This window comes from Magnolia sinica, chromosome 19 (assembly GCF_029962835.1).
Source record: "Magnolia sinica isolate HGM2019 chromosome 19, MsV1, whole genome shotgun sequence".
NCBI classification, from domain to species: domain Eukaryota; kingdom Viridiplantae; phylum Streptophyta; class Magnoliopsida; order Magnoliales; family Magnoliaceae; genus Magnolia; species Magnolia sinica.
Window position 1 is genome coordinate 19,213,952 of NC_080591.1, and position 72,089 is coordinate 19,286,040.

The window sequence follows — 72,089 nt, forward strand, 5'->3', positions numbered from 1 at the left end:
GGCCGCGTCTCTCACTGTGTCATGGTCGGTTGGAAGGGAGTGTGACTTTACCCGCCTGAGTGAGGGGGCAATATTTAGGTTGAGTTTGACCAGCTTGAGGAATGGGTCTGCTATTCATGAGCCGAACCCGATATTGGCAAACGGATAATGATGTCTCTTCCACTTACCCAGTTGTGCGCTCGGATAGGGATGGTAAGCTGGTGTAGAGTGTAATAGACTCCAATGATGATCCCAAAGATGTACAGTACCGATATGTGGATTTATTGTGCAGGAATTGCATACTCAACATTTTACTCATTCATTCATTTATTCACTATCTACTCGGGTTGGTGGTGTATAACTAATTGTTATGTGTACCTTCCCAGTGGTCAGAATTTCAGTTGGGGCGCGCGACCAACCTGAGATCAGGAGTTTACCACATTAAGCTTATCTATCCAAATTTAAGTATGTGACTGATTTGGATAGAAGTCCCTTGTGATGGACCCCGTAGCTTGCGATACTACGTACTATCATACCAACTTCACACTCCAGCTTAGTCATTTCATTCGCACCGCATATTGCATTATATCTATGGCATATGATATTGGCTTATTATGTTTTGCATTGCATAGCCTAAATAAGGCCGATGGTGTTTATGAATTTACCAGCATGTTTCCGTATTACTCTGATATCGTACGATTTATGGATTGCCAGTATTTCCGTTTACTCTGATATGTATATGCTTGGCACGTGCATCGCACACACTTACACCACCCTCTAAGCTTTATATAAGCTTATGCATATAGATGCATGCAGGTGACGTTAGGTCGTATCAGAGTTGAGCTTGGAGCATGGAGTTGTCTTATGAAGTTTTGATTTTCGATATATGTATTTCCCTTTCAGCATTGTATTCAAATGTTTATATTAGTGAATATGTGATTGTGATGTTGCCTTTGTGCTCTGGGTGAACTTGTGGTTATGCTTATTACGAGTTAAATGTACGTTGAAAAATCCTCATTGTAGGATCCCAGGATCGGAATCTGGCATATGGACGCTGGGAGCCGAGAATGAGGTATTACGGAGGCTGTTGGTATCAGATTGGGCTATCGAAAATTTTGTGAGTCTGGTTTCCGAGTTTAGGGCGTGACACATACAGGGCAACACGGGAAGCTATTGATAACCATCATTTCAACTAGGGGTGCACATGGGTCGGTTCGGTCTGGTTCTGGGGTGAAACCGGATCCAAACCATTCCTAACGATTCTAGGACATTTGGAACCGGAACAAGAACCGGACTGTTAGGACCCTGGAATCGAACTGGAATCGGACCATTAAAACCAATTTGGTTCCGGATCGGTTTCAGCCCAATTGCATGTTTTATTTTATAATCTAGCCCATGTCCATTCGTGTTGTGATCCATTTAATGAATAGTTTAGATATTGTATAAAGTGTGCAAAAATACATCTATAAAAACAATCAAACGGTGCCTTGTAAATCATAGATCATGAGTCAAATATCGAAACAATCAAAGGGTTCCTGATTCGGTGCACGGTTCGGTTCCGCAGTTCGGTTCTACGGTTCGGTTCTACGGATCGGTTTACGGTTCGGTTCGGTTCTACATACCCTCAAACCGAGAATCGAACCGATGTAATCGGTTTTTTGATTTTTGGAACTAGAACCGGAACCGATGCACTCTAAAACCAGACGAAATTGGACCGTTTGATCGGTTCCATCCGGTTCCATGGTTCTACCGGTTCGATGTGCACCCATAATTTCAATGGTTATAATTCCTTGTTCTTAGTTCCCTAAGGGCGATGATTCGCTGGTGCAAATCGTTAAACAAATGACCCCATTTCATGTGAGGCGCAACGCAAGGCGGTCATCACGTGTCACTAAATGGGCCCTTCGGGCAACCACTACCGTCAGTCGCGGGTATATGTAACTCCAACGAACCAACGATTCAATTAATTTTGTACCACGGCCCATCCACTGCAGTGCCTGGTAGATAAACGGACCCGATTACCTGACTAAGGCTGCACGCATGCCCCATCAAGAGACACGTGGGCATGCGTCGCGAACCGTCCAACACGGCAGCTTTGTCAATGCTACAGTAAAAATATATTGAATACGGTCTATCAATCTCTCTCGCCCTAATCCCGTCTCGTCTCTCTTTCTGCCTCTCGATCCGTCTCCATCCGTCTCCCTCCCCTCTCTCTCTCTCGATCTGTCTCCCTCCTCTCTCTCGATCCGTCTCCCTCCTCTCTCCCTCTCTCTCTCTCTCTCTCTCTGTGAGATCAAAAGAAGGGACGGAGCCGATTTCCGTGCTGGCCAAGTAGGTCACAATCGGCTTCCCACGCTAGATAAACAAGGGGCATATACACCGATTTCCGTGCAGGCCAGGTAGGTCACAATCTGCTTCCCACGCTAGATGAATCTCAGCTTTTTGTTATCTTTTCTTAATGAGATTTGAGCTTCCCTATCTCTAGATTGCGTTTTCTCTGCTATTTTTGGGAGATTTTGCTGAATCTGATAGATCGGAACGATCTAGGGTTAGGTTTTGGTGCTTGTAGTGGTTTGATTTTATGGTGGATCTGTTCGTATATTTCATGTTTGGATTATGCTTATCAATTTTGTTCTATTGTCTTTTTACTGAAATGGAGTAGAGGAGATGTACTGTTTGGTTAGTATGGAAGGCGATCTAGCATATTAGTAGCTCTTCTGATGATGCAATGGAAAATTATAGATCTGTTTTCCTTTCAGATCTCATTGTTTGGAGCTTTGATTTTATTTATTTCTTTTTTCATTCTTTTTCATTTCAACCATCTGCACTGTTTTGAAAGGCAAAGGAAAGGCCCGCCTGCTCCCCAGCGAGGCACTCTGGCAAGTGCCTTTTGAAAATTTCTGAGAATGGGTACTTTTGATTCATGAGAAAAAACGTGGATACCCTTGGTAGAGTGGGACAACCTGTGTCAAAAACAAATTGGCATGATTTGTGGATCGTGGCCATCCACACCAGATGAATGACTTGAGTTCCCTCACTATCCAGGCATGTGGGCCCCATCCAATGGCGCATGCGAACAGACTTCTGATTGTGCTTGTAAGATGGGTGCTAGCACTACAAGTTCTAACTCCATGACGAACTCCATCGGCGATGACTAACGAACTCCATCGGCTATAACGATGACGACCGACACGATGGCGCGACTGACGAGGAAGACAGGCGGGCAGAACTGAACGAACACGCAAATGAAGAGATGCCTAGAACGGCTTTGATCGAATCCAGGAATAGGGCAACAAAGAATGAAAAAGAGATTCAAAAGGGGAAGAAGATAGATGAATGGATACAGGTAGGAAAGAAAAAACAGGAGCGATGGCAGGGATTCAAGAGATATGACTCTCTCCCAACCCTATTCGTCAAGGGGTACCCTTCAGGCTGGTCTCCATTAAACCTTGAAAGGGTATTTGGGCGAGCAGGGGCGGTAATGGACGTCATAATGCCCAGAGACAAAACCAGTGGGCAATACAGGGGTTTTGCTCTTATCAGGATGAGCTCGGAGGAAGAGTTATCCCTAGCTGTATCGATGCTATGTGGACAGAGTTTTTTTTTTGGGGGGGGGGGGGAGGAAGGGTGTTATCTTAGCAAAATCTGATCGTCTATCCGCACCGGTTTCAACTACCACACCTCCATCGGCCACCTCATATCGGGACGCATTGGTGAAACAGACTCAAGACAGGCGACAACCTAACCATCCGATTGAGATGGAATACACAGGGGTTAGGAAGAAGGAACCAACGAATCCAAAGGATGTATACTCGATCAACATCAGTAAAGAGCGTATTCAACAATCCAAGAAGGAACTGCAAGATTCGGTGGTTATTAGAACAAGAGAAGGGTTGCCGATATCACAGGTCAGGGTATGGATAGACGAAGTCTGTAGAATCCAAGCCTCTCAATTTTCAATCAGACCTATAGGATACAATGAACTGTGGATAAAGCTCACACTGGGTCTGAATCCGGACATTCTCATAATGGCAGGGGCTATACACAACGACGGGCTTGTAAGCTCTGTTTGGAGCTGGGATGAGTTCTCAATCTTTGGCTATGAGGAGGTCTGGATTCTCATCTGGGGGATCCCACTCGAACTCTGGTATGATGAGTTCTTTATCTCAGTGAAGAAACTGTTGGGCCCGTTAATGGAATTGGATCAAAAAATAAAAATCGGTGAGGAAATGGCAGTCGCCAAGATGAGGGTTCGTAGGAAGAAGGGAGACCCTCTCCCGCCACAGATTCAGGTTGTAGTTGAGGATAGGGAGATCTTTCTCCCTATTCAGCGGGAGGACAAATGATCTCCATGTCCGAGGTGGGGTGATCTTTGGTGTTCCAGAGAACCCCCTCTCTTCCGGGAAGGCAACCTTGACCGGAGCGGAGCATGGAGGAGTTTCGGTTCAAAACTCCCGCAGAACACCAGATCCAGCGTCAGTTCCCTCGTAGGCAGCATTTAATGCAATCGTCAGTGCCAGGTCTTCTCATCAGACACGCGGAGCCAAGAGAGTCGTCCGCCTCAATACCGCAAGCGATCCTGGGACAAGCGGCATCCCCTTAATACATCGTTCGACGAGCGTCTCTATCGCTAATCTCGAGGCCCGAGAACACTGTCCATTGGGCTGCTTAGAAGAAGAGATCGAGACACGTGGCGTTCTCGTTCCGAGAGCCATGTCTATCACGAAAGGCGGGTGGCTCGCGATCTCGGATCTTAATTCGGATCCCGGATCCGAGTTCATTCTGGGTCCCCAACTCAATGATACTTAGCATTCAGAAAGGTGGATATTGGGCCCACTTAGCTCCTATAATAGCCAATCGGGTCAGAACTCTCCCGGGTCCAAGTTACTAGACCCGAGGTTTTTTAACCTCAATCTCCCTATTGCTGCTAACTAGTCGGCAGACAAAAGCTTCAGTTCGACTCCATCAGTCCCAACAGACGCCCTAAACCTTCATCCTGCCGCCCACGGGGACTCTACGTCGTACGACGACCAGTACCAGCTGCATCAACTTCTCCCTTCATCCAGATACAGGTCGAGGAAGATGATCCAGATAACTGACACATTAGAGATTGATCAGGGATCTTTTTACTCCGAAAATCCGTCGTCGGTACGATACTCTTCTCCATCGTCAGTCCGTGAATGGTCAGACCAGGGCCTTCTCGAGCTATTCTAAGAGCACCCAGATTTAGAGATCCTTGAAGCAGAACCTTTACAGGCTAGGGTGGGAGTCGATCGGCCTATAATTGAAGAAGACACACATTAGACAACAGGTTCAGATAGAATAGCTCTGATTGATAAGATCAATAAGAAATGGATTAGAGATGCTATGGGACATGTGGGTAGATCTCTCGGGCTATCCTTTGGCGACTGTCTAGAGGATTTCATAGCTCTATTCCAATGTGTCGAGGCCAGTGGAAGACTGTTGCCAGACCAGAAATTTCCCAGAGGGCGCAGATCAACTTCTCATACCAGCAAGGAATTGCAATCTCTATGACCCAACATGGAGCTGCAAAGTTTACTAACAGGGCATAGATATTCAGAAACTCCATCGAAAAGGGTGGTCTCGTAGGGTGTTCAGGGAAGTTCTGTGTCCAAATCAAGCTGATCTCCTAGAATGTGAGGGGAGTGGGGTCTAAATAGAAAAGAAGGATAATAAAGGACACATGTGACAGATATAAACCTAATATTATTTGTCTTTAGGAAACCAAGATCTCCAAGTTCGATGACAACTTGATGGGCTCCCTCTGGAGGGCTACATATGCAAAATGGGTGGCAAAAAACTCTATTGACAGTGCAGGAGGAATCCTCCTAGCTTGGAAGGCGTCTATTTGGCAGGTTCTTAACAATTGAATGGTAATTTCTCCGTTTCGGTTATTCTTCATCACATTTCTTGAGGGTTCTCTTGTCTTTTCTTCCCATTCTATGGGCCAATTCAGGATGGGGACAGGGAATCATTTTGGGAGGAACTCTCAGCCTCCAGACAGAAATTCTTAGGAGCATGCTGTATAGCAGGGGACTTTAACACCATCAGGAATGTTGATGAAAAATCTCACGGTAGATCAGTGTCTACAACTATGAAGTCCTTTTCCGATTGGATAGAAGAAGAAGAGTTGATGGACTTACTCCTTGGGGCTGGATATACTTGGTCAAACGGGAGAGCGGTCCCTACGATGTGTAGACTGGATATGTTCCTCCTCTCTACAGATTGGTTAGATCAATTCCCCCTAATCTCTCAACTTATCCTCCCCAGGACCACGTCGGATCATTACCCCATTTGCTTAGATGTGGAAGAGCAAAATTGGGGGCCTAAGCCGTTCCGTTTTGATTTATTGTGGATCAAAATTTCAAGCTTCTAAAAAAAGGTTGCTGATTGGTGGGCAGGCTTCAAAGATAAAGGATTTGCTGATTTCAGACTCTCCTTTAAGTTGAAGAAGTTGAAAAAAGAATTTAAGCAGTGGCACCGGAATGAGCTTCAAAGCAAAAATTAGGAGTTTGAAGAGCTGTTAGCTGAACTGTCAGCGATTGATGCGCAGGCCGAAGTTCAAATTGTCTCCAGACTCTCAGGCCAGAAGAGTGCAAATAATTCAAGCCATTGCCAACAGAATCCTTCAAAAAGAAATATCTTGGAAACAAAAGGCCCGTCTGAAATGGTTGAAAGAAGGCAATAGGAACATGCGTTTCTTTCATATTATGGCAAGTATGCATGCGACAAACAATAGAATTTCTAGCTTCTTGGTGGACGGGGTTCGGATAGAAGACAAAGACGAGATTGCTGAGGAGATGATCTCCTATTACAGATCCCTTCTCAAGGGAGGAGAGTGGTGCAGGCCCAAGCTAGATGGAATCCAGTTTAATTCAATTACAGAGGAGGAGGTGGTTCTTCTGGAAGGTCCTTTTTCAGGAGGAGATCAAATGGGCCATTGACGCGTTAGGGGCAGACAAGGCTCCTGGTTCGGACGGATTCCCGATCTCTTTCTATGCTCATTTTTGGGAGGTGATCCAATCAGATGTCATAGATTGGTTCAAGGAGTTCCATAATAGGAGTAGGAGTTCTACCAGCTTAGGGGCTCCTTTCATAGCTTTGATTACAAAGATGATAGGTGTCGCGTCTCCAAAAGATTTCAGGCCTATTAGTTTTTTTTTTTTTTTAGGGGGGGGGGTTTACAAGATTCTAGCAAAGGTGTTGGCAATGCGGCTGACAAAGGCTATTGGGAAGCTCATATCAGAAAATCAGTGTGCCTTCATAGCCGACAGACAGATAGTCGATGCAGCTCTCCATGCTAACGAAATCCTGGATGCTAGTGTTAGATCGTGTCAAAAGCAAATCGCTTGTAAACTAGATATTGAAAAAGCCGATGACCATGTAGACTTGGGCTTCTTGCAATATATGTTGCAGCGCATGGGGTTTGGGGACAAGTGGAGAGCATGGATGAGGGAGTGTAGTGGATCAGCTCATTTTTCCATCCTATTAAATGGGTCTCCAAAAGGTTTTTTCAAAAGCTTCAGAGGCTTAAGGCAGGGAGATCCTCTCTCCCCCTTCCTTTTTCTAATCGTGGGAGAGGCTTTGTCTCGTATGCTCCTAAAAGGGCAAGAGGAGGGCATCTTATGTGGGATCAACATCAATGGTATGCCAAGGCCAATTACATATATTCAATATGCGGACGACTCCCTTATATTTTCTGAAGCCTTGTTTGAGATGGTTCTCAATTTGAGAACTACTATTCTTTGCTTCCAAGCGGTTTCCAGTTTGAAGGTGAATCTGGTAAAATCCAAAATCTTCGGGATCAACATGGATAGAGTAGAGGTAGAATGTCTTGCTCAACTTTTTGGCTGCAAGTCTGAACTCCTGCCATCTTCTTTTGTGGGCCTGCCGTTATGTGTCGGTAAACCTTCCAAAACTCTATGGGACAGAGTTATAGCTAGATTTCAGTCACATCTTTCGAGATGGAAGAGTAGATATCTCTCGTTAGGAGGTCGCCTTATGTTAATCAAAGCCGCTCTCTCCAACCTCCCGATTTATTTTATGTCACTCCTCAAATGCCTGACTTCGGTTAGGGAGTCTATTGATAAAGTGAGGTGGGATTTTCTATGGCAAGGTAAGGAAGTTGGGAAGAAGTTTCATCTCTTAAAGTGGTCGGAGGTCTGTCTCCATGTGTCGGACAGGGGAGCTGGGGTTAGAGATCTTAAAGTGATGAATAAAGCTCTCCCAGGAAAGTGGATTTGGAGGCTTGGGATTGAAGAAGGAAGTCTCTGGAGCTCCATTATCAAAGGAAAATATGGTAGATCCCTTGGTGGCTAGTGGGCTAAAGAATTACCGTCTCATAAAGTCTCACATATCTGGAAAGGAATTATGAAAATGAAGCGGGTTGTTCTTCCGAGCGTTGATTTTGTCCTTGGCAATGGAACCAAAATTCGGTTTTGGGATGACATCTGGATAGGAGAACAAACGGTTAGAAGCAAATTTCCTTTCTCCTACTGTATTGCCGCGTCCAAAAATTTGTATGTTGCTGATCATTTCACCGAAGTGGATGGGAAAATCGTTTAGAACGTGACGTGCAGAAGAAGTCTCCAAGATTGGGAGATTTCGGATTTTACGGGTCTCTTGGAATGTCTCTATACTGCAACCCCCTCTCTCTCATCTCAAGATTCAATTTTCTGAAAACCGGACAAATCGTCTTCATTCTCTGTTTGGTCTCTCTATAACCTAATGCATAGACTGAAGCACGAACCCAAGAAAAACCTCTCCTTTCTCTGAAGTACGATGCCCCCCCGAAAATCATAGTGTTTGGATGGTTGGCAGGGAAAAAGAAAATCCTTGCGGTGGACAATTTGAGGAAGAAGGGGATGGTCCTCCCCAACATATGCTTATGCTGCATGCGGGCTGAAGAGATAGTGGACCATATGTTGCTGCATTGTCTATTCGTTCGATCCATTTGGGCTGCTGAGATTATGAATGAGTTCAATTTACATTGGTGCTTTCCGGGTGAGGTAAGCCAGTTCCTTCAAGCGTGGCACGAGGTGCATATTGGCAGGGTGAAGACAATTATCTGGAGGATGTCTGTTCTTGCGGTTTGGTGGTCGGTGTGGGGGGAGAGGAATAGTAGATGCTTCAGGAATATTTCTAATATGGCTGGCTCAGTGGCAACTAAGGCCAAGCGTCTGGTGATGCGTGGGCCTCCAACGTTAAGGACCTTTATGGTCAAGACTTTTTCTTCTTACGCCTGTAATTGTGGGCTGCTTACTCAGCAGCCATTCTCTTTGTTTTTTGCCTTTTTCTTAATGGATCCCTTCATCTTTCCAAAAAAAAAAAAAAAAAAACGTGTACGGCACATCAAACTGTCTACTCACTTCATAGTCCTTTGATTGGATGGTCTTTATTATCTCTTGTTATTGGATATTGTTTATTGAATCTGGACTGTTGGCTGTTTTTTCCATTTCAACCATCCATCCAGTGGCCATCAATCAGATGCAATTTTGGATTGTGGTCCACTCACAACAGGGCTCATCTGAAATTACCCTGATCTTTTACTATATTAGAAGGCTTGGCTTTCTAGCCCACCTGTCATGCATGCTCGGACGTCCAAGCTGTGAAGAAGCTTGACCGCTCTACGAAGACAGTGTGTCTTGGAAATTAGACGGATATTATGATTACGTGGACCACACATGGACGTTAATTAAAACCAGTGGCTATCATTGATTGTGACGGTGTTGCTTCCTTGAAGGGATCGGCCTAAGTTTTAAACAGGTAATTTTAGTGATACAGCCCACCTTTTGCACTGCTCGGATGTTGTAACAAGATACATGTTGAAGGGAAAGATTGCGATGCATGTGAAAGTTCAGTATAGGCCTTGATCTGCCTCTTGCAACCTCTAGTGTGGTTTATTTATTTATTTATTTTTTGTCAGAGTTCTTGCATACCTCTCCCTAGTACTTGATGCTGCATTCACTGCTCTAGAAAGTCAAAATAAACAAGCTTTCCTCACTGAACTAGTACAATAATTTATTTCATTTGGATCTCTTGCAAACTATGAATATCTAGGATGCTATTGATAGGACTTAATCTAGTACAATAACATTTTCTTAATTGATCTATTTATGTATACATGTGCAACATTTTTGTACTTTAGCATGCATGCACATCTCTGGTAGATATTCATATATATATATATCAAATCTTAGTTCTGATGATGCATATTGCTTTCCTTTTTGATTTTTTTTTCTCAATTTGATTATTCATTTGAAGAAGTCACTCAAATTTACAGTTGGCATTATTTGAGGACAGAGGAAGGGTTTTAACTTTCAATTAGGTGAGCTTCCCCCTCTCGTTTCTCCAAAATTTTCCAGTTAGGGTTTGATTTTTGTAATTTTTTCTTGATTTCTGGTGCTTGATCTGTTTTGATCTTGATCCAACTTATGTTTCTTTATTCTTAGAGATTTCATTGGATTTTGTTTCGATTCTTGCTGATTTAAGTTGTAATTTAGGTTTATGTATTTAGATTTTAGAGATTTATCTTTGATTTATGTAATATCATGCATTTGAAATACATTTTGAGATTCAGTATCTTCTGATTTATCTAGATTATTTCCTTTTATTTTGTGTGATTCTTGTGCTTAACTTGAAGGTGTCTACACCTGGGCATATCTTCCCCATCAGCCAGCTGCGCCAGAGCGAGAGAGAAGCTATAATACAACATATATTTCTTTGCTTTGGATTTCTCCTCATTTCATCATGCCTCCAAAATCAAGCACATTAGTGAGATTACCACTTTTCCCTTTTTAATTGCAAGGAATTTAAGAGTTTGTTTGGATGCAGGCAAATCCCACTTAGGAGTCATTTGATACTTGTAAAATCTTCCAAAGTTGTAAACACTTCACACCAAGGTATTCCGTATCGGTATTGGTTCCCACCGATACCAATACGGATACGGGGGCGTAACAGCGATACGGGTGCATAACGGTGTAATTTTTTTTTCCCCAAAAAAATATGAAAAAATATGGATTAAATCCGTAATATTCTAAGCATTCCAAATATGCATTCATTTATAAATTGGAACATGTTTATGGTGGTGTAACGGTCCACTCTTTGGTGAGAATGCTATATCGGGTTGTCTGATGGATTTATGAACCTGACAACCTGAAATTAATTGCAAACCTTTTATATTTAGTTTTCTAACTATATAATATCTACATAAATTTACTATAATGAATGTAATACCAAAACATCTTATATTTTCAAGTTTTCCTTTTATTTATAGTGCTAGTGCAGTGCATACTTCGTGACTCACATGCATTTTATTTCAATATATGGAGTTTAGGGACTTTTGTATCCTGTTATGTAATTCATGTACCTAACAATTTAATATCATTTTCCCCATAAATCTTTAAAAAAATTAAAATTAAATTAAGGTAAATATTGTTGTCGATTCGGGGTTGGTTTGGGGACCATTTGATGCCCCAAATTAGCCTCAAATTAATGCAATCTATTGGCACTTATCCCACTAATGGATTGGTGGGCATTTATTGGACAGTGAAAAATGAAAAATATCAAATGGTCTTATTTCAAAAAACAAGTGCCTGCAAACTAATGATGAAAATTGTAGGAGTTATTTAATTTTGGGATTGTGACTTAGCAACAATGGTCCCAAAATTTAATTGGTTAATTTTGAGTTGATATATACGTCATGTATAAATTTTTAGGGCCATGTACTGGGGTCCACTCAATTATGTATTATATATCCATGTCATCCATCCGTTTTGGCAACTCATTTTAGGGCATGGTCCAAAAAATGAGGTTGATCCAAATCTTAGGTGAACCACAAAATAAGGGTTTAATTCCAACCATTAAAATTTTCTCAAGATACATACATACAAATATATATATATATATATATATATGTATATTTGGATTAAGCTACTATTTGTGACCTTATCAACAAGTTCGATGGAAAATAAACATTATAATGGACGACATGGATATACTACACATAAATCAAGGTGGGGCCCATGTAACAAAACAGTGCAAGTGCACTGTGCAACGTGCACTGCGGAGCATTTTTAAAAATAAATTTGAAGTGCATGGCTGCAGTCCATTCCTTTTTCCAAGACCCAAAATGAAAAGAAGAGAGGGAAACCGAAAAGAAAAGAGAGAGAGAGAGGAAGAAGAAGAAGAAGAAGAAGGGCCGCAACAGCAGCCTGAGAAGAAGAAAAAGGAGAAGAAGAAGAAGAAAAGAGAGAAAAAAAAGGTATGTACGTTTTTTTTTTTTTTTTCAATTTTTTCCTTTTTTCTTTAGGCCCATAATAGTTGTTACGGTATCATAACGGCCGTTATGGGTTGTAACGTTACAGCCGTTACGGGCACAAAAAAGAGGGGGTGGCCGTTACGATCCCGTAACGTGTAACGGTCACGGCCATTACTGTTACATATTGGCCGTTACCGGCGTATCGTAACGGATACGGAACACCTTGCTTCACATTGTGTTGGGATGGTAAAAGAGGGGTGCAAAGCTGTAAAGACTAAACACTGAAAATCTCACAATTGTTAGCATTTAAAACGTTGTGTTTCACAATGCAGGTAAAAACCGACTTAGGAGTCATTGGATGCTTCTATAATCTTCCTAAGTCATATCCACTTCACACCATGTGTTGGATGGCAAGAAAAGGGTGCAAAGTTTTTGCAAAGTTGTAAAGAGTATTACACCAAGAGTTCCACAATTGTTTGCATCCAAAAACCTGTTTTAAATTTACACAAACTCTTTAGGCCATAACAATGGTCATTTTTGGCTAACTGGCAGCGTGTTTACTAGGTAAACGCTACTAGTTAGCCAAAAATGACATGATGAAACGGTTTGCCTATGTAGAGAGTTCAAAATAGGGGGATTTTATATGGGATCCAAACGACCCCTTATGTGAATTGTTTACACTGGTAAAAAGTTTCCCCAGTAAATTGTTTCATCCTAACATGATTGGGTACTTGCAAAATCTTTACCGGTAAAGAGTTTCTCAGGCTTTGGCACTCATAAAGAGCAATTGAAAGATAGTGCATCGGTATTCACACAAGACAGCTTGAAGCTGCAAATTGCCACATAAAAGTGCCAACATGGGATGCATCTGGTAGATCCAAGCCACCAATCATGTGGGTTTACACTCTACAGTTGCACGGAGCATGAAGCAAAGCTGCAATAGACTCGCGTGCGGGGGCGGGAGCGGGGAAGTGACTGTTTGAAATTTTTATCAAAAATAAATAGCTAGGAAGTAGGAGCAGGAGCGGGAGTTTGAAGCCTGATTCAAAACAGGAGCCACACCTGACTAGAAGAAATGTTCAACTAGGTGCGGGCCCCACCATGAAGAGTCCCTGGCCTAATTAATAGGATGGTTAGCTCATTACACAAGGCATGTATGCTATGTACAAAAGAAATGCCCCAATTGACCATAGAAATTCAATCTGCAGAAGGGAGATGATATGGTAGAGCCAGAATCACCAAAATTTATTAGTGTTACCTATTTTCCTTTCCTACCGTCATTTTCATGGCCACAAATCAGATGGATGGAATAATAGATTTAATTTCTACCAACAGCACGAATCCAAAACAAGAAAAGACAAGACAGGCAGAGGTCGGTGAACTGTCGCAGAGATAGAGTGAATGAGAGCAATTGGAGAAGGAGAGGGAAAGAAAGATCAATAAAATAACAGATCTACGAAACAACAACAGAAATCTACAAAAAGAAAACGATAGAACTCAAAAAATTCGATCTTGGCTAGCAGATATTGTACTCGAATCCATTAAAATCAATAAGAATCAACAAATCAATTGGACAGAAAGAGGAATGGAGCCTGGTAGCAGATATTCTACTCAAATCCAAGAAAAACCTAAGACAAGAGAGATACCTCCGGAGCTGCAGCCAGGCATGATCGATTAGAGATGGATATGAAAAAGAGAGAGCTTTCAAAACCCTATAATCGAAGCAAATGAAGTAAATTGGGAGGGGTTTGGGGGTATTTGCAGGAAGGAGTTACATTTTCCTGCATCGCGGCATAGAAATGCCTACATGTGTCGCCCTATTTGGGCTCACATTTAAATATCGTCATCTAAGATACTAAATCTAAAAGGATAATTCTAACAATCATGGTTGTGCTTAACGTGGACCGTTGCAATGAATATTTCAACGACTCATGTTCTAACTCCAAATATATAGCCAGAATTATCCTTTTTGCGGTGCTGGTGGATATGAGCCATTCAAAAATCTCCTAGAGCGTACACATGGTCTGGATTCAACAGAGATGGTTGAGTATTCACTATTGAATCATGAGATGGATGGGATTTCACAGTGGGTTCAACAGAAGTAGTTGATTTAGGACCACTCATCAAGTGAGGTGGAATGTAGCGATGAGCTGGCCCAAAAATTACAGCCGTTCATTAATCAGGTAGTCTATGGTTGTGGCTTGAATATAGATTGTCGACCACTATTACAACCGTTGGTTGCCCTTGTGCAAGTTTGATCCTTCTGATGAGTGGGCCAGTCTTTGTTTAAGAAAATGCATAGTCACTGTCAGTCTTGCCTTATGAACGGATCAGATCTCATAAAAGGGTGTTGAAATGGCAATCTCACACGAGCAAGCGAGATTAGAATTTCTCCTGCTCCTTTACTTGCTCTTCAGGATATCGTCAAGCGCGATGAACCAGAGTCGGCATCTACCGAATGAGAAACATTTGCGTATCTTTTTTCAGACGGGAGGAGATGACTTATGCGATACTTTTTTCAGACGGGAGGAGACGACTTAAACGTGTACGAAATCCAACCCGTCCATCCACCCCTCGTTTGCTTTTTGAAATCCAGCCAGTATATCAGTTACACCAACCCCTTGTGTGGCTTTCATCCCAAAAATAAGGCTGATTCAACATTAACGTAGGCCATCCCATATAACTATATCTACAACTCTAAATTCATTTGTTATGGCTCGTGTGAGTTTTGGATTACTTTGAATTTTTTATGATTCTTTTATCGTGTTTATTCGTGTCATATCAACGGACTGGATGGTGTATAAACACCACGGTGGTCATACATAAACTAATTGTGTGTATTACATCTCAATACACATCTCAACTGTTTCTTATGGTCTGGCCTGCCTAAGTTTTTAATTATCATTAATTTTGGATTTAACAGTTAATATGAGGCAGCTTACGCGATGGACGGAGTGGATCTCACGAAAGTTCTACCCACATACTATCAGTTGGCCTAAGTAACCCAATTAGGCAGGCACGCTAGCTTGGTTCACTTGAGAAAGTCAAACTTCTCCGGCCCAGCCTCACCCAACAAAGTGAGGCCCACTGTGGGGCTCACTTTAATGCATGTATTGTATATCCACGCTGCCCATCCTTTCTTTCCTCTTATTTGAAGGCATGAGCCCAAAAATGAAGTAGATCCAAATCTCAGGTGGACTACATCACAGGAAAGGGTGGTGATTTATCATTAATAATTTCTTGTGGGCCACAAGTTTTTTATCAAGCTTATATTTGGTTTTTACCTACATCCAATTTTTTGTGACCTTCTCAACAGGTTGGATGGCGAAGAAACATTACTTTGGGCATTAAGGTGGCCCTGATAAGTTTTTAATGGTGAGCGTTCAATCACCACTCTTTTGTATTGTGTGGCACAATTGAGAATTTTTCTTACTTCATTCTTAGGCTCATGACCTAAACTGAGTTGGAAAAATAAATGGACGACATGGATATAATATTATACATACATATATATATATATATACTTTTTTTTTTTTTTTAGTTCATGCCATGAAAAAACGGATGGATGACGTGGATATAAAATTCATACATCAAGGTGAGCTCCATAGTAAGGGTTGCACTGTCTTGGGTAAGGCCATAGCCTTACCTAATCTGCTCCTTTGTCCACCGTGAAATTATTAGAAAGAGAGTTGATGCATTGTTAAGTTATGATACGGTTGTTAGTTCCTCCAACACTTTGCGCATGTAAATATTAAATCCAAGCAAAAATGTGGCCCACATCATGATTATTAGTTGATATGAAAATCAATGGAATTGCATACTGCATCGTACCATTGGTTGTGCATTGATATTGATTTTGATATTGCATCTGGTCATTGGGTGTAACTGATGTACTGGCTGGATTTCAAAAAGCAAACGAGGGGTGGATGGACGGGTTGGATTTCGTACATGTTAAAGTCGTCTTCTGAAAAAAGTATCGCATAGGCGGCTATGCAAGATATGCAAACATTTCTCATTCGGTAGATGCCGACTCTGGTTCATCGCGCTTGATGAGATCCTGAAGAGCAAGTAAAAGAGCATGAGAAATTCTAATCTCGCTCGCTCGCGTGAGATTGCCATTTCAACACCCTTTTATGAGATCTGATCCGTTCATAAGGCAAGACTGACGGTGACTATGCATTTTCTTAAATAAAGACTGGCCCACTCATCAGAAGGATCAAACTTGCACAAGGGCAACCAACGGTTGTAATAGTGGTCGACAATCTGTATTCAAGCCACAACCATGGACTACCTGATTAATGAACGGCTGTAATTTTTGGGCCAGCTCATCGCTACATATCACCTCACTTGATGAGTGGTCCTAAATCAACTACCTCTGTTGAACCCACCGTGAAATTCGCTGTCGAATACTCAACCATCTCTGTTGAATCCAAACCGCGTGTACGCTCTAGGAGATTTTTAGACGGCTCATATCCACCAGCAACGCAAAAAGGATAATTCTGGTTATATATTTGGAGTTAGAACGTGAGCTGTTGAAATATTCATTACAACGGTCCACGTTAAGCACAACCATGATTGTTAGAAGTATCCTTTCAGAGTTAGTATCTTAGATGACGATTCTAATAATCGGATCATGTTTAAATGTGGGCCCAAATGGGGCGACACATGCAGGCATTTCTATGCTGTGACGCAGGAATATGTAACTCCTCCCTGCAAATACCCCCAAACCCCTCCCAATTTACTTCATTTGCTTCGATTCTAGGGTTTTGAAAGCTCTCTCTTTTTCATTTCCGTCTCTAATCGATCATGCCTGACTGCAGCTCTGGAGGTATCTCTCTCTTGTCTCAGGTTTTTCTTGGATTTAAGTAGAATATCTGCTACTAGGCTCAATGCCTCTTTCTATCTGATCTATTTGTTGATTTCTATTGATTTTAATGGATTTGACTACAATATCTGCTTGCCAAGATCGAATTTTTTGAGCTAGGATCGAATTTTTTGAGTTCTATTGTTTTCTTTTTGTAGATTTCTGTTGTTGTTTCGCAGATCTGTTTTTTTTTTTTTAAATTATTATTATTGATCTTTCTTTCCCTTTCCTTCTCCAATTGCTCTCGTTCACTCTGTCTCTGTGACGGTTCACCGACCTCTGCCTATCTTGTCTTTTCTTGTTTTGGATTTGTGCTGTTGGTGGAAATTAAATCTATTATTCCATCCATCTGATCTGTGCCCATGAAAATGACGGTAGGAAAGGAAAACAGGTAACACTAAAAAATTCTGGTGATTCTGGCTCTACCGTATCTCCCTTTTGCAGATTGAATTTCTATGGTCAATTGGGCATTTCTTTTGTACATAGCGTACATGCCTTGTGTACTGAGCTAACCATCTTAATTGGGCTAGGGACTCTTCATGGTGGGGCCCGCGCCTAGTTGAACATTTCTTCTAGTCAGGTGTGGCTCCTGTTTTGAATCAGGCTTCAGACTCCCGCTCCCGCTCCCGCTCCCGCTCCTGCTCCTACTTCCTAGCTATTTATTTTTGATAAAAAATTCAAACAGTCACTTCCCCGCTCCCGCCCTCGCACCCGAGTCTATTGCAGCTTTACTTCATGCTTCGTGCAACTATGGAGTGTAAACCCACATGATTGCTGGCTTGGATCTACTGGATGCATCCCATGTTAGCACTTTTATGTGGCAATTTGCCGCTTCAAGCTGTCTTGTGTGAATATTGATGCACTATCTTTCAATTGCTCTTTATGAGTGCCCAAGCATGAGAAACTCTTTACTCGGTAAAGATTTTACAAGTACCTAATCATGTTAGGATGAAACAGTTTACTGGGGAAATTTTTTACTAGTGTAAACAATTCACATAAGGGGTCATTTAGATCCCATATAAAATCCCCCTGTTTTGAACTCTTTGCACAGGCAAACTGTTTCATCATGTCATTTTTGGCTAACTGGTAACGTGTTTACTAGGTAAATGATTTTTTTTTTTCCTGTTTGGGTACTGGTATAGTGTTGTCATAAAGAAAGTGTTGTTAAAATTTGAAAAAATGACCATTGTTATGGCCTAGAGAGTTTGTGTAAATTTAAAATAGGTTTTTGGATGCAAACAATTGTGGAACTCTTGGTGTAATACTCTTTACAACTTTGCAAAAACTTTGCACCTTTTTCTTCCCATCCAAACACATGGTGTGAAGTGGATATGACTTGGGAAGATTATAGAAGCATCCAATGACTCTTACGTGGGTTTTTACATGCATTGTGAAACACAACGTTTTAGATGCAAACAATTGTGAGATTTTCAGTGTATAGTCTTTACAGCTTTGCACCCCCTTTTTTCCCATCCCAACATATAGTGTGAAGCGTTTACAACTTTGGAAGATTTTACAAGTATCAAATGACTCCTAAGTAAGTGGGTCCTTACTCTTACTCGGGTGGTAGACTCTCAGGAGTTTCAACACTGGGTCAAGGGTTCGAGTACCCACAGGTGGTGAAATTCCACTACGGTGTGCGTGTGTAAAAAAAAAAGACTCCTAAGTGGGATTTGCCTGCGTCCAAACAAACTCGTAAATTCCTTGCAATTAAAAGGGCAAAGTGGTAATCTCACTAATGCGCTTGATTTTGGAGGCATGATGAAATGAGGAGAAATCCAAAGCAAACCAGTTCAAATATATGTTGTTATTATAGCTTCTCTCTCGCTTTGGCGCAGCTGGCTGATGGGGAAGATTTGCCCAAGTGTAGACACCTTCAAGCTAAGCACAAGAATCACACAAAATAAAAAGAAATAATCTAGAATTTTTTTTTATTCAATTCAAATGTGCCTTAATACTACCATCTTAAGCCCTTATATAAGCTTTTGAAATGTACATATTAGGAAAACACATAATATCTTTGACAACCTATGACTTATTACAAATATGGAAAAAAGATAAAAGAGATAAGAATGTATTAAAGATATTTGATTAATAGATTATTCATAGCTAGTTGATTGATTTTTTTTTGCTAGCTAATTACCTAAATAGGAGGGTTGGGCCTCTTTATTGATGAGCCGATTGTTGGGCGGGGATTAATGGGCCTAGTCCTAGCCCTTGGGTCATGGGCCCAGATCATCCTGCATCAGTCCTCCCCTGCTTGAAAGAATTTCACTTCAGCGAGTTAATGGCCTGATAGTGCTCATAGAGGTTAGGATTTAGACACTGAAAGTTTGTGGCTGTGATTCATGTAGCATTGGAGAGAGGTTGTCCTTGCTAACGGACAAGAAACTTTTAGTAACTACATTGGTGTGTGGAGATGATTTGATCATTGAGAACATCAACGATCATGTCCATAGGTGGCAAGATGGTTGTAAATGTGATGGCTTGTTCTTCGATACCATCATCAGTATGGTGCCCATGATAAATTGAAAGATTTTCCGCATTGAAAGTAGGATTGATAGGTAAATTTGGTGGGAGATCTAAAACATAAATATTGGTACTAATGTTCTTTATGGTTTTGAACGGTTCTACATTGTGAATATGGAACTTCTTCGAAGTGCCGAGAGGCAAATGTTGAGGATGAATACGGGCCATAACCATGTCACCTTCCACAAATTCAATAAAGCAACGTCTTGTATTTGTATGTTGCTTATAACTTTCATTACTTGTGGTGATATTGCATTGAACGTCGTCATGCACTAGTTGCATGTGGCGGATGAAGTCATCTTCTACGCTTGGTCTTGGACTCCATGAGTAAAGGAACCAAATCGACTGGAAGACGCGGTCGTATGCTAATTATTGGTTCAAAAGTTGACATCCTTGTGGACTTGTTGACTGGGTTATTATAAGCAAATTCAGCCATGGGTTACTAGGTTTCCATGTAGCTATATGATTGCGGACAAGACACCATAGCTACTTGCCCAAGCTATGGTTGACCACTTCCGTTTGACCATCAATCTGAGGGTGGTGGGCACTAGAGAACTGATGCTTGGTTTTCGTTGCTGCCTAAAGAGTTTTCCATAAATAACTCTTGAACTTGGTATTACGATCAAACACAATTGTCTTTGGAAGCCTATGAAGGCGAACAACCTCTCGAAATAATAATTGAGCCATCTTGAGAGCGTTTGTTGTATTCGAGCATGGTATGAAATGAGCCATCTTTGAAAATCGATCAACTAGCACAAATACTGAATCAACTTTTTGAGCATTCTTTGGCAAACCCAGGACGAAGTCCATGTTGAGATCTTCCCATGGAGCATGTGAGATTAGCATTGGTTGATTAAAATTCACTTTTTTTTTTTTTTTTGCTTTTGACCCTTAACAAGCTAGCAAACCCTGTATAACTGGCAGATCTTTGCGACATCTGATTTTAGATGAGGCCAAAATTCTCTGTCTCCAACGAGGGCTAGGGTCTTATCGTGGCCCAAGTGACATCTACACCCACCGACTTATAACTCCTTCACAACGTACTTGCGGATGGATGTATTTGGTAGACAAAGTTGCGTTCCTCGGAACAAGTAGCCATCATGAATGCTGAAATGTGAGTCTCTCGCGGGCTCTCCACTAAGAATGCTTGTATAAATATGTTTGAAATCCATCTCATCAGTATACTCATGCCATCTCTTCGAATCCTGGAACAATAACCGTCATTGATGGCAATAGATGCGTGCGGCGGTTTAATGCATCAACAACTTGATTGTCCTCGCCAGACATATGATGAATGAGAAAAGAAAACTCTTAAAGGTAAGCGCTCTACTTGAAACAATGAGCACTTATCTTTTGCTGAGAGTTTAGGTACTTGAGTGCTTCATGATCAAAATATAGGACAAACTCATTGCCAACCAAATAGTGACGCCAATGTCGTAAGGTTTGAAATACGACATAAAAAGTCATACGTGGAGTATCGTTGCTTCGCATTAGAAAGCTTTTCGCTGAAGAAAGCTATTGGATGGCCCTCATGACTGAGAACTCCGCCAATGCAGATGTTTGAAGCATCACAACTCACCTCAAATACATTTTCAAAGTCTTGAAGGGGTAAAACTGGAGGTTCGGTCATCTTACGTTTGATCAAAAAAATGCTCTTGTTGTCGCGCTTGTCCATCGAAACTCTTGTTTCATTAAATCGGTAATCGGAGCCATGATGCTGCTGAAGTTATGCACAAAACATTTGTAACATGTGGTGAGGCCATGGAAACTATGATCTTCAAAGATAGTGGAAGGTGTTGGCGAATCAACAATGACTTTCACCTTGGCGGGTCTACTTCAACACCTTGCTACGAGACAATGTACCCTAAGAAGGCCATTGTCGTACTCATGAAGGTATGCTTTTTAAAGTTAACGTATGGGCCCTCACGATGGACTCTGAAGATAAGACTTGGGTGATTGAGGTGCTCATTTTGACTTACTGTATATAAGAATGTCGTCAAAATAGACAACGACAAACTTACCAATGAAAGGGTGTAACAACTAGCTCATGAAACTGCTAGGCGCATTTGTGAGACCAAATGACATAACTAGCCACTCATAGAGGCCGTCCTTCATCTTAAATGCAGTCTTCTATTCGTCACTAGGTTGGATGTGGATTTTGCGATATCCACTGCAAAGATCAATCTTCGATAAGATGCTAGCACTTAGCATCAAATCCAGCATATCATCAAGCCGATGAATGGGAAAACGGTACTTCAATGTAATTTTATTAATAGCTCAACTGTCTACACACATGCGTTAACTTTCATCCATCTTGGGAGTAAAGAGGGCTGGTACCGCACGTGGGCTTACTGATGCGGACACCAGGCCATTCAAAGCATATCAATGCAGGAGGCATGCGTTACCCATGTCAATGCAGTTAGATGACGGGTACGGGTCGGCTCTCTAGAGGTTGAAGACCTTACACGTATTCGTGACATGTGTAAGTTGCTTAAAGGAGACATTTGGATCGTTGGATTGTGAGTATGATGTGATCGGACCGTTGGATCGTTACGACCCACCTTCATTATGCCACCTACCACAATTTCCTATCCGTTCCTCAACTACTCCCTTTACGTGAGATTGTTCTTCCTCTCCAACGTCGGAAATTTTTCTTAGGGAAGCTTCTATCTGATCCATACAGGTATTCGTGTTCCTAGATTGCGCCTCAATTGCGGCCAAACGTTGGTTGATCATGTTCATCATCTCAGTCAACTATTCCATGTTCAAGATCGGGTGTAGACCAAACCCTCTACCAGTCCGAGTGGCCATACACAATAAGACTCAACTTAGATTTCCTAAAACACGACTCTAGGAGATTGTTTTGACACAAGCTTATGGACACCAACGATCCTAGCCTTTAAAATGATGCAAATGTGGAAAAATTCAGATCTAGACATTTTTTTAAAAAAATACGCAAATCTGAAAATTTCAGATCTAGACTCTATTTGCTATGCATGAAATCCTAGAAAAAATAAATAAAAAGAAAATTCTCGACTCTTGATAACTCGATATAAGATGACCCAATGCAAAGAACCTGGCTCTGATACCAAAAATTGATGTAGGACGGCTTAATCCAACCTTAAATGAACGTGGTATTTGAAAGGGGCAGATTTATGTAATCTTTAAAAACAAATAAAATATCAGCCTTATACATCATAAACACAAGAAATAAATAAGGTTAATGCAGCAATGATTATGGTCATCCATCACAAACACGAAGTATTGAATCTTAAAATATGAATTTAGTTGAATCCGGCGAAAGATAAAACTTTTGTCTTGCAATAGGTCCGTCTAACGATCCAAGTGGATTTGGAAATCTGGAAAATTCAGAAAAAAAATAAAAATTGGTGGTTCTTCAAATTTAGACTTTGGGTGATAGGTTTTGAAGAATGTCAAAATATGTAAATGTGGGGATGAAAATCTTTTAAGATCTAATAATTTAGAGAAAAAGAAACAGGATTGGCTTATAGATCTAAAGATTGTAGGAGAAAATGAAGAGAATAGGGTTAAAGAAAAGAGTACCTTGAAAAAAGAAAGAAAGAGAAGTAGAGGATGAGAAATCACTTCCCTGGGCCTAATGTCCACTTCCAATCACTGGAAGTTGAAGAAGAAATCATAAGAAGCAAAAAACTCTCTTTTTCTTTCATAAACATAACATCACATGCTTCAGGTTTATGGCAACCCTTATAAATTCGTAATTACATGACATTACCAAAATACTAATGCATCATATGTATGCGTTAGTATGTCAGACAAGTGCCATATCCAAGCCATCCATCACCAAGCATACTGCTATATAGATTCCATGTCCCAAGAAGGGTGTACTTTTTTAGTTCATTAACTTTTACGTGTCTTAATTATTATATGATAGCTGTATTTGTATATATGAACTTATTTTGGTTACAATTGGAGTGATTTATTACGGCAACACATGCTTTTTGGGCCCCATTAAATGAAAACTTATTATTTAATGTATTCTTTTTGTAATTCTTTTATTCCTAAATATGCAAATATGTTTATTTAGGCATGCCCTGAAGTTTCACTGAAAAATTCCATCATTTTCACTATGTTTCGCCATTTTTCTTCACATTTCCGGTTATCGCCGATAATGATACTATATCTCTATCTCTAGTCAGCGAAACTTGTAGCGATACCTACAACTCGAACACTGTTCAGGATATCCAATAGGATTAGGTTGCTCACCATGTTGTTCTCCACATAGTTGGTCAACAACGATTTCCAGGCTGGCTACCCTTGCGAATAGCTCGGTTATGCAATTGTCTCGCTGTTAATCGGTAAGCCTCCCTTGATAGATGTTACCACTGCAGGTAGAGATCGTGACGTCGGAAAGTAATGGATAGAATATATGGCGTTTTCTGGTTTAGAACAGAAGATTGCTAATGGGCTGAGGTTATAGACTTAAATGGATTGAAATATGCTGGATTTGGATTGGAATATGACTATATAAATATATATATTTTGGCTTCTAATGGGCTGGAATAGGGTTGTTTTCTTTTGTGGGGGGTTTTAATGTGATGGAATGAGCTGATTTTTGGGGTTTTAATGAGCTGGAATAGGGTTGATGTTGGAAGTTTTAATGGGTTGGAATATGGCCAATTTTGGGGGGTATTAATGGGTTAGAATGGGGCTGATTTTGAGGGTTTTAATGGGCTGGAAAATATGGCTGATTTTAAGGGTTTTAATGGGTTGAAATATTGGCCGATTTGGGAGCTTTAATGGGCTGGAACGTGGTTGATTTTTGAGGGTTTTAATGGGCTAGATTATGAAGGCAGATGGTTGAAAAAATTTCTGCAGTCTCCCATTGTCAATTGGACTTTTGGGCTTTGTAAAAGAAAAGAAAAGAAAAGGTGAATGGGGGTAGGAGGGATGCGATGAAGAAAATAAGGGAAAAGAGGCAGAATTTTATGATTAAAGAACCTAGAAACAATAATATTGAGAATGTTGTTGATCTAGGACTTCAACCTATAGCTGTTTTAACCTACTCTGATACGAAACTGGCGCAGTCAGCTGATGGGTATGAATGATCCACTCAAGTGTAGGCCACTCCAAGCTAAGCACAAGAAGAATCACACAAAGTAGAAAGAAACATTGTAGATTTTATTTTATTTTTTTAAATTCAATTCAAAGGTGGCTTCATACTACTCAGCTTGGCCCCTTGTATAAGCTCTTGAAACGTACATATAAAGAAAATACATAATGTCATTGACAACAAGTGCCTTATTACAAAAATGGAAAAGAGATAAGAATGCATTAAAAATGTTAGGCTAATAGATTATTGATAGCTAACTAATTGATTTTTTGTTAGCTAATTACTTAAACAAGCTATCTATCTAAATAGGAGGCTTGGGCCTCTTTATTGATGGGCCAACTGTTGGGCTTGGCGTAACGGGCCTAGGCTTGGCCCATAGGTTGTAGGCCCAGATAAGCCTGCATCACACTCTTATCCCCTCCCCCCATGTTTACTTCCCATCATGGTTCTCTTTTGATGTGCGTCGAGTGTGCTCTGTTCCCCCACCCTTTCCATTTTTCACTCTTCCGAGGTAAGAGAGAATGAATGAGAATTTTCTTTTGCTCTTTTCCATAAGAAAACCCTTGTCTATTTCTCTTTCATTGGATTTTTCTTAACTTCTTTTTTAAAGATCTTAGCTTTTCAAGGCTCTTCTCTATGAATTCCTTCTTCTCAATCCTTCTAGCAGCGGGTTCCTCTTGTTAGAAAATTTTGTTTTTTGTGTTTTGTTTTGTTTTGTTTTTTATTATTTTTTATTATTTTTAATTTTAAATTTTCTTTCTTGTGGCATATATTATATTATATTTCTCAAAATCATTTGTTTGTTTTTGGATTTTAATAGGTTCTGTGCAACACTAGGAATTGTCTTCATGTTTTCGAGCATTTTTTTATTTCTAAAATTTTTGTTTGGAAGAAAAATAATTTTTGATGATTATTACATTTGATTTATTATTTATTGAATTTTTGGTTGAGTAATTTAATTCGAAGATGGCCAGTTTTTTTTTTTTTCTTTCTTTCTTTCTTTCTTTCCAGGAATAGTTTAGTGTATCCATAAAAAATATTGTGCAGTGACCGAAATTCAAAAATTGTTAATGCAGCAAACTAGCATGGGTTGCGGACCTCTGTTCATCGATCAGTCAGGTCCTAAAGTGGATGGTCATGTATAAAAATACACTGATAGGACAATCTTAACTTTGTTAAATTTGCCGGTTTATTTCTTGTTTTTATCCTTTGGATGCCCATTTTCTGTTGCCATTTGCCAATTGGTTTGCTAGGATTATTTAATCTGCATGACTTTTGTGCTACAGCCTCTCCATGCAAAGGCCGATTTGATGAATGGTCCATATCTTATCAACATGTGCAATATGTATGGTTTTTAAACATCAAAATTCTATGCCTGCGTTGAACACAGATACCACGCCTTTCCTTATTAAAGAAATTTGGTGGTATTTGAGTTTGTACATTTAATAATGGTCGGTTGGCAATTTGGTGATTACATGATTTTTGGATTAGAATTAGTAATTTTGGAGTACTGAAAAAGAATACATGCACGGTTCTCCCTTTATTTTCAATGAAGTGCTTTAATTGTCACTTTGTTGCAGGATACAACTAAGTGCTTGCAAAATATCTTAGCTGTCAAAAGCAGGTATTTTATCTATTCATCCTCATAAGCTTCCATGCCTTTCTTTATTAGATGTCAACAAAAGAATAACTACTATGTTATCAATGAATTGCTTTAACTGTCACTTTGTTGCAGGATACAACTAAGTGCTTGCAACATATCTTAGCTGTCAAAAGCAGGTATTTTATTTATTCATCCTTGCGAGCTTCCATGCCTTTCTTTATTAGATGCCAACAAAAGAATAACTATCATGCTTACCTTCTCCACCCTCGCTAAAGTGCTGATATGGTCAGGAAAATGTAGAATTTATTTGAGAAACATGTCTTTTGACTGAATTATCATCATGGAAGGTCTTCATTGCTCGTCATTTCTTCTCTACTTGTGATGAGTTTGAGAGATTATATTCATTTTGAGGTTTGGTAAAGACATTGTACCTTTAATATATTGATGGTGAGAGAGCAATCATATCGTCATTGCATATGAGCTTTGACAATTCCATGGAGTAAGACATTCATTGTTTGATCCCCACCCTCAAAATAAGTTTGTTATATGCATTGGCTGATTTTGTCAAAATATCATATCCATAGAATCCGAGATCTTGTAGTTAATAGATGGTAATAGATAGGACAATTCTTTAAACCCGTTAATTTTCCTAGATATTTTCTGCAATTTTCATTTTTATTGGTAGATAGGATAATTCTTTAAACCCTCAACTATCCTATTTTATTTTATTTTATTTTATTATTTTTTTTTTTTGTATTTCTCAATTGTATGTTATATAAGGCAATCCTTTAAACCACTAAACATTGATACCGTTACTTAAAATCTTGAATATTGCAGATATTGGGAAATGAATTGTTCTTTTACGGGAAACATTATGAAAATGGTGGAAGTTTCCAATGAGACTTCAGGAGATGTTAAAAGAATCCACAATAAGTAATTTTCCATTGTTTAAGGACAAAACCATGCGTTGTCCGCCATAGGTGATGTAATTATATCCAAATGGGCTCATATCATTCAGATGTCATGCAATAAAAGTAATAAACACAAACAATACAAGCATAAACTAAGAGTGCAAAAAATATACCATGGCCCTAGATCCACATTGTGTTACAAGTTGGCTCAAAGTCATTGTCCTCACTCGCACTTGGGCGACCATAATACTGTTGCTCCACGTATCAACAGTACTGTGCCTAGGTCATGACATAATGATACTAAGCCATATGATGTACCTTCTAAGATATTGTTGGTACTCATTCTCTCAATATTGCACCAATATGCCCATTGCTGAATATTGAGACTGTACCATTACTATCATTGATGCTTCATCTGGCACAGATAATGGCTATGGCTGGACACCTCCATATACCCATATCCATATCTCGGATATTCATAGCTATAGGCCTGTTCGTATCCATAGCGATACTCTTTGACTATAGCCATATGCAAGTAATGTGAACGAGTGTTGTAATTGTGAAATCATGGCGTGCCGTAACGGCCGTTATGTTAAGGTAATGGAGGCAACTGTTACACGTTATAGGGCCGTAACGATCGTAGTGGTTGTTATGGAAAAAAATTACCTGTAATAGTCATTTCTTTGAAAGGTGAAATTTTATTAAGAAAAGGAAAAGGAAAAACAAAGACAAAATAAACCTAAAAAGCCAAACAAAAACCAAAAAAGAATACAAAAAACAGAAACAAACCTAGAAGCTAGAGAATACCTAAGACTAAAATACAACAACAACCAGCTCAAAAACCCCTCGAAAAACATTACGGGCCCCAGTCCCACATGAATTGAAGAACCCTCGAAAAGACCCCTGCCTCCTCTTTTTTTTTTTTGTTGTTGTTGTTGTTGTTGTTGTTGTGGAAGCAAGGATCATTCCTTTCAACCAAACAACCCAGAAAACTGCAAGGCTATCCGCCATATTTTTTCCCCATTTTCCCCCCCATCCAAGGCATGCCACACCAGAAGGTAGCTATCGATGGAGCACGGCATAACCCACATGACTGAAGGAAGAGCTAGGATCTCATTCCACACACCAAGAGAGAAAGTACAGTGAAGGAAAAGATGATCCATTGACTCAACTTGCTTGTTAACACAGCAGGCAAACGTTCGGGAGAATCTCAGACCCTGTTTTTGCAAGTTGTCAACTGTAAGGATTCTTTTCCTTCCCACTAACGAAGCAACTTCGGGAGGAGCTCCATACTTCCACACTTCTGCCATAGAATGCTGATTTTCCGAATTTCCAGCTTGAATGAGATCCGAATAAAAAGATCTAACTGAAAAAAATCTGGATGCAACCAGCTTCCAAATGATTGAGTCTTGGGTCCCTCTTGGAATCTTGATATATCCCGCAAAAGCAAAGGAAGGGAAGTAAGAGAGTCAATTTCAAAATACCTCAAGTTTCTCCTCATAGGAGGAGACGGAATCCTTTCTACCCCATTCCAAGAAAAACAAGCAGCAACTAGAATATCCTTATCCGGAGAAAGAGCCACAAGCTCCGGATACAAACATCTCAACGGTTGATTGGAAATCCAATGATCTGGCCAGAATTTGATTCCATTATGTTCACCAGCTGAAAGTTTGGATCTCTCAAAAACGAGGGGAGCTATACTATTTATATTCCTGCAAGCATTGGACATCTTATAAGCTGAGGATTGCTTAATCCACCAACCTGTAGGAGACGTCCCGTATTTAGCTGCCAAGATAGCTTTCCACAGGCGCCCATCTTTGTAGGAGAACCGCCAGATCCGTTTGCCCAAAAGGGAGTTATTAACCAGATCTAATCTCTTGATACCTGCTCCTCCGTGAGGTTGAGGGGTACATACATCTTTCCAATTTAAAAGATGAAATTTCCTAGAATCTGATCCACCCTCCCAAAGAAAGTCTCTGCACATTCTATCAATCTTCTGCATCGCTTAGTTTGGGCATTTGAACAGAGACATAAGGTAACCAGGAAGATTCGATAGGCACGCTTTAAGAAGGGTCAATCTGCTGCCAAGGGACATCGTTTTTCTTTTCCAACCTGATAATCTTTTTTGAATTCTCTGTATAATCTTATCCCAAAGAGAAACAAGAGGTTTGCCAACACACAAAGGGAGCCCACGATATGAGGTTGGAAAGGATCCTACCTGACAACCGAGCAAATTCGCCAACCGATGAGAGGATTATGGCAAAATGTGATTCCCAAAGAGTTCATATTTGGATTTTTTTTTTTGAAAGATAATATATATATATATATAGGGAGAAAACAGGACAATACAGGAAAAACAAGAAAAACAAAGATTTCGTTGAGGAGGCGGAAACAAAGCTAGACTCCTAAAAACAGAAAATCGTAATCTTTTAAAACATCCACTTGAGCGGCCCACTCTATTAGAAATCGTTTGGCTTTGGAAGCAACCACATCTGCGGGTTAGATTCGTTCCTGAAGCATTTACTATTCCTTTCTTCCCAAACACACCACCAGATTGCAAGGATCGCCATATGCCAAATTTGGGTCTTTGTTTTTCCTATCCTAATACCATGCCAGGCTTTCAGAAGGAGGTCCACTGATTCCGAAAGGCACCAAAAAATGCTGAAACGAGAAGTAAAATCTGCCCAAATGCTTGTAATAAACGGACAATGGACCAGAAGGTGATCGACCGACTCTTCATTCCTCATACAACATAAACAGATGTTAGTTAAGACCAAAACTCTTTTCCTCAGGTTGTCAATTGCAGGATTTTTTTTTTTTTTTGCCTACCAGCCACCCAAAAGCCACTATCTTATGAGGGGCCGAGTATTTCCAGATATGATGAAAGGGGGAATCTTCTGAAGGCCTGTGGATAGAATGGATCAGGTTATAGCACGATTTAACTGTAAAGATGGATTTGTCCAGTCTCCAAAATATGCCTTCAGCTGATTAGGATCAGATTTGTATATGACTTCCAGCAGAGAAACGAATTTGGAGATTTCCCAATCCTCCAGGTTCCTTCTACACTGCAGATTCCAAACTGTCTTCCCATCCGTAACTGAATAGCAATCGGCAACGCAATTGTCTTGATTCGGGGTGAGGCGAAATATGTTTGGAAATCTGACTTTAAGGGGCGTATCTCCCAGCCAAGGATCTTTCCAAAACTGAATTCTATCTCCCTTGCCAAGCTCAAAACCAATCCCTTTGATAACATTCTTTTTCATATGGAGAATACCCCTCCATATAGCCGAGGCCCTGTAGGCGGATGAGTCTTTTGTCCACCAGCCACCTGATGAAGAACCTTACTTGCTTTTGATGATGTTGTTCCACATATTTCCATCTTCTGTACCCAATCTCTAAGTCCACTTTCCTAACAACGCTCGATTAATCATCTTTAAATCTTTGATTCCAGCTCCCCCTTCTTTTATGTGCTTACAAACCTACTTCCAATCAACAAGGTGAAATCTCTTCTTTTCCTCCTTTCCTTGCCATAGGAAATCACTTCTAAGTTTGTATAAGGAAACCAAAACTGAGGCCGGACACCTGTATAAAGACATGAAATGCAAGGGTAAGTTGGAAAGGGCAGCCTTGATGAGGGTTAAGCGGTCTCCGAGCGAGAGATAGCGGCTTTTTCATCTGGCAAGATATTTTTCGAACTTATGAATGACTTTGTCCCATAAAGACTTTGGAGGCATGCCAACACAATGGAAGGCCAACATAAGTGGTCAGGAAAGCAGCCGTGGAGCACCCGAATAAGCCTGTAAACTCGCTAACCTCTTCTTTCTCCATGTTGACCCCAAACAACTTCGACTTTGCCATGTTTACTCTCAAACCAGACACAACCTCGAAGCAACAGACCGTTGTGCGTAAATTATCCACTTTGTCCAGCTTTGCGTCTGAGAAGATCAGGATGTCATCCGCAAATTGAACATGAGTTATAGAAGAGGGCATACCTTTCATGCGAATGCCGTTTAGAATTCCTTCCTCTTGGCCTTTGTGTAACATCCTGGATAGGGCTTCTCCCACTATGCAAAAAAGGAAAGGGGACAAAGGGTCACCTTGCCTTAAACCTCTTGAACTATTGAAGAATCTTTTCAGGGATCTGTTCAGAATAACCGAAAAATGCGCTGAACCAATACACTCGCCGATCCATCTTCTCCATTTATCGCCAAAACCCATATGCTTCATCATTATTGCAAGAAAATCCAGTCCACGTGGTCATATGCTTTTTCTATGTCCAGACTATAGAGGATGCTTTTCCGCCCAGATATATGGATGGAATGCAGACATTCATTCGCAATAAGCGCACAGTCGATAATCTGTTTGCTCGGAATAAACGCACACTGGTTAGAGGAAATGACTGAACCTATAACCTTCTTCAGACGAGATGTCAAAACTTTCGCTAGAATTTTATAGGGCCCCCTATCAGGCTAATCAATCTGAATTCGCTGAAGGCAGCCACTCCTGAGAATTTAGGAATTAAAGCGATAAATGAGGCCCCTAGGCCTTTAGATAATCTCCCTTTTTTGTGGAATTCATAAAAGAAATCCATGACATCTTCTTTGATAATTTCCCAAAACAACTGAAAGAACATAATGGGATACCCATCTGGGCCAGGGGCCTTTTCCCTGCCTAAGGAACCAACTGCCATCTTCACTACTTCAACAGAGAAAGGGGCTTCAAGAAGAGAGACATCAACTTCAGAAATTCTATCAACTTGTAGATGGTCCAGACGAGGTCTATTCCAAGCACTATCTTGAAGCAGATGGTTAAAATAGGAAACAACCTCTTTCACTATAACATCTTTGTCATCAATCCGAGTGTCGTTGACGATAATACTGCTGATCTTGTTTTGCTCTAGCATGCATACTGGCTATGGAATGAAAGTATTTTGTATTCTTGTCCCCTTCTTTTAACCATTTCAAGTGAGATTTTTGCTTCCAAGAGATCTCCTTTTGAAGAATTATGTCGGATAGAGTTTGACTGAGCTGGATTCTCCTGGCCAGAGTATTGGGCGACATCGGGCTAACTTCTGCACGGGCATCAAGTAGACGCAATTCAGATAGGATTGATTCCATTTCTGCTCCTTGTTGCACTGAGTTAATTGATGCCACTGTTTTAATTTTTCCTTTAGGAGTTTAAGCTTGGAACAAAGTCTAAAGCCTGCAAAACCATTTACCTTAAAATCAACCCACCAGTCAGAGATCATTTTGTGAAAACACAAAATTTTAAACCAAGAAATATCGAATCGAAAAGGTTTCGGACCCCAATTAGGCTCCTCAATTGAAAGAAGAATAGGCCAATGGTCAGAAGTAGTTCTCGGAAGAACTGATTGAGAAGTAGCAGGGAACAGATCCAACCATTCAGGAGAAACTAAGAATCTATCCAGTCTACATAGAATTGGATTCAACCTCCCATTGGTCCAAGTATATCTGGAACCGAGTAAGGGGAGATCCACCAAATAATGATCGTCGATCTAGGAGGAAAATGCTCTCATTGCTGTATTGTCTCTTGAACTGTTAGATTTTTCTTCAGCAGATCTGATCATATTGAAGTCCCCAACAAAACAACAAGAGCCTGTGAACCTCCGTTTAACCTCAGTAAGTTCGTTCCAAAAGTCTTTCCTCATAGCTTCAGTAGAAGGACAATACACAGAACAGATGAGAAAAGAAGAGCCAGAGGAGGTATCCTGCAGAATTGCTGAAATCGAAAACTTCCCAACCCAGTTGTTTTGAAGCACCCATGAAGAGGATTTCCAAGCTAACAGGATCCTGCCTGCACTGCCCACTGTATCAAGGGTGACCCATCTGGCATCCTTTGCCTTCCAAAGCGTTCCCATTAAGCGATCATCGATTTTTTGAACCTTTGTTTCCTGAGTTCATATTTGGATTTGTTTACCTTAAGACCCGAAATAACCTCAAATCAGCATAATGACATGGTCAGGAAGTCATTCATGTAGTCTTACGCCTCAAAGAATAGTAAGGTATCGGCTGCGAATTGAAGATGACAAATAGGAGTCAAAAAATTTTCCACTTGGAATCCTCGGAAGAGACCCGTTTCTTGCCCACAACTTAACATTCTACTTAAAACTTCTGAGATGATTAAGAGGAGGAAGGGGATCACCCTGACGAAGCCCGTTTGAAGACCCGAAATAGCCAAAAGGCGATTCGTTAATTAATATAAAAAATTTGGCTGAAGAAATACACAAGGACATCCATTGTCTCCACTTCGAACTAAAACCCAACCACCTTAGCATATAATCTAAGAACGACCAATTTACATGGTTATCAGCCTTCTCTAAATTCAATTTACACACAATCCTTTTTTTATTATTTTTATTTTTTATTTTTTTTAAATTCTTTAAGTAGGAGTCAAGGCATTCGTTTGCAATGTGAACTGAGTCCAAAATCTGTCTGCCTGAGACAAAAGTGGTTTGGAAGTTGGATATGACCGAAGGAATTACCTTCCACAAGCTTTTTCTTGGAATTTTCGCTAAAATCTTTTAAGGACTACCAATAAGACTAATAGGACGAAAATCCTTTAACTTTACCATCCCTCCGAGTTTAGGAATAAGCACAATAAAGGTGCTACCCAATTCCTTTGGGATATAGCCCTTCTTGAAAAAAATCGTTAACAAAAAGGAATAAGTCCTTGCTAACCATACTCCAAAAGGATTGGAAAAATAAGATGGGAAAATCATTTGGTCTATGAGATTTGTCCTTTTTCATACTTGCACATCATAGACTTGTGTGGATAGCTGCTTAGAAGGTGTATGGCACGGCGAAGTTTTGCATCCGAACTAGGCGTGGGCAGTGATGGTGGCTGGTTTGCAAGTGGCAGAGTGCTACTCCCGGGTGGGATCCCATGTGTGCTAGACCCTGAGATGTAGGAGAAACCTTTTGGATTTGAGGCAGATGAACTTATCGCCCTCTTAGGCCGACTGCTGCTTATTTTCCCTACAAATGACAAAGACTCATGGGTTTGGAGAGAGCACTCGCCGGGTACCTTCTCTGTTAAATACTTCTACAGTTTGCTTCACCCCTTCGAAACCTGGCTCAAGAAGGTTTTGCATTCCACTTTTGGTCTTATGGAGTGCCATCTAAAGTGGTGGCCTTCACATGGCTGGTGGGCATGCGTAAGGTGTTAACAATAGACAATCTTCAAAAAGAGCCATGGTCATCCTGAATGTGTTGCATGTGTTGTGAAGATGCAGAATCTATCAACCATCTCTTCATCCTTTGCCCCTTCGTTCGAAAGATATGGGACCATGTTATATCTGATTTGGATGTGTATTGGGTCATGCTAGCCTCGGTTAGAGATTTGTTGGCGTGGCATGTAGGTTATAGCGGGAAACACAGGAGGGAGAGGTAGCTGATGTCGGTGCCGGCTGTGTGGTGGTCTTTACGGGGCGAAAGGAATCGAAGGCATTTCCGGAACAACTCTAACTCTCTGGAAGCGATTGTCAACTTGATTTCTTTGTTAGTTTCAGAATGGGCCGTCTATTGTGTTAATCACTAGTAGTTGGGTGCCTGCAAAATAATAATAATAATAATTTGTTAGCTCTAACCAACTTTATCCCTCGACATAATGTCAATAAGCTCTTTACATTGCCGAAGCCTTTTGAAGCAATCTTTTGGCATTAGACCTTCCTTTCGTTGTTGTCTAGCATATTAATGGATTCTTCCAATGACTGTTGTCTGCCCATTTCTGCCTCTTTCATTGTTCTGCTCCATCACTCGACACCTCATCTGTCTCAAACAAGAGCGATGGTGATTAGAAGCTGGCTCCAGAAGAGTGACTTGGCATTAGAATGTAAGTTGGTGGTCCCCCTATTTATCACTTAGGAATCCATGCAGTCTGCGTAAAATAGGCAAATCCCAGTTGTTGGACCACATGAAGGATAACTATTACTTGGGAGATCCACCATCTTGATGTGATTCACAAACTACCTCGCTGAACCCATGCACTTTGCTTAGCCACCCTACTTTCTTCATTGAATCTTATCGTATAGAAATTGCCATCAGTGCAGTATTTTATTGGGCTATCCCTCATTTCTCCAACTGTGCTGAGTTCCTTCCAAGATCCCTTCTTGAGGCCTCATCAATAATACTGTAAATGTATGATATACTCCAAACCGATAGGACAAGTACATCTTGGGGATTTATGCACACCAAGTAGTTCCCTAATGTAGATGTCGATTTTATTGAAGCATTCCCTATCTCAAATTCAAATGATACCAGCCACTGATTTCGACGAAGGGACAAATTCCTAACAAGAGTTGAAATTGCTCTCTAACGACCTCTCAATTGGATTCATAATTCAAAGGTCATGCCAGTCTTGTGCTTCCTCACCATGTTCCTAACAATTGCTCCTTTCACTGACCCCAACCCTTTAACGTTGAAGGAGAATCTTCATTGGCATCTTTTCCTATTCTACATGTTGCTGACCTCCTTAGCTTAGCTGATGCTGATACCGAATTGTACTCTTCTTGAAAAGTCTTTTCCCCTTTCGATTGAGCCTTTCCATGCATATCATACCTTTTTCAATCTGTTCAAAGGATTGTTGCAGATCTGCTCTTGCTCCATTGCAGGATACCCCAATCTTGTGATCTCCAGGGATTTGTTGGCTTCATCTATGTGATTTGAATCACTTTGCTCATCTCTCGACAAATTCAGGTAGTATCCCTTCACTTTATGGCATTAAAAAAATAAAAATAAATCTTTACAACAACTTCCCTTGGCCGACTTCTTTTATTTGTCCCACAGAATAGTTGAACCCCAATCCCCACGGTTGCATCTGTAGCTTTCAATCTTCTATCTCTTGTTATCCTGTGGTTAGTATTGCTTGCAGTTCTTTGTATCTCATCCCTTTAAGAATTATTGGTTGATCCCTCTTTTTGCGGCTGCATTTGGGATTTTGGCAGTGGTTTTGATATTAGCCTTTCATACATCTTTTTGAAAGGCATAAATGCACATGCTTGTTTTGGTACTCTACTCATATGTGACATATAGCCTTTTTTGAGGCTTTTTGCTTGCTTCATTGCAGATCTGATCGGCGACCTTTAGGGAATTGTTCGGTTCATCTGTATATGATTAGAATGACTCCACTCATCTCCTGACAAATTTGGGCAGTATTGCTTGCACTTTATGGCATTATCTCATCTATATAACAGCTTCCCTTGGCTGACTTCTTTGCTTTGTTCATCAAAATATATCTATTGTGTGTGGTGTTTACCGTAGATTCCAACAGTGAGGTCTCTCAAACTAAAGCTTCAATCGAATCCCCATCCCCAATGGCTGCATATGTGGCTTCCTATTTACACTCTTGCATACTTTATCCCCGCCCTGTGTATTGCATGTGATGATCCCTTCGATTTCTTCCCTTTCTTTTAGAATTGTTGGTTCATCTCTCTTTTCACGGTTGCATTTTGGGACTTTGGGCTACATGCTCAGTATATGAGTTTGCTCTTTTGCCATCCAACCTGGCAAGAGTGGACTGGGATACTCTTGAAACTGGCGGATTCACCTCATCCATTAACAGTCCTTCGGTGGTTTTGATGTCAGCTGTTCATACATCTCCTTGAAAGGTATCAATGCATGCACATCTTCTAGCATTTTGCTCATGGGCGCAACACGTAACGTTCCTTGGGGCTCTTGGTTGTCGAGACGTTTTGTTCAAGTATTCCCATATCTTCATTCGTGCTTCCTTGAAATTACCCTGACACAGTAACTTGCTTCCTTTCACAATGCCTCTTTTAGTGCCTCATAGTCTACCTTGGTGCAGACTGCAACACTTCTGCTATAGGTATTGACACATCACCTGCAACTGTAGAAGTCCTTCACGGATATGACTACTCTCTCCAGCCTTTGCTAATTGTCTCTAGCACTGTAGGGTTTCATATGCATTTTTTGAAATTTGAATTTCCCCCCATACTGACAGATCTGGCAGTGATGTCCTTAATCTGAGGTGGCATTGCTGATATGTGATGCGTCCTGACGACGGTCCTTCCCTGCTGCTAATTGGACCTTGAGTTGGCAGATCCCACCTTCTACTTCAGGGTCACCCAATCTATGTGGTTGCCATCTTTCCTCTTGAGAGCAATGCTGAGCTGAAGTTGATGTTCTGGTCTTGTGGCTGTTTGCCTGAGCTTTGCCTTTGAATGGATCGGGAACACTTTCTCCCTAATTTAAAGCTTCTTCAGGACTAGATTCACCTCCCTCTTGTGGTAGATCTCCCCTTTATCGAATTCCACCGTTTCAGCTTTGATTTTACTTGGATATACCTCCAGAACCTTCCGATAACAACTTTCAGCTTCCATGAAAGTTTTCAAGAATCATGCGTGTAACAGTATTCCATTCACTTTGATCTAGATGGCCACACCGTCAGAGGGATAATATCCTATGACCAGGGAATCACTGCTGCTATCCCACTGTTAACCCCTTGGTTTTGGAGAGTTCTTTTCCGTTGAGTAGGCCTTGATGGGGACTTGGCATGCAATTTAACAATCTGCACCTCTTCTCTCTTCTCCTTAAATTAACTGATCCCTTATGATATTCCAGAAATCTTTTCGTCATTGATATTGTTGATGGTTGCTCCCACCAAAGCCTTGCTTAGAAGGGTTCTGTTGATTTGCTGCTTAGTTATCCACCTGCAGCATCTTGTCTGCCACATCTATGGCCTTTGCCTTGCTTCCGTTGGCAAGATTGGTGACTTTGGATCTCTATAGCTTCTTATCACCTTGGTTTCGGATTGATGAGGGATTTCTTGAGTTTTCAGTTGATGGTGTGATAGGTTTAGGCTCTGATACCAATTAAACCCTGAACAATAAATCCTACACAATTAAACCCTAAACAACAAACCCTAATGGATAGTGCAGGGAAAAGGAGCGTAAAAAATAATGTCTTTAATAAAATGAAAGCGGGAAACACGATATGCTAATAATCATTTAACGCGGACTTTGAACTTAAAGCAAGTCTTATTTCTGATAAGCATTACAGACTTGGAGAGTTTTAGGATGAAAGTATCCAGCACCTTGTCTTACTCTTGAGAGGAAATCAATGGCCCTAGTGCTTCCCCACTGGTTTCAAACTGAAAGAAAGCAAAATCCTTGAATCTTCTCATCCCAGAGAGTTTTAGGATGAAAGTATCCAGCACCTTGTCTTACTCTTGAGATCTTTGGTGGACTTTCCACTCCCTTATTGTAAGGCATAAACGACATGAATAGTGTTATTGCACTATCTCCTTGATCCTTTCCATTTTCTCCATGGAGTTGAACTTCTTTCCATTCACCGTCCCCCATTTTTTTTTTTTTTCCATTTGTAAGATCAGTATTCTTGAGTCAAAGACTAACCCGAAGTGCTTATAAAATTATTTTATAGAATAACATGTTTTGAAAGCTCGAGTCCAGTACCTTCCTTCCGCATCCACTCATCTCGACCACTAAAGTGAGTATGCACCCAAGACCTTCCTATCCACATCTCTCCCACCAAAGCTACCACTAAAGCAAGTACACGCTTTCTTAAATAATGTAGTTATATTATTCAGTCATATAAATATATGGGTAGGTGGAATAGACAAAGGTCCACTTGAGCCATACCCGATTACTTGAATGGGCCTATTTTCTGACCTAAACTGAACCAAAACTGATCAATTTAGCCTGAACCCATGTTTTAAGCAGGTCAGGTTGGTTGGTTCTAGTGTCGACTCGGCCCATTGCCTGTCCTAACCATAACTACATGCAAAAGTTGCCCAACGTTCAAGAAATAATGAACTAAACGAGAGAAAAATAGTATCTTACAATTATCTTGTAGCATTCAACGCTCGTGTCGGTATCAAGAATTCAAGATGGTAATGTATGAGTATCATAAGCTATCCAGTTACTTCTCAAGATGGTAATATATGAGTATCATAAGCTACTAGTTACTTCTTAAGTGAGCTGATATTTGGGCTCTATAATTCAAAATCATTGGAGGATTGATGTAGGGGTGGCAATGGGTTGGGTGGCCTGACCCTGTAGGGCTTGGGCCCTAAAACTTGGCCCCAGGGTTGGATGTGGCTTGAAATGGCCAGTTAGCGTATAGGGCCAATGATGAATGACCCGGTTTGATCCAATTATTAAGTGAGCCATTGTTGTATGAAAGAATGGATAATTTGATGGCACTTGTGAGCAGTCCCATTCAACATACAAGTAGAGTTTAAAAGTACTTTTGAATTTGGGGTCATGTTTCTATGATCAAAACTGCTTATATGATGAACTCATTGCAGATGGTGGTAAACTGCAAAAAAAAAAGAAAAAAAAAATTGGACTATTTCAAACCTCTAATCATGTCACTCTTTTCCTAATAGGGTCAGCCTTTTAGGGGCAGGGCCCGACGTCCTTTATCCCGATTAGGGCCAGGGCTTAAGGGACTAGTGCCAGGCCAACACCAACCCCGGCCGATCCGTAGCCTAGCTCGTTGCTACCTCTAGGTCGAGGTGGATGAAGTGAAGGGCGATGTTTTGAATTTCATTTCCGAATTTATTGAGAGAGATCATCTTTCGGCTGAGTTGGGGTTTTTCTTCCTAAGAAGGGGCAAAATGCTTAAGAGATTACAGGCCTATTAGCTTAAGTTGGAAGCCCCCACAAAATCCTGACCAAAATTAGCTATGAGATTTTGCAAAATTTTAAGCAATGTCATATCCTAATTGCAAGGGGTGGTCATGTTTGTTCCATGGCACACTCATTGCTCATGTGTATAGACTCACGATATAGGGAAGGCAGGGTGTCATATGTAAGCTTGATCTCAAGAAAGCATATGATCACGTGGATTGGAAATTTCTTGACTATTTGCTTGCGAGGTTCGTGTTTCTTCTCTTATTTGGAGCTCCCTTTATGCATAGGAAATCCGCAAAACATCCATGCGATAAGATGATAGATGGGTATGGGTCTTTATTCATACCTCGGTGGTAGACTCTCAGGAGTTTCAACAGAAGGTAATGGGTTTGAGTACCCATTGTGGTATAAAAAGTTCACTGTGGTGTGTGTGTGTGTGTGGGGTGTGAGTGCGTGTGTAAAAAAGATGATAGATGGATAGAAAGGAAGCTTTCAGGCTAGAAAAGTACGTCATTGATAGGTTGGAAAAAATCCATCGTGAATTATATTGGAAAAGGTTAGACGACAGGCATAAATTTCACTTGTTGCAATGAGAAAAGATCTCGAAGCTGGTTAATGAAGTTGGGGCAGACATCAGAGATCCAAAATCCATGAACTTGGCCCTTTTTGGTAAATGACTTTGGAGATTTGGTATTGAAGGTCTATGGAGGCAAGTGGTTGGCTGTAAGTATATGGCTTTAAGGAGGGATGGTGGTTCTCTAGATATTCTTCTTTACAGAGCATTGACAGTCTGGAAGACTATTTTTTTTTTTTTTTTGGTTTTGTAGATGCTTTAAGGAAGCTATTTGCTTCATCTATTCATGCTGGTTCGAAGAACCATTTTTGGGAAGATGTATTGTTTGCGGAATACCTACTTTGTGCTATCTTTCCCATGTAGCTAGGCTTGCTTGTCCCAGCATGGTCCCCCCCACCCAAGGAGATCGATCGCTGAGGGAAAGGCAAGCTCGGGAGTGTTTTTGGTGTATTCTTTCTATGCATGCTTTGGATCCAAATGAACATTGTGGGGTTGATCCCTGGTGAAGTTCATTCAGCCCTACGGGCCAAAAGGCAAAGTTTTGTGGATGCTATCCCTTCCAGTGGGTTTGTGGGCCATTTGTTTGGAGTGCAACAGCAGGTATTTTAGTAATCTTGGGCCTTTGGAGGTGTTGGTTAGGAAGGCTAAGCTGCATGTTAACGGTAACAGTGGCCGTTACCGTTATGACATGGGCCGTTACGGCCCTTTTTTATTTTTTTGAAAAAACAATTGCGGGATTGTTATAGGGCCTTTACAAGCTGTTTTTTCTGTAAGGGATGTTTCGACCCTGTAACGCATAACAGTTATGACCGTTACCGTTACGTTACATATTTTGAATACCTTGGTTATAGAGTGGGTCAGTTGATAAAGCCCTCAGTTAGCTGTTCTCTTCAGGAGTTAGATTGTTGGTCTGGCACTGTAGTTTGTTGGCCTGCTCTTTTATTTTGTTTATGTTTCATTTTTCTTCTAATAATGTTAGTCATCTTTCACAAAAAAAAAAAAAGAAGAAAAGAAAAGAAAAGAAGAAGAAGGTTCAATGCCGATTTGATTCGAGATTCTATGCTTTAGTTTTTTCGTTTCCTAACTTGCATAGTTGTCAAGGTTAGATCCACAGGCAAAAAAAGAAAAGAAAAAGAACCCCAAGAAATATTACCTGCATATTTGGCAGAGATGAAGACTTGCAATGAGAAAAAAAGGGGGAAGTTTTCAGGTAACTCTGTTAGCGTGTGATACACACGCGCTCAGATTACAGTAGTGAAAACCATATAAATCAAACTAAACGTCCAATTTTTGTTACCCATTGTAGACATGTCATAACCTCACTATCAGATAAAGAACAATCCTAATCTTAATGGACATTTGTTAAATTTGGACCTTTGAATATTTTACATTCTCGCCATCAATTAGATATTATCAAGCAGCCAGTTATAATGTTACATCAGTGTAACTTTTTGTATACTGACAGTTCAATTTGAAATGCATGCATGCAAAAGTATATATATATTTTTTGAATGCATGAATATGAAGCTTCACCACCTGAAAGTGTATCAAGGTTTCTCTAAAAACCTTTAACCTTCTATGTAAGACTATAACCATAGTTCACACCCGCATGCGGTTTGGGCGAATGGCTAGCGTTGTGGGTTTGCTCCCCACAAATGCGAGTTCAATTCCCCTCCCCGGGATTACCCGATGCATGTGGTTTGCTGGTGATCACGTGCATCCACAGGGATTAATCCTGCCCTAAAAAGGGATGGGAACACCCTGTCGTCTCTCTCTCTCTCTCTCTCTCACACACACACACACACACACACACACACACAAAGAAGCTATGGTTCACCACCGTTCTTTAAGTTGGCGGCTTATTCACAACAAAAGAGGCATATGCATGTCAATCCAAATCATTAGAAAAAAGAGGAATGATCTATTGTAGATTGGGGGCATGGTCCAGAAATCAGCTTGATCAAGCATTCATAACCTTCTGATTGGTGGTTGCCAAATGAATTAGTTAAAACAAAACTATCAGTGGTCTAAATTCTTGGAGCAAAATCAGATGGTTAGGATCATTATCAACATAAATTTTGGTTGAAGCTCCATCTGATAATAATCTGTGTTGCTATGCTCGTATGTCACACTTAATGTGGATGAGATTTGCACTGGAATTTGGCGTTGGATTGTCATTGGCTTAGGTCAGAACAGTGGTCACTTGAATCTACTCAACGGTGGATTGCAGTCATAGTTCACTGCCATCTCTTACTTATGCTCTCTCCTCCAGTATCTTCTCCCTCCACCATATGCATGGTATAGATCAGTGACACAATCTAGACCACCCATATCATGGGCCCAGTTGTGTTGCCAACATTTTGTAGAAATAAACGTGTATATAGAAGCTTTTTCTTTTTTGAAAGGTTTCCAATGTGGCTTTTTATACCAAAACTATATTTAAACCAAAAATTCCATTTTTTAGCACACGTATTTTTTACTTTTTTCTTTTCCTAACCTTGAGGGAATTAATGTGAACATCTTCCATGGTGTTTTTGCTATTTGACGTTCACCTATACGCTGATTCTCTTGCAAAGGAGTTTTTGTATCAGCAGCTCTTATATACGATGCCTTAAAAGCAGGAGCCATCCTCCTTTATTCTTAATAAAAGTGTGGTTATTTATCAAAGTAATTAATAAAAATCCCATCCAGGTCATCCTGTGGTTGTGTTTGCTGCATTTGTGAATGTTACAGCTCATGGCACGAGCTGTTATGATGGGTAGTTTGGCCTAGTGCCCCAAAACTAGGTATCATCTCCCTGAAATGGATTTCCTTCCAACTAGACATGTGAAACTGAGCGGGTGACCCATAAAAGGATTTGCATGGGAGGACCAATTGCTCTCTCTGTTAATGCTTTTATTTTCACAATGGTTATGTGATGAGGCTTATGACTTCTGGTGTGGGGGGGCCTCATCATATGAGGATCACTGACAGGTGCCATCCTGAATCAACCATGGGTCTTTGCTGAAAGGACGACTTGGTTTTGGAACTTAACTACACCATTCCATTAACATGCACAGGTTAGATTTTCTGTAGCACTAACAATTGTGCCAATGCAGGTTAGGGATCTGCCTGTTGCCCCAACCAACCGATTTGGAAAAATGGAGCTCAGTACCATTAAAGATGCATTTGACCGAGTTTCCAAGAAGCAGAAGCTGTCTTCTTCCAAAACGCAGGAGGTGATTGACCAGGTTGGCCGTGAAATTGAACATGCACTGTCGAGAATGCAGTCGGCGCAAGATGCAGGGTTAGCCACTGATCAGAAGACCATTCTCACAGAACTGAACAGCAAGCTGAATGAGATTGGCCCGATCAATCAGATTGAAGGGTCACAGAAGGAGTTGAATATTGGGTTGAGTAAATATGCCAAGCTGCTCGAGAAATCCTTCATTATGGACATTTCCAAGGCGTACCGGAATGTGGACTTTGATGTCCACACAGTGAACCAGATCATTGCTGCCCACCTATACAGGCAGGGCCTGTTTGATCTCGGTGACTGCTTTGTGAACGAGGCTGACGAGCCAGAGGCGACTTCCCTGAAATCTCCATTTGTGGAGATGTATCAAATACTTGAGGCAATGAGATCCAGGAATCTGGGACGTGCACTGGCTTGGGCGGCTGCTAATCGTGCCATGCTCCTGCAGAACGGATCGACCCTCGAGCTGAAGCTCCACCGGCTGCAGTTTGTGGAGATACTGCAGAAGGGAAGCCAAAGCGATGCTCTGAAGTACATTAGGACATTCCTGGCCCCATTTGCTAAAATGCACATGCCCGAGATACAAAAGCTCACAATCTGCCTTTTGTGGGCGGGTCGTCTCGAGCGCTCTCCATATGCTAATTTCCTGTCCCCGACGCATTGGGAGAGGCTGTCTGAGGAGCTGACACAGCAGTTCTGCAGTCTTTTGGGCCAGTCTTATGAGAGCCCGCTCAGTGTGGCTGTGGCGGCCGGTGTCCAAGGGTTGCCTACGTTGCTGAAGCTGGCGAATGTGATGGCTACGAAGAAGCAAGAATGGCTGGCGATGAAGCAGCTGCCAGTGCCTGTGGACTTGGGCCCTGAGTTCCAGTTTCACTCGATCTTTGTGTGCCCCGTCTCGCGTGATCAAGGGAGCGAGGAGAACCCACCAATGCTGATGCCGTGTGGCCATGTGCTGTGCAAGCAATCGATCGTGAAGCTGTCAAAGAGCAGCACACGTGTGTTCAAGTGCCCATACTGCCCGAACGAGGCCACCGTCACTCAGTGTAAGCAGCTGTACTTCTGATGGCCCTTTAGGGATTGGAAAGGTCCAGATGTGTTTGTAGATGTAAGCTGAAAAAGCTCTCATTATTCTCTCTCGATGAACTGAAAGGCTGTGTATCTGATGCATGGTAACGTTGTAAAGGGGGGGTGGTGGCCCTTTGGTGTATGTGGTTGCATTTGGTTGTGAATAGATAATCTTTATTCATGTGGGACGCTTACATGGATCAAATTTAAATCCAAAACTATTCAAATGAGAGGTGGATCTTTAATCAACGGCCTAGATGGTGCCTTTGCCTTCCATGCCTAGGGTTATGACATGGGGCAACATGATGTGTCCACACGAACACATTCACACCAAAGAGGACACCAACCTTTGGTGCGTGTATTGGCATTACACTATTTTTCCATCGCATGTCGGGTCTGAGCAATGATCTCATCTCTACTGATATGCTTGACCAACCCAACTCAATATGGTCCAGTGTGGCCCATTGAGTTGCGCCCTAGAAGAGTGGGAAAAATCTCAACCGTCGGCTGTGATGGCCACCATTTGGACGCTTCATCTGCTCATTAGGTCTTACTCCACCATGCATAGGACAAAACTAAGCCTGTCCACTTGTTATGCATGCCACCCTCATACGAAGACAATGGACGGTTGAAGGATTAGCCAGAATAATCAGTCTCACTTGATACATTGATGAATGGCGATCCTGATGCGTGTACCCTTTGCACCTGCTCATCTCCAAGGTTTGAGACATAAGACCCGTCCAGCAATGGGCCCTATTGCGAGGATCACCTTTTGCCAAAATCAGTCGATATCCACACATCGAATGGACCACACTTGTATTTGCTATTTAGCAATGGATGGCTATACTTGTCTATGCTGTGGCCCACCTGATGACTAGATACGTCTGATTTTTGGCACTTGGTCATCGCCACATTGGGGCCAACCTGTTGTCAGGGTTGGACGTCACATGTACTTAATGGCTTATATCGAACCCCAGCCTGTAAACTAAAACCTAGGGCTGACCATGGCCCGTAATAGTTATACGTGGTCCGAACCTAAAACCAACCCGAGCCGAGTCTCGCCACCACTTTTGTGCAAGATCTGGGCTGTTTGTTAAGTGTCCCCACCATTCACGATGTATGACAAAAATGATATTGACACCCCAAACGGATCGGTCCCCCGGGCCAGTGGGCTCTTTGTCATAGCAGCAGACCAGCTCGACTAACACATTGGCTAAAATTTTAAGTCCAGGCCAGGGCCATTGAACTCTGGTTAACGGGCCAGACTTGGGCTCTTTGGTGCAACTAGGGCCTGTGATTCAATGATCCAAAATTTCTTTCACGATGACTTTTAAATTTTTTAAAATTTTTAAATTTTTTTAAAAAATATTTTTATAGGGCCTTTGGGGCCCTCGAACGAGGGTTCTCAGACCAAGTTTCAGCCGCATCCAAACTCAGGTGGGCCCACCGAGTTCTTTTATATGTTTTAGGCATGTCTTTACATGGTTTTAGATGGTATGGCCCACCTGAGTTCCGTATATGGTTGATTTTTGGGATATCTAATAAACTAAAGGGGACCCATCAAATTCACGGTGTTGATGTTCGACACACATCACTTCACGGTGGGGCCCACACGGCTCGAGCCGTGGTCTTCTTGATAGCTGCCCGGTTTGAGCTTTTGGCCATGTGATTAGACTGTGTCCCAACAAATACGCGTCTTGAATGTCCAGCGCACGCCACGTGGCATGTGGGTCCGGAAGCGGATTGCGTACTGAGTAACACAGTACGCTAAGCGCACTAATTAAATTCTGTGGAGCCACCGTCATTCATGCATTTTATCCACTCCTTCCATCCATTTTATCAGATAATTTTAGAGCTTTAGACCAAAAACGAAGCTTGTCCAAAACTCAATTAGACCACACCACTCGAAACAGTGTAAATTGAACGTTTGCCGTTGAAAAGTTCTTGGGGTCCACAGAAGCTTTAGATCAAGCTTATATTTGTGATTTCCCTTCGTCCATGTCTGCGAGATCTTATGAACAGTTTGGATGATAAATAAACTTCACTGTCGGCCTTAGGAAGGTTTCAACGGTGGAAATCAATACTTCCACTGTTTCCTGTGGTACTGTCCACTTGATCTTTGGATATGCTTCAATGTTGGGCTCAACCCCTAAAATGATATTTGGAAAAACGGATGGACGGCGTAGATTAACCACATGCAATCACGGTGGGCCCAACAGAGATTACCCAGTACGCAATCCGACTTCTGTAGGCCCATGCGCACATGCCTGTGGAGGGACTCGGATTCGGTGGTGATCCCTCCAGTACCAAGGTCTCCATAGTAGTCGGTGATGTGGACCCACCATGATGTGTCTTTTATCCATCTTATTCATCCATATCTACTTTTCCACCTCATTTTAAGAAATGATCCAAAAAATAGGCAGATCCAAATATCAGGTGAAACACACCACAGGAAATAGTGGTGATTGTACGCCCACAGTTAAAAACTTCCTAGTGCCCACTATAATGTTTGTTTGCAATTCAACCCGTTGATTAGGTCATACGCATCTAGACGAAGAGAAAACACAGAATCAGCTTGATCCAAAACTCGTGGCCCCAAGAAGTTTTTAATGGCGTTCAATCACCACTGTTTCATGTGGTGTGGTCCACCTGAGATTTTTATCTGCCGTATTTTTAGTAATAATGGACCAAAATGATCTGACGAAATGAATGGACGGCATGGATCAAATACATACATCATTGTGGGGCCCATGTGAGTACCACGTGTGTGGATAGCGGTGACAACGGATCGGGTCTATCCAGAGGATAGCTGGTAGGGCTCAGTTCAGAAAATGCGCCCAACCTACTTCTGATGCGGGTTAGCCAAGCTGAATGAAAAGTGAGCCGGGCACGGGTCGAACCCTACCTACCCAGACCCATTCATGTATCTTCTCAATGGGATGGGCAAGACCCCGGGTCCCAACCTGGCCTGAAACCTGAAACAAACTAATAAAAGATTAATATAGCCACGTTTGTTTGTATTGGGGCAGCAACCCAAGTTGGGTTGGGTTGAGCATGATTGATTACAATTAAATAAGTCAGGTCATGGAGTAGTGGGAGTGGGTCAGGTTCAAATAAAAAAATCTCTGCCGTTTGCTAAATGGGGGATATAGATTGCATACTGACACTAGTGGTAGCAACATTGTTATTGACTGTGGGCATCACCACAATGCATGTGTTTTATACATGTTGTCTGTCTGTTGATGCAGAAAACTGGTTAGCTTTCTTTGGACCTTCGAGTGTTTGCACAAGAAACGGATAAAGGAGACCCTGACTTTTGCAGGGGACCCTCTGATGACAATGTCAGGCCAAGGAATCTGGGTCTCGTTGAGTTTAAGGCGTAGAATTGTGTGTACCGTTCTTGGACACACGCACCCGACACACACACCCACGCACAGCGGGTGATCTCCATAAACAATGCAAACAGTTGTGAAATAAGCAATTGCATAAATGAGAATTCTCCAACACTATATTAATCGCTGAGCTTTTCGGAGGTTGAAAATTGACAAGCAATAGCATCTGGAGAGTGGCAGCCTGTTGAATATCATTCACTGATGATTTTGTTTAACAGGAGAGAATTCTTGTAAGATTTTTCTCCATCGTTTCAGAATATAGTAAGTTGCAACCGTGAAGAGTTGCAGAATCCCATTGTTGCATGCACAAGCAATAAGCTTGTTGGATGCAGATAGTGCAGAACCTCTCTCAACCTGAAAATTAAGTTCTCAGCGTCATGAAAACAACGACGAGCTGAATTGAACAAGCAAGTAATTTAGAATATCAAGCATTGATATTCAGATCTACCCATTTTCTTATAGAAAACCTAGAATGAAGAAGACATAAAACTCCTAGAGGTCCAAATGAGTACAAATAAGTACAGGATAATTGAATTATTATCACCAACAACCACAAAAGGACAGACACTAGTCAGCCTTGAAATTGTTGTTGATGTCTCAAATCTTTCAGCAATAGGGTCTATCGATGCCATCAATAGACCATTCAATGCCATCGACAAGTGTTCGATGCCATCAACAACTGCTCGATGCCATTGAGAAAATCCGAAAATTTCATGTTGGTTGCTGGACGCTTTGTGATGTCCTGCTCGATGCCGTCGAAGGGGTTCGATGCCATTGATGGGTCATCGATGCCATCAAAGTCCCATCGAAGATGCTATTGGAAAAATTCAGAAAATTCATGTTTAGTCGCTGAAACATTTTGGTGTTCAATGCCATCGACAGTCTTTTGATACCATTGAAGTCCCATCGAAGCTACGATCAAACGCGTGTAAAATTGCGTTAAGTGCGGGATTTGTTTCGTATTTCGATTGTGATTCTCATAGAGGCTATATATATATGGGTGTAATTGGGAATATGGTGTATCTTAGAGCTTTCTAATTCGTTCCAAAGGTTTCAATGCCTTGTAAGGGAGGTTTGAGGCTTGTTCGAATCGGATAATCTACTTCTCTTATAATTTTCTAGTTTCAAAGTGTTTATCTATCGCTTTGTGCCATGGTTTTTTCCAGCAAGAGTTTTCCACGTTAAATCCAGTTTTGTTTTGGTTTGTTTAAGTTTGGACTTAGTTGTGCGATTGAAACACTTTGGTTGATTCAATTCTACGTGCTTCCATGGTTCCCCAACAGAAATTAAACAAATCCTCACCTGCATCTGTAAATGCATATATAGGATAAATGTCTATAGCTCGATTGCTACCAACACTGCTAGGCATCCAGGCGGCAGACGTAACAGGTGTAAAACGACTGCCTTTCTGATGACCAATATTAGCAGGCTTTCCATCAATTAACAGCAACCCAGCTCCTGTGTGTGAGCGAAGCTTTGTAGATAACCCCAATGTCCAGAGCTACAAGTGCTTGTTCCCAGCAGTTACGAAAAAGCTTCCATCTGATGAGAAGTAAACAGATGAAATGGCCGTGCACGATGTACTTGGATCAAGCCTTGGTTACTGATGTAGAGCGGGTCGTGGATAATTTCACGGCCAAGATGGACCAGAAAAGGTCCGATCGGAGACAGGGATGATCCGGACCGTCAGAACTTAAAATGGACGTATCTCGCAAACTGGAACGAGTTATCAGACATAAAATATACGATTTTGGGGCAGGACGAGCTACTTTAGCCACGTTGCGCAAGCCAGATTTGCGAAATACCATTAGATTGATGGTCGTTTCCCAGTTTTAATTCCGTTTTTACTATAAAGAGTAAGTTTTAGTTTGATAATAACTCTTCATCTGATGGGCTTTAAGAGTTGTGCCCAAATAATTAGGAGAACAGCGTGAAGCCAAATAGGACACACCAAAAACCTTTAGACATCACCACCATCTATAAATAGCAAGTTCTGAATTCTAGGAGTTTTAGTAGTAGTTTGATTCCGAAATTTCTTCCATTGCTTGGTATCCCTATTTAAAGGGTTGTGAACTTGTTTAATTCATTCATCAATCAATTTTGAATTTTGTAGAATTTATTTTCTATTTTCTTATTCTTTTTTCTTGTGGATTCGAGAAGTTTGAGTCCAGAGAAGTTCTGTGATTCGGAACAATTATCCCCTTCAGGAAGACGGTGCTTGATCTCACGTCCTTCCCTGCGTCAGTTACCAGCCTTCCATTTCGCCAGTCCCATAGACAGAGTTACCCATCATTAGGAAATCCAATAGACACGATATGCTTTCTTAGAAAAGCATCCAAAAGAGAAAATCAGTAAATCTATTTGAAGTTCTAATACTACACCCATATCAATCAGAGTTTCAACTGCACAACAAAGACGAATTAACAAATCAAGATAGAGAGTTCTAGTTAGCCAGATTTAACTAATCAAGAAAAGTTTGAATTGAATAGTCCCAAATTAAAACTTCTGGTTGAGGCCCTGACCGCAAAAACATATTAGAGAGTCCGAAGCTGGTCTACAAACGTTTTCCCAATTTCCACATTTGATTGATAGAACTTTCAAACAATCAAATATGGGTAATAAAAAAAAAAAAAAAGCTTCTTGTGAAGATGATTACATAGAATGCATAATGTTATGAAAAAATTTGATAGTAGTCAAAACAGAGTCAGCAGATGCTGTGGATGTAAAACAACAATGAGAAGTAGAACCTCTTGGCCAAGAACTTCCACAGAAAAGCTCCTTTGGAACTAAATGGTAGGAACTAAGTTAATAACAAAGCCTATGATGGTACACCATCATTCCTATACAGTCAGCATGATGTAGAGCGGGTCGCAGACAATTTCATGGCAAAGATGGACCAGAGAAGGCCCGATCAGAGGCGGAAATGATCCGGACTGTCAGAACCTTAAAACAGTCGTATCTCGCAAATTGAGATGAGTTTTTTGACATATCATATATGATTTTGGGGTAGGAGAAGCTAATTTAGCCAACCAACCCTGCTACACTGGGTTTCCTAGGCCAGATTTGCTAGATTCCATCAGATCGATGGTCAAAAGTCCATTTTATTTTCGTTTTTATTATAAATAGTAAGTTTTAATTGGAGTATAACTTTTGATCCTTTGAGTTGTAGGACTCGTGCCCAACATGAAAATAGCTTAGAAAAGTTAGGAGAACAACGTGGTAAGGCTAAATTGGACACTTATTTTTGGCCGAAAACCATGAAGTCTAGTAGGAATAGAGACCGTAGTAAGTTTACTATTTATAGTAAGTCACCTTTTTAGGAAGTTTGAGTTGGAGTCTAAAACTCCATCCTAGGTTTGAGCTCATTATTTAAAGGATTGTAATTTCATTTTTTTTTATTATCATCAATCAATTTATTTCAAATTTATTAGAAATTATTTCTACTTTTATCCCTTGTTGATTCGAGGAAGCTCTGTGAGGAGTCCAGAGAGCTCCGTGGATTCAGAGTAGTTATTCCCTGAGGAAGATGGTGATCGACCTCATCACGTCCCTCCTTGAGTCACAGCATCTGTATAGTCTTTAAGAGGGTTTGAAGAAATACTATTGTGGGAGAAACTTAGCTGCATTGAGCTAAATTTTTGTGCCTACAGTTCACCAAAAAAGCCAGCAATTTTCCTGACATGGATGTAAAGATGGGGTACTGTTAGAAGCAATTTCTATTAACATATTTCCTCCCTTTTGGTTCCAAGCATGCATTCTTATAGAAAGATCACTAAGTACCAAATCTCTAAAGGAACAAGTCATGCTTGGTAATGTCCAAAGTTCTCCACATAACAAAAACTATAAGAAGTTGTACTTACCTGATTGCCTGCATACCTTTCTTGGATAGCTTTGATCTTAAGACTTAGAATTCACAGCAGGACTGTCTGAAAATACGATTAAATAAAAAAAGAAAAAAAAGAAAGAGAGAAACCAAAAGAAAAGAAAGAATTGCACCTTCGATTGCAAAAGACCCTTTTCAGCTCCTCGCCTGTTAACTGACCGTCCGCCTTCTAAAGTTTCTTTGTTGGATGGCTATATAACCACAGTAACAGATTACAGAGTTAAGGAAAAAGATCTAAATTAAAGAAATGCAAATAAAGAAAATGTGGATGTCTGATGGCTTGGGATTTTCATTTACTCACTGTAAATTGAGGAGAACAAGAACTCTTAGCTTTTGGACATCTGAACATAAAGCAAACATCTAAATAATATACATACACAATAGATTTAACAAGTAAAACAGAAAAGAAAGGGAAGCAATAAATTACTTGATTGAATGTAATGGAAAAAGAAACTCACATTATTGAAATACTTTAGAGGATTAGGCCACAAATCTTCCTTGATTATCTCAGCCACCTGCAGTTGCAGGAATTAAAACTAAATAACAGGTGAATGTTCAATTTCCAAAGAATAACATAGAATAAATTCCAAGTTTTCCTTTCAGTTCCGAGTCCCTGCAGCCAAGAAAACCAAAGAGCTATTGAACTTGCATGATTTGTGTTATATCTGGGAAGATACATATATAGAAGTAATTTTGGACCTGACAATACATATATACAAGTAATTTTCATGCTTACCACTGTTGATATGGTTTAACTTAATCCCTGCACTCATCAATGCAACATATGCCATTATCAGCAAGCATTAGTGCACCAGCCTGCAATTGGTTGAAAAGCAGTTAGGTTGGCAATCAGATGATTCTCTAAAGCTAGAGAATTGATTTCTCCACAACACATATCTGTCCAATTTCTGTGAGATGAAAAGAACTTAGTCCACAAAACCAAGTAAAACCTAGATACTAAGTCATGTAAGATTCGAATGAAAGCAATACTCCATTCCTAGGAAACCAAATAGTAAAGCACTCCTTAGGCAAGATAGTAGCCACAATACAGAAAATTTGATAAAAAAAAAACCCATAGAACCCATGTTTACAAGGTCTTTACCAAATTTCCATCAACCAAGGTCTTTGCATCTTTCAACTCTTTTGCATGAAAATAAATTCCATTGTGGAGAATGTCTCTCAACATACTAGCATTTGGTGTGTCCTTAGTAAATATAGGTAATCTAGGCAAAGGCAACTCACAGTAAGAAATGAAACCCAACATCCAAAAGAAAAGCAATAATGCAAAAATGCAAATAGTGATAACTCAAAAAAAAAAAAAAAAAATCAAATGGAAAAACGAACATCCCACATTTATGGGATTTCTCAAGAATCATAGACATCCAATCACCAAATGGTCCACACCATGGAACAATGGACCACCACCCGAAAACCTTCAAAAGAAAAAATGCAGCTACTGAAAACACAAGACGTGTAATAATAATCAAATTGAACGAATAAAAAAAATCACATTATATCACCACAGCTTCCAATAAACATTCCCATTAGCACAAAAGAAATCCCATAGTAATTCACAAGGAACATGACAAACAAATAAATAAGAACAAACTTAAGAAATGCCAAGATGATCTTCTCCGCAACTCCTCAAAAAACTCAATTAACCATATATATCAAAGAAGTTACAAACAACTGAACCGATTAATTAAGTTCTACCAATTAATCAAACTTTTTTTCTTTTTTGGCAATAAAGACCAATAAAAAGAGTGACATTGGCCCCTCCATTCTGTTCCCACATTAGTGAAGGATCTATTAATAAAGTAAATAGAATAATATTGAACATGAGTAACTCCTAATGAAAACATATCAACAATCTAAGAAGCTAAGATTCATGTGCTGGTAGCCTTAGCAATACAAAAAATAAATGGTAGGCCAATTAAACTATGTGGTAAAGAGACGCAACATACATACATGAAATATCTTCTGCATCTGTGCATAGCAACTATTTAAATAGTATATGCTATTAGTCTATAACCAATGGAGACCAGTGGTTACCCAGTAATGTAAAACAAGATACCTTCTAAAACACCTTTGGAACTTCCTGATAACACAAACTCGGGGATGATTAATGCCAAGGATGGAGTAAATAGTTACTAGATCATCATAAACGCAACTGAAACAGATGTCTATTAGCATACAAATGCAAGTACAACCAGATGGATTAGAGGGGGGAGTGTAGCTGGAGCAGTTTCTCACAGTTTTCCCTAACTATTCATCAGATGATGAATGTTCATGCCATGGTTGTCTTTGCTTCTTGCAGAAAGAAAGTCTTGATCCTCAAGCTGCATGTATAAAAGTCAAGTGCAACATAATATATGTGAATAAAATGTCTAATGAAAAAGAAAAATGAAAAAAAAAAATTGACCCAAAAAACATGGGCAAAACTAGAATGAACAAGAAAGAAGAGCCAAAAAAATCCTAGCAAAGGAAAATGGAGAAAAAAAAGAGGTACCTCTACACAAAGATCATCAACACATGCACATAGAGGATGATAAGCTACATGGCAAGTGTTGCAAAAGATGTCGTAAATCTTTTATTCACCGCGTTGCTCGACCAGTCGAGGATCCCCTTCGACCAGTCGTGTCTCGCTTGACTTGAAGTCCAGCGGCGAAGTTTGTTGTTCTTTTGCGCTGCTCGACCAGTTGAGGGACTGGCTTGACTAATCGAGGGTCCCCTCGACTAGTCAAGCAGCTCCTTCGACTAGTCGAGGGTTATGCAGATAGTGCGCGGATTTTGCGCGGACTGCGTAAATTTGAGACGGTTTCAAAGAGGTGCGGAAGTGGAGTTTCCTAAACTTTAAATAGGGGTCCATAGGGCCTTTTTATTAAATGTTAAGGCTTCCCAAAGGGGTTCTAAGGGTTCCTAAAAGGGTTTTAGGGTTTTTAAAGGGTATAGCAAGGGTGAGATTCGAGGTTGTTCGAATCGGGTAAGTCCTTTCTCTTTGTAATTTCTATTTTTATAGTGGAATTCTGTCGCTTTGTGCCATGGTTTTTTCTCGAAAGGGTTTTCCATGTTAAATCTTTGTGTTCTCTTATGTGTGCTTGGTACCATTGAATTGCTATCCTAGATCTAGATCTGTGTGATTCCGCAGCACAAATTCCAACAAGTGGTATCAAAGCAATCGTTGGGGCACAAATCTGAATCTGTAGGATTAATAATAATGGGAAGTACTAGGTATGAGATTGAGAAGTACTCAGGGAAAAATAATTTTGAGTTATGGAATATCAAGATGATCAATTCCTTAATCAAGTAAAGCGAAGATGGTAATTTTGAGGAGTGAAAGTCTACTATGACTGATGATGATTAGAATACTCTTGATAAGAAGGCTTTATCATCGATCCGTTTATGTCTCACGGATGAGGTTCTCTATAATGTCATGAAGGAGAAAACTGCGGCTAAGTTATGGGCAAAGTTAGAGGATGTTTATGTGAAAAAATTCTCTGAAAATCGCCTACACTTGAAGCCTCAGTGGTATAACTTCCAGATGGTAGAGGGTGGAGATCTGGAGACTCACGTCAGCAACTTTAATAAATTAGTTTACAAATTGCTGGATATGGAGGAAGTGATGAAAGATGAGGAACAAGCATGTATATTGTTGAATTCTCTTTCGGCGTCGTATGAGTCATTCAAAGACACTATGTGCACTACGAATAAAACCCTGAGTGTCGACACCGTTGTCTCAGCCCTTCAAGGGAAGGCAATGAGAAAGCTTAACATCGATATGAGAATCTTCTGATGTACTGTTTACAAGGGGTAGGAATTCTGAATAAGGTATAGGTTCTTTAGGTTCTAGATTGAAATCCAAAGGCAATGGCAAAGGAAAGCTAAAGTGCTGAAACTGTGGGATGGAAGTACATGTGAAGAAGGATTGTACAAATCCTAAATCTAAGAGAGAAGAATTTGAGGCTTCATATAGGGAGGCCAATATTACCACGTCAGATGAATCGAGTGGATGTAATGGTGATGTTTTATTTGTGTCTACAATCAGACACCCATACGATAATCGTAAGGGTAAGTGGATTCTAGACACAGGGGCATCCTTTCACATAACTCCTTATCGGAGTTAGTTCACCAGCTACAAGGAGTGCGATGGTGGATAGACATTTATGGGCAATGACAATGCCTGTTATGTTATGGTTGTTGGTACGGTGCGTGTCAAGATATTTGATGGGACAGAGTGTACCTTGACTGGGGTGAGGCATGTTCTGGATATGAAGAAGAGCCTAATTTCTCTCGGTGCACTCGAAGCTATAGGGTGTAAGTTCATAAGTATTGATGGTGTCCTTAAAGTATTTAAGGGGGCACGAGTAATCATGAAAGCGCAAGGACTAGATAATGTTTACAGGTTGATCGGGAGCACTTCAAAAGGTGGAGCTGCAGTGGTTGTAGCGGATTCCACCTCTGCATGTGTGTGGCATACTGGGCATGGCCACATGAGCAAGAAGGGCATGAAGGTTAAGACGCGTGGACAGGGATACAGAGTAGGTGGAGTAGCTACCTGTGAGAAGAATCACACGACATAATCGTATCATATCAGCGAGGTATGTGGACGACTCCAATATTATAGGAGATCTGTCCTCTATTAAGATGGCTGTAGGTGAGCCTGGTGCTGAGAAGTGAAAGGTGATTATGGGCGATGTGATGGACTCGTTATACCAGATCGACACATGGGAGCTGGTGGAGCTTTCAGTGGGCCGGAGAGCGGTTGGATGCAGGTGGATCTTTAGGAGGATACAACATATATACAAAGCGAGGTTGGTAGCAAATGGTTATACTCAGAGAGAAGGAATCGACTTCTCAGAGATATTCACGCCGACGGTATAGCAGGTGTTTATTAGATCTGTGATTGACGCTGGTTGGCTAATGTGATCTCGAGTTGGAAGGATGGATGTGGAGTTTGCACTTCTACAAGAAAAATTGAAAAAGCGGATCTACATGAAGCAACCAGAGCAGTTCGAAGTCCAAAGGAGCTTAAAAAAAGTTTGCAGGAGGTTGTGGTACGACCTATCGCTTAGGCAGTGGTTTGATTCCTTCATGGTGAGTCAGGAATTATGTGTTGATGACATATAGATCGCCAATTATGACATGTCCGAAATCAATGTACTGAAATCCGGTTAAGTGGGACATTCAAGATGAATGATAGGGGGGCTGCAAAGATGGTTCTCGGCATTGAGACTGAAGGAGGAGTAGGCTTTGGTTATCTCAGGAAGAATACCTTGGGTCGGTATTGACCAAATATGTGATGGACCAGGTAAAGCCGGAGAGCGTTCCCTACTCGTCTCTCCTTAAGTTTTCCTCAGGACATGTCCTAAAACAGATGAGGAAAAGTAGGATATATCTCATGAGCTTGATCGAATACGGTTGACAGTATATGCCAAGGTCTATATTAGACCGGTTATTTCACAGACTATCAGTGTTGTGAGCAAATACCTCGGCAAGTAATATTGGATGACAGTGAGATGGTAAGAAGACTACGTCTTTCCTTTTAAGAAGACAGGAGCAAAGGTGGTTGGGCATATGGATTTTGATCCGACAAACATACTCTCCTAGATCGTTCCTGTAGAGAAGTTCAAGTTCTATGCAACTTCTCTGAGCTTGGCGATGGTGTAAAAGAATGACGAAGTATGCACGAGAAGCGTTGATTGAAGATATGAAGCGATGCAAAGATAAAAGAAGAGGTCAAGAAGATACACGGTTAAAGATTGAAGACATGGTGGAGATTGTTGCAAAAGATGTCTTAAATCTTGCATTCATTGCGCTGTTCGACCAGTCGAGAGGCTGACTCGACCAATCGAGGATCCCCTTCGACCGGTCGTGTCTCGCTCGAATCGAAGTCCAGCAGTGAAGTTTGTTGTTCTTCCGCGCTGCTCGACTAGTTGAGGGACTTGCTCGATCGGTCGAGGGTCCCCTCGACTGGTCGAGCAGCTCCTTTGACTAGTCGAGGGTTACGCAAATAATGCACGGATTCTGCGTGGACTGCGTAAATTTGAGAGGCTTTCAAAGAGGTGCAGAAGTGGAGTTTCCTAAAATATAAATAGGGGTCCTTAGGGTCTTTCTATTGAATGTTAAGGCTTAAGAAAGGGGTTCCAAGGGTTCCTAAAAGGGTTTCAGGGTTTTTAAAGGGTGTAGTAAGGGTGAGATTCGAGGTTGTTCGAATCGTTTAAGTCATCTCTCTTTGTAATTTCTATTTTCATAGTGAAATTCTATCGCTTTGTGCCGTAGTTTTTTTCCGAAAGGGTTTTCCACATTAAATCTTTGTGTTCTCTTGTGTGTGCTTGGTGCCATTGAATTGCTATCCTAGATCTAGATCTGTATGATTCTGTAGCACAAATTTCGATAGCAAATACTATTTGAGCACTGGAAGAAATTTGTGCAACTGTAATGATCTAATAAAGTTAGCTCAAATAGCTAATAGAAAAAGAAAAAGAAATTATAACTTAAGGAGCGACCCCACCAACCAACCAATTTCTAGCACAGATTAAAATGTTCTCCAAATGTATGTATCAAATTATACAAAGAAGGTTCTTTTTTCAACCATTTCTGGTGTCGGCAATTCTTATATATGTCAGTGCTACATGTTGGCTGCTAGCAAAAATGAGCCGTCAATGCTTCGTTTTCTTATAGTGATGGTTGGATAAAACACATACTTCACAGTTGGTTCCAATTGGCCCTGATCAAGCTGATCATAGAGAGGTCCCTTCATCCAGGTCTTTGTGACCTTATGAACTAGTTAGATGGTGGATAAACATCATGGTGGGGCCCATGATCAGTGGGACCCACATATTTTTTTGGTCCAAGCTTATATTTGTATATTCCCTTCATCCATGTATGTATAACCCTATGGAGGGGTTGGTTTGCTATCAATCATCACGGTGGCGCCTATGGTCAGTAGGTCCAACGTCATCATCACCATCATTGCTTCATGATTATCAAGAATGAGAATAAAAGGAAGAGTAGAGGGGTTGTACTCACCTTGATGAAAGGGTAAGATGAGTTGGATCTCCTTGATGGGTGGTCTACCACCACTCTCTCTCTCTCTCTCTCTCTCTCTCTCTCTCTCTCACCAAGGAGGGGTGCCCAAATTTATTTAGCGAAGGTCTATTTATAAACAAGAGGGTAATTAATAGGAGTTTTCTAAATTATGGTACATGTGGAAGCTTCTCCTTATTTCAAGGGTCATTTATCCTAACTAATCATGGATTAAGGGACTTAATCACTCCATAATCAAGCACAAGATTCATTTTCTAAAAAAATCAGGCACAAAATACTTGGTTCCCCTTGATTTAAGGAGAGAAATTTGACTTTTGGCTCATGCACTTTCTCAACCTTAATGTAATCATTGTTTTATCTTAATTAGATATACTTATATAGCCTTAATCATTCTTAAATTACTACTAATTGTTTCTTCAAAAAATGATGTGTTGGCAAACATCCTTAAATTAAGGAATTTTGTTGACTTCTAGTTAATGCCACTTTATTAAGATTAAACAAGCAATCTTTATATAACTTATACATTACTTAAGGTCGGTAATTAAAACTTAATTATTTTCTAAAATAAATGAGGTGACAGTCTCTCCTTAATTTATGAAAATGCATTGACTTTTATGAAAACTATCACTTACCTTTATTAAAAGCTAATAATGATGGGTTAATCTAGTTTATGGTCATATTATGACACCATTAAAGATTAATTAAGGGGTTTAATGAGCTCGTGATTTTTTTAATAGGTAGAATTTGAGAGACTATTAAAGTGGTTTTGGTGCCTCTTACGCACATGAACGTTAACCGCTTTTCTTGCGATAACTTGGGTTCGGGCATATGCCTCGATATGCGAGGGGTACCATTGGGTTCGTACTACGACAAGGTTGCGTTGACATATGTTTTGAGTTCTCGGGATTTCGTTCACTTGAATATGTACTCGTGCTCTTGATCTGGATCCCACTGGATATGTCAGACGACCTGCAGAAGGTGATAGAGGAGTGCGGATCAGGTAGGTTCAGGTTATGGGTATTACATTGATCATTGTGCACATACACGAAAAAGGATCCTTGAAGGATCAAGGTGTTACACTATTATATCTAAAGCTCTACCAAACCTCCTAGGCTCTATTCTAATGAGATTCATATTAGTGATTATTCACTCTAATGAGCATTCCAAGCTTCTCTATAAGAAGATTATGATGTTAGTACACTAATTTATGCACGTTGTTTGTCAATCACGTGAGTTAGTGTGTCATATAGTCGGTTATGACCTTGAAAGCTAAAGACCAAAGATACAAGAGGATATGAGCATTAAGGAGCAAATCACAGACACCTAGATCCATAGATCAACTGGTAGACTAAGTGGAGATACCTCGTTTCAACACTTGAGGTCTTGGCATTGATCCCTAGCGGGGGTGGCTAACATGGAGTGTATGTACTGACATGGGTGTGTACCAACATGCTAACAAAAAAAATGAGTAAATTACAGGTATATGAGGCACCTTATTAACCTTAAGGTTGACCCAAAACAACCATTAGACCTCAAGATGATCCTAACCTTATAGGTAAACATTGTTGATAATCCATTAGCCTTAAAAGCTTAATTGGAATATGATAAGTAAGACTATAAGATGTACATAGCAGCTGTAAACATACCTGCCCAAATAATAGTTTTCAAGTGGTTCTCGATCCCATCGACAGGCTATTGATGGGTTTCCATGACATTGAAGGACCCACTCGATCCAATCGAAGAATGAGTCCAGCAACTAAATAGATAAATTCCTGAATTTTCTTAATGGGATCAAGGCACTATTCAATTCTATTGAAGGACCTTTGATCTCATCGAAGGCCCTTTCGATCCTATCGACAGACCCATTAACTAGTCATTTTATAACCGTTGTAAAATTAATATCCTATAAAGGGGCATTCAATTCTTGGGCAAAGTGATGCGATTTTTAGTGCAATAGAAGCTTAGGAGATTCTCCACTAATATCGCACATTCAATTAATGAGATCTAAGTCATCTTTCTTATGATTCATCATTTGAAAGAGGATTTCAAACTCAATGAAGAAGATGAACTTGACCTCCACATTGTTTTAGATATTGGATTTGAATCAATAGTCAAATCCTTATTTAAACCCTCTAAATCACCCATGTAGGTAAATCTTTTAAGATTTCAACTATCACATTAGTTGTAGGAGATTTCACCATTCTTCCATCACCTTGGTCACCACATTGGAACATTGTATGTAAGGTGTTTGATCTTGGAGCTGAAACATTAAAAAAATATCGACATTAACGATCGGAAGAGCAAAAGGGAAGCTAATTGAAGCACGGGAAAGCATCGATCAAGCAACCCAAGAAGACATGTAAAATGGGCTCAATTTAATAAGTGTTAATTAGTGAGTCCATGTTCTCTTTCCTTATATAGAATTAAGGGTAAGAGTTTGTAACCCAGATTCAATAGGTTCTTGTGTAGGAGTTAGACTCTTATGTAGGGATGAATTCACCAGACATATGTGTGTACATGTTAGTCTCCATAGGAGTCTTCAAAATGATTAAACGTAGGTCCTTAGACTAGGACCGAGGTTGTTGGTTAGCCAATAGAAAACCAACTAAAGTCTCTTTCGAGAGTCTTAGACAGGAGTGTCTGCTAAGTTTTTGTGTAAGAACAATGTCCTCGTGTAAGGCTGTGAAGGTTAGAGGTGAACATGATTTAAAACTTCTGATAGTGAAATTTGGTACACTCAGGGAGAGTGCGTCCCTCCAGGAATGGAGTAGAAAAATTGAACTACTAAACATGCTTGTGTTTGATATTGTTATTTGTGTACTTTTCTAATTATGTTTATGTGATTGATTAATAAATTATATATATGCATGATTATATGAATGTTAGGAGTTGACAGTTAGGACATCCCACATACACATGTACACAATCATTTATAGATTAGTTGCTTGGTTGAAACATCGATTGTAGTTTATGTGATTGGACCCACTATTAGCTTGGAAGCCTTATTGTTACATTGCCTTAGTTTAATTGACATATTAGTTTAAGTAGGCAATTTGATTTAATTAATTAGCATAATTTTTATTGGTCATATTTACCCCTCTCTAGGACAAAGCCATTCATTCCTTAGCTCGACCAAGTTTCTGCACATATAGTCATGACATCTCACCATGCAATTTCACATTATCTCAAGTCCTTTGTAGAGTTTAAATACCTATTCTATTGACAAATACTAGTGTCTATCAACCTCTAGAGTGTCCATCAAGGTTAATCCCTTAGGAGTTCAACTTTTTATTACTTATAGGAGATTCTACCCATTCATTCCTTATCTCTGCCAAGTTTCCACATATATAGTTATGGCATCCCACCACGTAATTTCACATGATCTTGAGTCCTCTTTAGAGTTTAAACATCGATTCTATTAGTAAATCCTAGTGTCTATCAACCTCTAGAGTGTTCATCATGGTGAATCCCTTAAGAATTCAACTTTTCATTAGTTATATGAGATTCTACCCAAACTCCCATCATCATGGTCACATCAAATGATCAATGCATATAATGTGTTTAATTTTGGAGCTAAAGCATTGAAAAGTATCGGCATCAACGATCCAATGAGTATTTAAGGAGCATATTTAAGCACGGAAGAGCTTTGAAGAAATGACGCATCAATGTAGCTCGATTAGATAAATGTCATGTATGAGTTCATACTCTCTTTCCTTATGTAGGATTGAGGGTAAGAGTTTGTAACCCAAACTCGATAGGTTCTTGTGTAGGACTTAGGATCTTGTATATGGTAGAATTCACCGGACACGGGTGTATACATGTTAGTCTTTGTGGGAGTCTCCGGTGGGAGCAAACGTAGGTCCTTGGAGTTGGACTGAGGTTGATGATTAGCTGATAGAAAACTAACTAAAGTCTCTTGTCGGAGCCTTCGGTGGGAGTATATGCTAGGTCCTTGTATATGGCTATAAAGGTTAGAGGTGAACCTGATTTAAAACCTTTGATAGTGAAATCCAGTACACTCAAGGAGAGTGTGTCTGCCATGAGTAGAGTGTGAAAACCAAACTACTATACATGCTCGTATTTAAGATTGTCATTTGAGCACTTTTATAATTATGCTTATGTGATTAACTAGTGAATTATACGTATGCATGATTAGATGTGAATGCTAGGATATGAATAGTTAGCATATCCCACACTCATGTACACTATCCTTTATAGACTAGTTACTTGATTGCTATATCTATTGTAGTCTATGTGATTAGATCCTTTATTAGATCGGAAGCCTTAAAGTTAATTGTCTTACTTAGTTTAAATTGACATATTAGTTTAATTATGCAATTTTGTATTAAAATGCATAAATTTTATTTGGTCCTAATCCCCCTTTAGGATATAGTCATTCATTCCTTATCTCCGCCAAGCTTTTGCGTGCGTGGTATACTATTCCATGAAATTTCATGACTTATATTAATACCCTGCACATATTCATATAGTCGCGACCCCGATTGACAATCGGTGACTGTTGAACTGACTTAGGACCTTACCCGTTGATTGACACATCCGAATGTTGGAGTGATCATATCCATATATAAATCTCCACTATGGACACCTATCCCATGGCATAGATCGACCAATACACCTCTCTGTGGGCCCTAATAGTCAGAAATATCTCCCATAGGGTTAACATATTAAAAACTTAGCCTTTGAAGCCATTTCCCCCACATGTGAGACTATAAAAGCCTCACTTTGGGCAGCCCCTTCATTCCATACGAATTTTGCCCTAGGTTTGAAGAAAAAGAGAAGAGAAAGAGAAAGAGAAAGAGAAGCAAGAGATAAGGAGAGTGAGAGGGAATGTGGATTCTGGTTCTCTATCTTACGTTTTCCCTTCAATTGAAACCCTAGCCACTCCCGGGTCTTTCGTCAAATCCATTCCATCGACAATCAGAGGTAAGAAATGAATTCCACTTCCTAATATAGGTCTTCCTACGATGAATTGCATGAATTTCACAATGATTTTCGTATTCTTATAGGAATCGATGCTTTTCCCTAAAACCCTCACCCTAGAAGTGTGTTAAGTTGGGTCAAACCCTCCTAAGGTGTAGACTATTCTCCTAAGTTTCCTTTTATCAATCCTTGAGAGTGATAGATAATGATTTTTAGTTGTTGGTTATAAATTCATATGATATGTGCTTTAATTGCTTTATTATTGTAGCCCTAATATTATTGTTATTGGTAGTTAACATGTTTGATGAAATACTTGATCAATATAAAATTCCTACTGTTAGAATCCTATTGTAGTGTTTGATAAGTGTTATTGATGCATATTGGCTTATATTAATATACATTGGATTGTAATGTTTCATACATGTGTTCTATTGACATACCTTGGTGGGGTATGGATATGTGATCATTTATACATGTGGGATAGTGTTGATCTATATTGGATTGTGTCGATTCGTGTAGGCATTGAATTGATATACTCTATTGTGATGTTGAATTGTTGTGTGATTATTATTGTATATTTGATAAGCTAATTTATTATTGTGGTGGGTTGAGTCTTGCAAATCAAGTAAGTAGATAACTCCCATTGGGTTAGCCATTTCGGACTTATATAGTCGACCGAGGTTGAACACAGACGACCGACAATAGTTAAAATTACATAGGACGCTTTGCGCCAAATGCTGGTTTGGTATAGGGTTCTTCATAGTTAATCGGATTAGTCTAATGCAAAGTCGATCATTCTTATGCCTAGTGATTGTATAACATTCAAAGGAATTAGGACACTACTGTTACCGGTGAACTAAGTCCATCCATAACTGTTAATGCGTTACAATCTTATGAAGACTCATGAGCCGGGCATGGTAGTATTGGACATTGTGTCCAAGTTGTCAGCTTATGCTGGGGTGATGAGACTCCCTAAAGTATCATTTGAGCATTACTGGAGGTAACGTGGCATATTACATTAGGATATTTACTTACTGGTGGTATCAGTAACGGCCTGCCATGTTATCATAAGAATTGGGTGACAAGCCCTTTTTGCTTAGTTTATTTTAGCTGACGAGCCCTTACCACTATTTGATTATATATTTTGGACTATTGGGTGACGAACCCTAAATTAGATTAAGGGACATTGGTGAGAAGTCGCCTTATGCTACAACAAGCCATGCGATCCAGGTAGAAACTAGTGATATGAAGTTGGTATCCTGGGTTCATAAATATTATTGTATGAAAATAGATTAATAAAGGTCGACTTAAGCATACACACACACACATGGGCATATAGGGTGCCTAGCTGACTGTTAAAGGTTAGTGTATCCTCATTCATAAGATGCCTGGCCGACTGTTAAAGGCTAGTGTATCATCATTCATTGGGGGTCTGCATGAATGTTAAAGGCCAAGACATCCTCATTCTTACATGGGTGTTTATTGGGTAATCGGCTGACTGTTAAAAGTTAGAGGTATTGTTTATTGAGTATCTAATTGACTGTTAAAGGTCAGTGTATCATTTATCAAGTGCATGACTGACTGTTAAAGGACAGTGTATCCTCATGATTCATGGGCTTTGTCAAACTCTAAAGTGGGATGTGCTTTGTCAAACCCCCACCTAACTTGAGATAAAAAATCACGGGAATCCATGTGGCAGGCTTCGCTGGCCCTATTTTTTATAGGGCCCCCCTATGGGGTAGCAATACCCCTCTTGTCCATTCACTTTTGTTTTATTAGATTCATAAAAGCTAATGTGCTTGGGCTTGGGCTTGTACTGGGCTTAGATTGGAGCTTAGGCTTTAGTTGGGTTTTAAGATTTTTAAGGTTCTTATAGTGTTCTGATCATCTCGTCAACCCTAGGTGGGATTTCTATATATAAATCAGAACTCTGGTGGGGCCCACTGGTAGCTCAATCACACTGTCCAACCTTTAGTCATATTTAAGCCATTGATCAAGTAAGCCCACCTTATAGAAATCTTACACCCTAAAGCATATCTCAAAAATATAATCTTTTCATATTCGAGAATAGGCTAGTAACCATCCTTTCCTTTGAGTAGCGTTTGACTTGTAAATTGCAATCGCATGTTGTTGAAATTGTTGGAGATTTGTGTTGCGGAATCACACAGATCTAGATCTAGTATAGCAATTCAATAATAACAAGCAATCTAAAAAGAACACAAAGTTTTAACGTGGAATACCCTTACGGGAAAAAAAAACCACGGCACAAAGTGACAGAAATCCACTATGAAATAGAAATTACAAGAGAGAGGACTCACCCGATTCGAACAACCTCGAATCTCACCCTTGCTACACCCTTTGATATAGAACCCCTTTAAAAAGCTTTAGAATTATTTAACATACCCAGTTTAGGCAACTTCCCTTTTGCACCCTTGTGAAAACTGACTCAAATTTTCGCAGTCTGCATCAAATCCAGAAATGAAACTGCGTAACCTCAACAGGTCGAGCAGACTGCTCGATCGGTCGAGGGTCCCCTACGATCGGTCGAGCGGCCCGGACACTAAAAGGTGAGCTCGCTGGACTTTGAGTCGAGTATCTCCCTCGACCGGTCGAGGCTAACCCACGACCGGTCGAGCAACCCAAAAAAAGAAACAGATTTGAGACTTCTGACAATAGTCTCCACCAAGTCTTTAATTTTCAACCGTGTAGTTCATTGACCTCTTCTCTTATTTCTTTATTGAATCATAGCTTCAATTAACGCTTCTCGTGCACACTCCGTCCTACTTTTATGCCATCGCCAAGCCCAGAGAAGTTGCACAGAACTTGAACTTCTTTGTAGGAACGACCTTGGTGAGCATGTCTGCTGGATTCATGCTGGTGTGAATCTTTTTCAGTATGATGCTTCCTTCCTCAAGCACCTGTTAGATAAAGTGGTGACGAACATCAATGTGTTTAGTACGTGAGTGATAAACAAAATTTTTAGCCAAATTGATAGCACTCTCACTATCACAGTTAACCAGCACGACCTCCTGCTAAAGTCCCAACTGATTTATCATGCCTATGAGCCAAACACCTTCTTTAAACGCTTCCGTCACTGCCATATATTTTGCTTTGATTGTGGAAAGAGCCACTACGGACTGCAGTTTTGACATTCAACTGATTGCTCCACCTGCTAGTACAAACGAGTATCTTAAAGTAGACTTCTTGGAATCTATACTGCCTGTGTAGTCAGAATCCACATACCCAACCAACTTTGTCCCTGTTTTCTCAAAAGTTATGACGTAGTCTTTTGTACCTCGAATGTATCGAAGTAGCCATTTCACCGTTTTTCAATGTTGTTTACCGAGGTTTGACATGTATCTGCTTACAACACCAACTGCCTGTGAAATATCTGGTCTCGTACAGACCATGACATAATTAAACTGTCAACCGCATTCGAATAGGGCACATAAGACATATCCTGCTTTTTCTCATTGGATTTAGGACACTGTTTTGAGGAAAGCTTGAAGTGAGCCACGTGGGGAATGCTCACCGACTTTGCCTGATCCATCTTATACTTGATCAATATATTTTCAAGATATTCTACATGTGATAACCAAAGCCTACTCCTCTTCCTGTCTCTATGAATATTTATGCCGAGAGCCCTCTTTGCAGCCTATGGATCTTTCATCTCGAATGTCCCTGATAATTGAGTCTTCAGTATATTGATTTCAAACATATCATGACAGACGATCAACATATCATCAACATACAGTACTAGGATGATGAATTTTTCATCACTCAGTGTCTTATAATAGACACAGTGATCGTATTCACTCCGAGTAAATTTCTGACTCACCATGAAAGAATCAATTTTTTTATACCACTGCCTAGGTGATTGTTTCAGGTCATACAATGACCTCATTAACCTACAAACCTTTTTCTCTACCCTTTAACTTCGTGGCCCTCTGGTTGCTTCTATAGATCTGCTCTTCCAATTCCCTGTGTAGGAATACAGTCTTCACATCCATCTGTTCCAGCTCGAGATCGTGTTGGACAACTAGCGCTAACACGAATCTGATAGATACCTGCTTAACCACTGGCACGAATATCTCTGTGAAGTCGATTCCTCCTCTCTGAGCATAACTCTTCGCTATCAATCTTGCTTTGTATCTATCCTGTTTTCTTTTGAATAACCACTTGCATCTAATCGCTTTTCGGCCCACAGGAAGCTCCACCAGCTCCTATGTCTGATTTTTGTGCAACGAGTCCATCTCATCATCCATAGCCGCATTCCACTTTTTTGCATCAGGCTCATCAAGAGCTCCTGAATAGTAGACAGGTCCCCTTCATCTATAATGAGGGCATATGTAATATTAGAGTCATCCCTGTATCTTGTCGGTAACCTACGATCATGTGGTGGATTTCTTTTCACAGGTAGCTACTTCACCTGATCCTGTACCTCTATCTTCGCATCCATCTCTGCCTGAGTATTATCTATATCAATCTAGACGTCTACGATCACCCTTTCTGGTTCCTCTTGCTCCTTTTGATCTAGCGAAATAGGGAGCTTTCATTGAATCTGACGTCACGGCTAGTGATGACCTTGCGTGTGACCTTGTCGAATAATCTGTAACCTTTCACACCAATGCCATAGCCAACAAATATATACTTTTTGGCCCTATGGTCTAACTTATCTCTCTCAACTGACGGTACATGAGAGTAAGCCTCACAATCAAATATGTGTCGATTTGAGTAGTCGATTTTCTGATCACTCCATACTTCCTTTGAGATTTTACATTCAATTGCCGTTGAAGGAGATCGGTTCACCAAATAACAAGCCGTGTTAATGGCCTCTGTCCATAGGTCCTTAGCCAACGCAGTATTACTTAATATGCATCTGGCCCTCTCCAAGAGAGTCCGATTCATTCGCTCAGCCACACTGTTTTGCTTGAGCGTGTAGCGCACTGTATTGTGCCTGATGATCTATTCATCCTTGCAATACTCATTAAATTCAGTGGAAGTGAATTCTCCACCATTATCAGTCCTTAAAACCTTTATTTTTCGCCTTGACTGTTTTTCCACCATTGCCTTATATTGTTTGAATATGATGAAAACTTCGGATTTAAGTTTTATGAAATAAACCCAAACTTTCCTGGAGTAGTCGTCAATGAATGAAACAAACCATGACGACCCCCTCAATGAAAACTTCTGGCGATAGCCCCCATACATCAGAGTACACATAATCAAGCACCCCCTTATAAATATGTTTTTCAGATTTAAAAGACAATCTAGATTGTTAACCATATATACAATGCTTGCATATATCTAAATTAGAATTTTTAAAAGCTGGAATCAAACATCGATCAGATAGTACCTTCATGCCCCGCTCGCTCATGTGGCTCAGACGAGCATGCCACATACGTAGAGACGTGGAGTCTGCAATAGCTGCTGCCGCTCCACCTGCTGAAGTGCTCCCAATCAACCTGTGAAGGTTTCCATGCCGCTGTGCTCTCATAACCACAAGTGCCCCTTTTGAAACTTTAAGGACACCATCAATACCGGTGAACTTGCACCCTATATCCTCGAGTGCACTAAGAGAAATCAGACTTTTCTTCATATCAGGAATGTGCCTGACGTCAGTCAAGGTATGCTCCATCCCATTAAACATCTTGATACTCACCGTGCCAATAGCTACAACATTACAGGCATTATCATTGCCCATAAAAACTTGTCCACCAATGCATTCCTTGTAATTGGTAAACCAACTCCGATGAGGAGTCATGTGATAAGATACTCCTGTGTCAAGTATCCACTTATCTTTATGATTGTTGTAAGTGACCAATCATGGAAATAGACAGAACATCATCACCACTTGATTCTTCATCAGATGTGACCACATCGGCCTCCTTGAAAAAAGTCGCTGAATTTTCTTTCTTCGTTTTAGAATTTCTACAATCCTTCTTTATGTGTCCAGACAACCCACAATTCCAACACTTTAATTTTCCTTTACCCTTGCCCTTAGATTTGGATCTAGGCCTTAAGGATCCTGTACCTTGCTTAGAATCTCTGCCCCTCGTAATCAGTACATCGGAAGATGCCCCCATGTCACCGTTTAGCTTTCTCATAGCCTTCCCTTGAAGGGTTGAGATAACAGTGTCAACACTTAGGGTTTTATTTACGGTGCATATCGTGTCCTTGAAAGACTTATATGATGCAGGAAGAGAATTTAACAATATACATGCCCGTTCCTTATCTTTGACCACTTCCTCCATATCTCACAATTTGCACATCAATTTATTAAAGTTATTGATATTGCCTTCTAGATCTCCACCCTTTGCCATCTTGAAGGTATAACACTGTAGCTTCAAGTGTAGGCGATTTTCAGAGGACTTCTTTGTATAAATGTTCTCTAACTTCGCCCACAAACTAGCCGCAGTTTTCTCCCTCAAAACTATATAGAGAACTTCATCCGTGAGACATAACCGGATAGAGGCTAAAGCATTACTATTAAGGTTTTCCCATTCATCATCTTTCATGGTAGATTTTCGCTCCTCAAGAGCCTTAATCTCGCCTTGCTTGGTTAATAGGCTAATCATCTTAACCTTCCATAATTCAAAATTATTTTTACCTGAGTACTTCTCAATATCAAACTTGCTATTTCCCATTATTACTAATCCTATAGATTTAGATCTGTGCCCCAACGATCGCTCTGATACCACTTATTGGGGATTTGTGTTGCGGAATCACACAGATCTAGATCTAGGATAGCAATTCAATAGTAATAAGCAATCTCAGAAGAACACAAAGTTTTAACGTGGAAAACCTTTACGAGAAAAAAACCACGGCACAAAGCGACAGAAATCCACTATAAAATAGAAATTACAAGAGAGAGGACTTACCCGATTCGAATAACCTCGAATCTCATCCTTGCTAATACTTGTGTTTTCCCTTTTTGTCCAGCGTCTAGGGATGCTGGACGGTTTGGCCTTGCACATGCATTTGAAGTGGGCCCTGCTTAAGTGGGCCACCTCATGGAGGATGGTGTGGGTACAATACATATAAGGTGGGCTCCACTTGAAGATGGTTTGGATAAAATACATGTTTCAGGGTGGGGTCCATCCAAGTGGGCCATACAACCATGTTATGATCACATAAAGAAAAAAAATGAAATAGAGAGGGAAAGAGAGAGATAGAGAGTGGGACACGCATGATGGATGGACCCCAGCACTATGGGCCCTCCCTTCAATGATCTACAACATAAATCAAGTGGGTCCCATTACATGTGGGCCCATTAAATCGAAATCCAACGGTGGAGATTCTTTCTCCACTTAAATAGACAGTCTAGATGATCCTAAGTATGCAAGGAAAATAAACATCATGATGGGGTCCATGGAGAATGGCCCCATCATGGAATGATCATGATGATCCAAGTGGGCCATCGGCCACATCTTAGGGTCCAAAGTGAGATCCAAACCATTGATCGGTTGGCCTCACTTGGCCCATCATAAACACATGAAAATCTAGCCTATGACACACCCATCGTTTGATCTTCTTGCTCCCTTGGCTTCCTTAGCTCCTTAGCTTTAATTCTAACGGAGGAGATGAGGTTTGGATGGTTGAGATGGGAGATGAGAGGGTGGGAAGGTGGGCCATACTTGTTGCTTGGAAGAGTTGGAGAGGCTTGGGACGTGTGGATTTTCTCTTACTTGGGAGAGTGGTTTGAGAATGAATGAGAGAGAGAGTTGTAAAGGGAGAGAGAGAGTGATGGGTGATGGAGTGATGGATGTGGTGAGTGATGGGTGTAAGAGATTTTTTTTGACTTTTGTGGCAAATGGTGTAAGAAAAGTATGGGCTTGTAAGAACTTTTTGACTTTAGTGGTTGCTTGGGAATGGGTGAAAGGTGATGTGTACTTGACATGTACTTGACATGATGGGATTGATGGGTTAATTGAGGTGACATGTTGTAGAGATTCTCTTGGATTTTGCAACGCGCGACATTTTTCTCGCACTAAACGCTGGCTCACATCTCCCGACTAGGGTATCGCTTCGGCGCACGAGTCGCGGCATCGGAACCGCTGCAA

General features: G+C 40.5%; 1 protein-coding gene and 1 long non-coding RNA gene across 6 annotated transcripts; one reads left to right on the plus strand and one right to left on the minus strand.

Moving 5' to 3' along the window:
* The first annotated feature begins 2,194 nt into the window (after positions 1 to 2,194).
* On the plus strand, positions 2,195 to 44,944 carry LOC131235512 (protein RMD5 homolog). Of its 5 annotated transcripts, XM_058232706.1 has the most exons (5): positions 2,195 to 2,378; positions 10,283 to 10,327; positions 26,325 to 26,368; positions 26,480 to 26,523; positions 43,562 to 44,944. In XM_058232706.1, exon 5 carries the CDS (start codon positions 43,604 to 43,606, stop codon positions 44,759 to 44,761), a length of 1,158 nt encoding a protein of 385 aa, XP_058088689.1. In that variant the 5' UTR covers positions 2,195 to 2,378; positions 10,283 to 10,327; positions 26,325 to 26,368; positions 26,480 to 26,523; positions 43,562 to 43,603; the 3' UTR covers positions 44,762 to 44,944. The 5 variants fall into 5 exon arrangements, with proteins under 5 accessions (XP_058088689.1, XP_058088691.1, XP_058088690.1 ...); XM_058232708.1 differs by lacking the exon at positions 10,283 to 10,327; XM_058232707.1 differs by lacking the exons at positions 26,325 to 26,368; positions 26,480 to 26,523.
* A 3,254-nt stretch (positions 44,945 to 48,198) lies between these two features.
* Positions 48,199 to 53,740, minus strand: LOC131235575 (uncharacterized). The gene is made up of 5 exons (XR_009166219.1): positions 52,775 to 53,740; positions 52,497 to 52,553; positions 52,152 to 52,229; positions 52,016 to 52,081; positions 48,199 to 48,509 (listed from the first exon to the last, which is right to left on the minus strand). It is a non-coding gene; the product is annotated as an uncharacterized LOC131235575 (long non-coding RNA).
* Between the last annotated feature and the right edge of the window lie 18,349 nt (positions 53,741 to 72,089).

Bases quoted from the DNA above. Each gene is read 5' to 3' on its own strand.
- LOC131235512 (XM_058232706.1), top strand. From the start codon at position 43,604: ATGGAGCTCAGTACCATTAAAGATGCATTTGACCGAGTTTCCAAGAAG.